Below are 68,324 nucleotides of genomic sequence, written 5' to 3' on the forward strand. Positions count from 1 at the left end.
TTTCATCATTTAATATAGTTTTCTTCGAGGGCGATATAACGATTAACGCCGTTATATATTCTTCCATATTTATAGTACGATTTGTTTTTAACCTCAAAATGGGCATCTGTTTCGACGATTACCTCTTCATCGGTGCTAAATTGCTCTCCGGCGAGCATTCTTCCGAGGTCTGAGAGTCCCTAGGGGCCAGATCTGGATAATATTGTGGATGCGGAAGTCATTCGGAGCCCAATTCATGCGTTTTTGCCATCGATTTCATTGATTTATGACACGGTACATTGTCTTAATGAAACATCACTTTTCTTTTTGTCAAATGGGACCGTTTTTTTCCGATGTCGTCCTTCAAACACTCCAATAACGTTATGCATTAGTCACTGATACCATTATGCCAGCCGACTGTTGCGTCTTTGCACACGTTGCAGTCAGTTCACCACGTGCAGTCCACTCAGATGACGATCATTTTGATGCTGGTGTGTAATGGTGGAGCCATGTCTCATCCATTGTCACATATCGATGCCTAAATTCAGATTTTTTTTTTTATGGTGAAACAATTTCTGCTCAGAATCATCAATTCGTTGTTGTTTTTGGTGGGATTGCAAGCTCGCGTGGCACTCACTTCGAACAGAGCTTTCGCATACTCTAATATTCATGCACTATATCTCCAATACGTCCTTTAAGTTTCAGCCTTCTCGATCAATCTCTTCTTACGGTCATCCAAAATTATTTTGAGGTCTTTTTTGATGTTTTCGTCGGTAACAGCCTCTTTTGGACATTCACTGCGTGCATCGTCCTCGGTGCTCATTTCACCTCGTTTAAACTCAGCAAACCACTTTTCAACGATTGATTTTCCTGGTGTAAAGACCACAAAACGTTCGTGAAGCTAAGATTTGACTTCAGCAGCAATATAATGAATCATTAATACACAACATTATTTTTTATTTATTTTCTTCAAAGTCACAAAAGTTGCTTCACTCAAAATGTTCTATCACACCAACTTTAAAGGTTAGGGTTCAATACTAGTAGCGCCATCTATGTGTTCGCCTACGACCTTTTCACCTCATCTTTAGTTTTGTTGCGTTTTTGTATATGTATACATTTGATTCGCCATACTTACAGTTACTTGCCCTGTTTCCAGCATGAAAACAATGAGAAACGTTTTCTTGTTTTTGTACCTAGTGTATGAGTATGTGTAAATAAATGGATCCAAAACTTGAAATACATAAGGGTTTCAATGAAGTAAGTGGCTTGCATGGTGTTATACAAAATGGATAGTTCAATCATCCTCTTCACTTGGTGATTGAAACACGTGTTAAAGTGTTGAAAATAACGGTTTGGTGCTGGAGTACAACTCCAGTGATATTCATTGATAGTTCCTGTTCAACTTCTGAACAAGACTGAAAATGTTGCTATTATTCATCTGAATATTCGAAGACTCAGGAAAAATAAGAGTGCCTTGATATCTTGTTACAGTCACTTGATTATCCGGATGTCGTGTGTCTAACGGAAAACTTGTGCAGAACATTTGAATTTATATCTCTGAATTTAAATTCTCATAATCTTGTTGATTTCTTCCGTAGAAAAGAAACTCGGTGGGTTTTGTTCATCCAAACCAGGAATCTGAACCACCACACATAAATCACTACTCACTACATAGTATAAAAAGAAGTCACTTCCCGCTGTCTGTCCCTATGTATGCTTAGATCTATGAAACTACGCAACAAATTTTGATGCGAGTTTTTTTAATAGATACACTGATTCAGGAGGGCGGTTAATATGTATGTAACATGCACAATATAGTAGAAAAACACTGATTTCAAAGGTTTCTAATGTGATGTCATAAATAAACACACTTTTTTGCACTTACATTGCAAACGCTGGCTGAACCCTACGGAATAGATCACCTTGAAAAGTTGTGCAAAAAATGAAACTTGGGATTCAGGTGCCAAACAAATCCATTGGATACATGTGATGATTGTCAGACTAATGATCACTGATGGGGCAATTGCCTGGTGGCCACAGGCTTTACAGAAACCGGCTCACTGGAAGCTCTCTGGCTCACAGAGACAGTCTTGGCATCAGTACTACACCATCAGCGGTCATGAAGATCCTTCTAGATCTACCTCCTCTTCGCATTTTTCTGGAGAGAGAGGATAGATGGACTGCATATAGAATTATACACATCGTCAATTGTACAAATCAATCTAATGCAGAGTACACAAGAGTGCTGGTACACTGGCAGTCACATAATTCTGGGAATGACCTTTGAAATTATGCCTCTAACTATCAACTATGAACTGTCTTATACAGTACTTCTTCCATGTAGAAAGAACTGGATCCTCCGGGAAAAGGAAATATTAAAAGCAGATAGCTGTTGCTCCACATATGTATCAAAAACACCTTCAGGCTCTGGTGTGGGTGTTTTTAGTTGGAGACTCAGGACAGAAATATCAACCTGCCTAGGGACCAATGCGACTGTATTTCAAGCATAAATCTATACTATTGAATCGTGTGCGGAGACATTGGTGGAATTCAGCCTCACAGACAAGCCAATAAATATTTTATCGGGTAGTCAAGCGGCGTTGGAAGCTCTTGGCTCCTACCGAGCAACATTCAAATTGGTAGCAAATTACGCCAAAAAGACTCTCCTCGATAAAAATACTTAACAATATGTCTCTGGTCTGGATTCTTGGCCACACTGGCCAGACTGCTGACTCCCTCACAAAGGAGGGTGCTGCAAACAATCTCATTGGACCAAAACCTGTCATTGGCATCGCTTTAGGTTTATACCAAACGATCATCGAACAGCTCGATGGCAAGACGATCCAAAGACTTTTGACAAAATCTTTCAGGATTGGCTCACCCCAAGACGTTCATTCACCCTTCAAAGCTTGAAACCAAACAGTTGTTGGACTACAGTAGGGATGAACTACGAAGTCTAACAGGCCTCCTCATAGGTCAATGTCATTTGAATCATCATATGCAGAGACTCGAACTGTCGAAAGACAGTGTGTACCGACTCTGTTTGGAAAATTGTAAAACAGCAGAGCATATATTTTGTACCTGCCTCACTGCAACACGAATCAGGTTTTCAGAGGTTGGCAGAACCATACTCTTACCATCTGACCTGAAAGATCATTCTCCATATAAACTAATCGGCTTCGTTGTGAAGCTGGGTTTATTTGTTCGAGTATGAATAGGTGTGAGCCACAATAAACCCTTGCAGGTTGGGGTGGAGGGTCAAATAGACCCACTCACTTTTGACTTAACCTAACCTAACCACCGCCAACGAGATCTGCGAATAAAAAGTTGATATGTAATGAACAACAACTACAAAATACATACATTTATTATTTTTCAACAAATTTATAATTGCTTACTCAAATATTCATAATGAAGTTGAAAGTTGCGTACATACTCCCCTGATTAACAGCTTCAACATTTTCCACAAAAATATAAATTTTCTAAATATAATTTGTTCTCGCATATACGTGTAGCCATTGGATCGAGTGCCTTTCAAAATATACACTAAACTACTGATTGATAAAAATGGAATAATCATAACAATAAATCATTCTTCCATACTCTAAATGAAAAAATTCCTATTATAAAAAAAAAAGTCATTTAATTACTTCACAACGATAAAAATAGTCAGTACTAAATTTTAAGACACTCAGGAATGCTTTGTGGAACGTGATCTTAAATGTGCCTCTTAAATATTATTCCATAATGAATATAGTCTAAAATGCATGGTTATGAATAAATATGATTTATATTTCAAATTAAAACTATACTTAATAAATTTATCGTAATTTGTTCATTTTTTATTGTAATTTATGTCTCTTTTGCGAATACTGTTTTGAACTATAATCAGAATAATAGATGAAATTTCTCTCATGAATTATTACTTTTGGCAGATACATCATTAAACTCATAAAATGAGTATCTTAGTTTCAGAAGACGACATATTGAAATAGCAATGAGGTACTCTAAAAAGGATATACAAATTACGGTCTCCTTCATAGAGGTAACCCGATGGCATTATAAGAAAGCTTTCCGAATTTCTGCTGACGCAGTCGCCGATTTTGGAGATTGGTCAAACTACCAACGTCGAATTGGAAAAAATGGCAAGCTAACTTGGGTGTCAGCCCAAAAGGTGGTTCCACTCATGCCTCACTTGCGTTTACGCGGTTATCATTATCGAGTACACTTCTTGGTTTTCCACATTTTATCTTTAATCGAGTACCACATGCCCATTATGATGATTTAGTACGTTGCGAAGCAGCCATCTTGAATAGTCGAGCTGCTCCGTTCTCGTTGCTGTTTTTCTGCGAATTTTACGTGAAAGTTGTTTCACTATACTTTTCGGAAAACAAAGAGAAAACTAAGGAACGCAAATATTTTTTCTCTTAAGTGTGAAAAACTTCACCACAATTTCCGATAGTATTGGGGAATTCACTACACTTTCTGCAAGCATACCATCAAGGGACTGTCACAAGGCAGAGGCATTCGACTCCGGAGTAGTACCCCGGAGCCTCTCCGGAAAATGAGTATCAAACGTCAAAAATAGAAGCAATAAAGTTCCTACTCGCCCTTTAACTCTAGGGCATAGGCCAGCACACCCAGATAAATGCACGAATAGTCATCGGGAAAGTCAAATTAGTGACACCTCGTCACTGGGTATGTCTAGTGGACAAAGCGGCAGGAAGGAGAAAATCTCGCCAAATATTCAAATTATCGACTCCTATGCCAAACGAAAGTCTTTTCAAGACCTGGTTGAAACTAAAAGAAGCGGAAAAATCATGTCAACCAATTCAGAACCAATAAACTCAGAACAGGAAGACAGTTACTCGAAAAAATACGAGCCCGAATTTGTCTCAAAATACGAAACCAATAAAGGCATAAATTAACAAAGTGAAACTATAATTCCAAACAATCAAGCAGCGAAACAAGTTTCAAAATTGCAAAACATCAATATGGACACTGACCTGGAAAAAAGCCACAGTCATTCGGTTAACCCCAACTATACGAACTGAGGTACTGATCCTCTCTTAGCTACCACCAACACCATAATTAGAGGGGGCGGATATTATTGAAAACCAGCATCAGGACATGGAAGTCAATAATAAACCTGAAGAAAACAAAATCACTCTTGAGACGCCGCATGTCCTGTCAGAGGAGATACTTTAACAACCGTGAGACATGGACAACATCAAGCAAGAGACAGAGGCAATCATGGAACCCCAAGAAAACGCGCAAACCAAAAAGCTCAACCCGGCGAGAAATTTCAGATTTTGAGAAAATGAAGATGTCCACTTTGAAGAATTGGCTAAAAGGGCCACTGTAATGAAGTCGACGACACAAACAGCTACTCAGCAGAACGAGGAGATAAACTCGGAGGCTGCTATGAAGGACAATTCGATTTCCTCTGAAAAAAATTTAATGGAGAGGAGGACCACACCTCGCAAGAGGGAAAGGGGGGAGAACCAGACGGTCCTTCGATTCCCCAAACACCACACCACCAACAATGAACTTTCCATAAAGTCCGTTCAAAACTTTTAACGCGATTCAGACTAAGATAGGGGAGATCAAAAAAGAAAAACTGGCCAAAGTGAACAATATGGTCGACATCTATTGTCGGGTAGAAATTGACTTTGACCTATTCATGAAAGATTTTTTCCTAACCGTTTTGAGGGGAAAGTCAAATGGAGGCGGTCATGTTGTATTATTATAATCTGTTTGTGCCAGATGGGAAACGGAAAATCGCCAGAATAGCAGCATTGATAAAATCACCATATAAGCTTCGGGAGGAAGACTTTCCCCCTTTGCCTATCCCAATGCAGGAGAAGCCCCTCGGACGTCACTATTTGGAACAGGTACCAGTATTTGAGTGTTTCGGATACCGAGAGAAAGACATCTCAGTGAAATATACTGCGAAGTCAACTATCGTGCACATGAGGTCACCCAGATATCATTTCTCAATTTAAAAAACGATCAAAGGGCCTAAAGCAAAGTTTTACACACGTACACCTTTCCTAATAAAAGAAAGCTTGCGGTTGTCCTTCGAGGACTGAACGTCGTCCTAAGAATTGGAAAAATTGAGAAGGATCCCATTCAGAGCGGAGGCTCAACGTTTCGGTAGTGTACAGGTTGCAGACAGAAAAACGTCTCCTGTACATGATCCTGATAGATGAGGATATCACTCCCAATTTCTTGAAACGGAATGTCCCATATGCCAGCTTTGGGGGCACGCCGCCAAGAACTGTTTCGGGTCCTCAAGGTTGAAATGTGCCGAAGGGCATGAAACATATCATTGTGAAAGGTCCAGAAGTGAACTTGCCAAATTCGCGAACTGCAGTGGAGATCATTTCGCCAACTGTCCAGGTTTATAGAGAAAAGGCGGTAGAGGGGTCAGCAGCCAGCTCCCAAGCAGGAATCTGTGCCAGCCCTGAAACTGGTCCCTGCACCGCTTCCCAAGATCAATCCCTGGAACGGAAGAAACAGAATTCAGCCAGCTCCGGACTCACCACCGCTACCTCCCCCACCACTAGTACAGGGAGAGCGAGCGAGGACCCAAGAAAGGAGCTCAGCCGCACCTCATGGAGTCAAATAATTGCTTCCGAAGACTCAGCGAAATGGTCAACCTGACCGAAATCATTTGAGTCGTGTTCGCGAGCTATATTGAGGATCAAAACTTCTGAATGTTTATAAAGGCATGCATGCTGAACGTGAATGGAGTTAACAACAAATACCCCAGTGTTGTTAACCTCCTTCATTCGCGTGATGTCAATATAATGTTTCTATCCGAAACATAGCTTTGACAGCAACATAAGCTGAAGCTACGAGGTTTTATTACTGTCCGAAAGGACCGCTCTGACGCTGTTAGAAGCAGTGGGTTCACTATCTTGACGCAGCGGAGCAGCTAACCACTTACCATCAGAAATCTTGGTATCAAGATCTTGGTGTCAAGAACTTTATAGCAAGAAGAGATATGAGAAGATATTTCCTCAATAGCCGAATAGTTTCGACAGTTCAAATACCTGACCACACAAACTAAAAGGTTTACAGTGGATGAGATAAAGAGATAGTATTGTTGCTGCACATATTTCGTCCACTCAGCATATGTTGAGTTATTATGCATACAGGGTGTTCTGCAATTCTGAACTTTATGGATTGCTGCGTTGAAATGTGCAAAAATGTGTTTTCTCTGTTAATCAGTTGTCATTATCAAAAATTAGTAACCCTCAGAAGTTGGAACTTGTGCGAGCCAAAGATAAACGAGGTCTTGTATATCGGAAATCTCATAGTTGGATCTGAACCATCGTTTACATAGCAGTGGATTGAGTAAAACAAATCGTTCATGCTGACCAATCGGCTTCCATCCTACGTTTCAAATATATTCATTATTCATCATTACACCTTGTTTATAGGGAATTCTTGCTAGGATAAGTTTGCTCGGTTCGCTGTCAAAACAGTTACTCATATAACGTGACATGAAATTCGGTTTTTATTAAACTTCAACTCCGCGAGGGGTTTTCCATACTTTTGTCACCGGATACCTAACAGAGCAACGATAATCCAAAGTTCCTAATAGTCCATAATTAGTACCTTTGTTGAGACTATGGCCTGAGTAAATTTAGTTTTTATGAAATAACGATCATGTGGCATTCATTGGCTTTTGCTCTTCCAACGGATTTGAAACCAATATAGATTGTTGCAGGAGTAAATAATCAATAGAGTGAAAAAATTACAAAATATATTATTTGATCAAATGTTGGATGTTATGAAGTGCTTCTCGGAAGAAGTCAAATGAATTTTGGAATTTCACCTATTTGAATTTGTTTCATCAATATCGGTTCGAGATAAACATAAACAGGATAACATAAATCATATAATACTGCAAAGTTTCTCAATATTGAATGCGCTACACCACAGAAGAATGTGGAAACTGTGTATGAATTTTAGAAATCATAGAATTACTTTTGCTATAAGGCAGTGTCGAACTTGCTAGTAGCGTTTGTCAGCCGACTGCATGGCGGGTTCTCGATCCTCCCTCTCAGGCTTATAGAGAGCGACTCGTTACCCAGACCGTCAGTTTTCAGTCCGATCCTGCTTTTAGTGACAATAATACTTCATATACTCCAGTATGATCCTGATGTCAGTCACAATAATAATGCATATAAATAGATGAAACGACATATATACTAAAATCTTACTTGAGCAAATAACTCGTTTACTAAGTGCAAATGATTTTGTTCTTCCAGCTACAGGAGCGTTAAAAATAACGGACTTCTTATAACTTTCTATCGTTTTGAACATTGAACTTGTGCTGAAATTTAAACAATATATATAATTGTTGTGCACATCAGCAACTGAAAACCTTCAACCAAAGGCATTTTCTCTTCACTGAGAGTATATTCAGAAATATGGTGAAATTTTGTAGAAGAATATTGAAGTGAAAACTTATATTCATTATATTTATTGTAATTGTTGTGGTCAACAACTCAAAACTTTACACCTTCCTGATTAGACGCTAATGAGAAATTGAAAATAATATTTTTGATAGTTCTGAAAAATTTTCATCAGAAAAACATCAGTGAAAAATAAGAAATGGAAGAATGGAAAGTGAAAAAAGAGGAGGAAGTCTAGCTCATAATTATTAGACAGTAAGCTTTGAGTTTTCGCCACTTCCAATTTTAGTATTCGTCATCTTCTGAAAATAACGGAGAAATAGTCGAATAAGTATAGTCGACAATTCCATCTCAGGTACCGACAAGTGTATCCAACTCCAATCTTCTCTAGAAAATTATTTGAGTTGTACCAGTACCATGAAATATGTAACTACTGCACCAAGTACCTTGAAAAATGAGAATTGTTGAATTTTTAGAATGAATTTTTTTCAATAATTAACTCACCGAGGCAAAAAGATCTAGAGAAATAGTAAAAAACTTCGCCCCAGATATCGACAAGGCTTTTTGACATTGTTGACATACAATCTGGACGAATGTTTTCGCTTCCTCTGAACCATCATACCAGTGACAGCTGTAAGCTGCTTCCATAACAGAAGAACTCTGAAAGAAAGAAACTCTGAAAGAAACTGACCTCATCAATGTTACTGAGATTTTGGAAAATAATTTTTGTGCTCTAATGACGAAAAAAACGGTTCATTCATTTGACTATATACGCAGATAATTTTCATCATTGTAGAGTTTCAGATCTGTTATCCTTTTGCAATAGTGTTTTGTTTCATATTGACTGATATAACTCTCATAGTACACTAAGAGGTAGGTTATCACTAGTTCCGAATTTAAAAACAGTATAAACCTTTTCGAAGATTCTCTAATTGTCCTATATGAAACTGAATTCCATACCATGTGGAAGCATATTTTCATCTAGATCAAAAAATAAAACAATAATTCAGGCCTTCGAAATCATACGGGTTCCTGATTGAAAATCCAAATTCTCATTAGGTAGTTTTCAGATAAATGGGGAAAAAGTTGAATCAAACACAACTTCGGAACTTATAAAAAGGTAGAAAACTTTCAAGTATTCTGCATGTACAATTGATTAGTAGCATGTACAATTGATTAGTAGTTCAGAACTCTGCTGGATATGATATCAGTCATGTGGAAAAATCTTTCTTCTTGATAAATATGACACTCTTAGAGAAAATTTTCAATTCCTTCTTTCATTCCTTCTATACATGTACCTGAATGGTTTCACAAGTAACGCCACTCTATTAAATCATATTTTCAATGAAATGATTCAATGTATTGAAAAAATAATTCAACATCATGTAACATTTATCATTAATAAGGTCGTCACCACTAACCGGTTTCCCATAGCATGGAAAAATGCCCTAAAAATGACCAAAACTAGTGATTCCACCGACTTATCTCAACGTTGCACAACCAGTTCGGTACTAATAATACTCAAAGTATTTGAACGACTTTTAAAAGAACAAATCATAGACTGTCCGGATTTAGTGCATTCCTTAGTACAACCGACGACCTATTTATATCAAATGATAGCAACCAGCTAATATGCCATACAATACTAGATTATAACAAAGCGTTCTTTACGACTGACCATTATATACCATACAAAAAGCTGTTACACTATGGATTCTCTGAGGATGCTGCCAAACTGATTAAAGTCTACCTCACATTACGTACCCTGTGAGTTATCATTGGAACTTCCATGTCTAATGCTAGGCCAGTAACTGATGGAGTTCAACAAGGTTCGATTCTTGGACTCCTACTATTCTCACTTTCCATAGCAGATTTTCATCAAAGTCTGGAACTGACGACACGGAAATACATATAGCTGATTCTGTTGAAGATATTACTAAGGCCATTAGTAACATCGAAAAAAATCTTCAATCCTCATTCAACATTTCTGCAGCATATAACCTCAAACTTGATCCATCAAAATCAGTTACAATGCTTTTTGGTCCCAAGTCAACACATGGGCAAATATGTCAAACCTTCAACATAAACTCAGCTGAAACTGCGCACGAAGTCGTTGAACACTCTGAAAATTTTTGATTATGAATTGATTCCGACCTCAGGTTCACCAAACATATTAGTCACCACTGTCGAAACTCATATAATGTACTATGACAGTAATACCCAATCGGAATATCCTACCTTACGTTTCTTTCTAATGAATTCTGGGATTACCCTCTTCATAAATTGAGAATGAGGCTCCGCCACCTCTAGATATATCACATGACAAATGGAACGGCTACTACGAATACATGATTTTTTTTAGTTGTAAGTATCATATTTTTCGTGAATACTTCTGTGCAGTGAGGAATATATAATATGGCCATTCTTTCGCTGAGTACGACATCCTCGAATAATCATAAATTATTTTGTGATAATTATATGTTCCAGGAAACGTACCGTTAGCGATATTATTGGTATATATTTAGTTTTTGGAATATCAATTCACTCTTAGGGATGAGTTGAAAAACTGCTTTACCAGACACTTCGTCCTTTCATCTTCTTCAATTATTTCAAATACAAATGAGATATCCTATATATCTTGCGATGAATACAGTGGAATATCATCATTATTACCATTATAATCTTTGAGCATAATAATTTCTGGATTGAAGGATTGAAAAAACCCTGAACAGTTGGTCTTCTTTCAGAGTTTGAACAATTATGAAACTGAATTCTGTTCAGAATGAAGCCAGCCTAAAAATTGAAAGTCTTCCCAAATACGAGTAACATTGGGACATGGGCTCATAGCAATACACCTCATTCCTTTTTCCGTGTAAGATGGAAGAAAGTCGATGAGAAGAGAAACCGTGTTGTGATATTGGAATCGACGCCCTATATATGACCAACGAAAAGTATTTTGACTCTTTCATGGACTATTCAATAGAGTTATGAAGGGGTGCTTGGTAGTGATTATTTCAGGAAGAAATTGCTTTTTTTGAGGGAATGTTGCAACTGTTTTATCGTGTTTTGGTGAGGGAAAAATGAGTTGGCCATTTGGAGCTTTTACCTACTACCTTTGCCTGAAATCGAATCGAAAGATATCAGTTCTAAAGATAATGATCATCTTGAATGATATTCCAACTCCACGGGCTCCTTCAGATCTACCCAGATCTAGTTGATCCCCCTAATTCCACGAAGTTTCAATTGTATAATGTTGAGAAAATTTTAGTAAAATTCTTATCATTGTATAATATTTTGGTGGGGCACAGAAAGAGATTTCACTCAGTATGCTCTATTACAATTTTTGGTTATCCTGGAATATCTCAAGTAGTCATGTTTATACTTTAGTATTTCTATCTATTCATTAAGCCATGTAGTATATATGTATATAAGCTATAATGTAGTAATAAGAAAACTGCCAATTCAACATTTTTGTTCTGTTGTGGATATTGGAATTTTATCGAAATAATCTCAGAAATATTCAATATCCTGAATATTTCGTTGTTTAGTAGTTGTTGCATAGAAATTTCGGATACTTGTCGATTTAATGAAATCTTCAGTCGTACTGGTACTACTACTAAATTTAACTAAAATAATAAAAAGCAAGAAATCTTCATTTACAATTCGTTATCAGCAAATCCAGAGGAACTGAATTTCACTTTCGGAAAATTGTACTCTAGAACAATTATTCATCGCCACTGGTTTGCGAATACTCAAAACTACGGAGTGGTCCAGAAAGATGTTTTTGAGCTAATTCATCGTAAGTTTCATTCATTCAATAAATCTTTCTCATGGAAAGAAATGAACAAAAATGTCAGGACGATTTTCATGGTGACTGCTTGAAATACTCACATAGAGAATGGGTGATTTAATTATGATAGAAATAATTTTCAAAAATACAGAATCTGATGAGATGAAACTCAATTGAGAAAATAGGTGAAAATGTGCAACAATTGTATACCTATACTGTTTTGATGAAAAAATATGCGACTATGAAAAGATGTTACTATTTATGACAATTTGACTAATTCTTACCTCCTCTATCAGCCTGTTCCCAAAAATGCAGAAATGGAATACCTGGGCCAAAGAATACACCAGGTAACCTATCACAGTAGCAGCATACACGGTAACTCCGCTGATCTGTAGAAAAGGTTAATGAAAATATTTTCTTGCGTTCATATATTCATCTGATGGAAATGTTCCATTCAACTGTAGCTGAAACTTTGTAAGTCTCAATTGTGAAACGGGAAAACTGGTAAGAGGTTTCTACTTGGACTGAATATAAACTCATCCAAATATTTTGGTATCTTGCCAAAAAGCTACGATATAACACATTTTATAAAAAATATTCTTGAGAGGTTGAAAACATACATTTGAACCTGAACATAATTCTCAGAGAAAACATGCTGCACGTGTATCAATGTAGACCATCGAATGTGTCATCAGATAAAGCATTTCATCCTTTCTGTTTCCAATTGAGGCAACGCCTTATGCAAGGCGCACACTCCTACAGCACGGAAACATAATGTGAAGTTTCGTTTTTCTTTCTATAGTTTTCATAGGGGGCGCATACTTAAAGTATGCGCACAGTGCGACAGGATAGCACAGGACGAAAATATGATGAGACGTGACCTTCGAGCGGAGACGGCACGGCATTGGCCTGACTTGTCCTGTTCCCGTTTTGTCATGTGTCTGTCCCTTGCCTGCCTTAGTCTGTGCCCCTCTATAAGAAACTATAGAAAAGAAATAAACCTCAAATAAACCTCCGTTCCGGCATATTCCCGGTCTGTCGTAGTATGCGTAGAACTTTAAGTCAGGCAACGGACAGCTCGAAGATGAAAAATTTCCTGTACCTATCTCAAGCCGTCCTCCAACTCCTATTTCTTTCATCCTCACGGCTCATGCTTGACCTTGGTGTTTAATGCTCTACGAAGAAACCACGAGATTTTCACGTGGCTTTCCTTTCCTTTCCTATGAAAATATGGAGAATTTCGAGGGAAAATCAATATGTGTTATCCAACATTGTATTGTTTAATTTGTACAATAAATTACATTACGCTGTAAAAGTTGCAATTACAATATCCTTCTCACTGGATGAGGTGTCAAAATTCGAAAGGGAACTCATCCTGAATAATACTAGCTATTAAAATACGAGAGAGCAAATGAAAAGAGCAGAAAGAGAAAGAAGAAGGTGGTGTGCAAAGGAGGCAAAAGTAGGCATTTTCTCGTCCTGTGCGGCCCTGTCGTAGTAGGTGCCTTGCTTAAGTGGTTTTCATTACACAGGTTCTTTTCGAAGATGAACTTTTCAGCTTACTTTTTCAGATTGTAGCAGAATAACACCAAAAAATAATGAGAAACATATTATATAGACTCATTTGATATCGATATAAGTTTTTCAGATATTAAAAATATAGTAACATGACAGTCCAACTCATATATATATATATATATATATATATATATATATATATATATATATATATATATATATATATATATATTTGTTCCCATCGAATGAGTTTTTCATGAGGACTGGTTTCATTTCTGTTAATATTCAATTCAAATGAAAAAAAATCAACATCGTATCCTGAACATACTATTACGAAAACACAGTGATAGAAATGATTTTCTTTATTAGGTTTATTGTGAAAGTAATCAAATAATGCTTTGAAAATGGGATATTGTGCTAGTTATTGAAAGTAGAAGAAAAAATGGATAGGGTGATACCTTAGTTGCTTGATAAGCCAGAAGAGTCAACATCACAGTAGCTGTTAGCATGTGGAGTAGAAGGGCAACTCCGTATGCATCTCCAATGGCAGTAACAAGTCTGAAAAAATTATCAATAATTGATTACATAGATTCTCATAGGCATGTATTTGTGAAAACATGATTAAACAGTCTGTCTTACCAAAACTGATTTTGTTTAAAAAAAATCTGAACAAAATACAACTGTTAATTTCTCATCCCATTGATTTCATTACACAAAACATACCATTGATATATTTGAAGATCTTTAGAAACTAAGCTCAGCTGATTCGATCAAATAGTTTGTGAATCATCAAAAGAATTCAAATATTTCTCACCTCACTACATGCTTATGTCTCTCGACCCAATATTTAATAGCGGATCTCACCATGAGCTCTTGCTTTTTACTTAATCCGTTTGGTCCAACGCCCCCTCCACCTTGTCCAAATGTCTGAAGGGCACCACTACGAAAATTAACACCCATCTCTTGTCTGGTATTGTAGATCCCTTTTAGGTTCAGCTCTTCGTTCTTAGCATTATAGTCTAAACAATGTGTAAATATTATCTGAATGAATTTGAAATTCTTTCGATAAGCGACAATCGCAATAATATTTTATTTACCGTAATATCAAATAAATCAGAGAATGCAAACCTGACATGTTAAATTTCCAATATATTTTGAACTGAAAACTTCAAATTTGTTTGAACGTGCCTGGAAATTTTTCAGAGATTGATCGTTTCTGTCGAGATTACTTTCCAATAGATATGCAAAAACTCGACGCCATTTTTTTCAAATAGTATTATCAGGAAGCACGTATTATATTTGTATGACTCAATATCAATTATTATCTAGATTAATGGATCTTCTCGATGATTTTTTTCATTGAGCTGATTTGTAGGAACATCAAGAAGAAGTACTGACGTTGATGTAACTGAGAGAGCAGATGAATCCCTCTCAGATAGATTGGAAAAGTCTAGTGAAACCCAAAATGGTAAAATTGATTAAAATCGTTGGGATCAGTGTATATTTTCATTTTGCTTTTCGTCTTCCATTTGGAATAGCCTTATCCAGAATTCAAGAAGAGTTACTCCTTCTCAGATTCTCAGAGCTATATCTAGTTCAAGTTAGACATTTCGTCTGGCCCTGAATATTTTTTGGAGAATTCCAACTCAACATCGAAACATTCTCCATTTTTGATTGACAGAGGATTTACAGATTCATTTACTATCAAAGTTGTTAGACACCGTATTGAATACACAGGTTTGCAGATATATTTCATACTGCCTTTCAGTGAAAAATTTTGTTCTTTTTCACTTTCAATAACATATTCAGTAGATATTTTCAACATGAATTTGGTGGACATTGTAATGTGTCTGGATATTTATTAATGTATACCTGATTATTGCTCCTCCAGAAAAATGGAAAAATCTATCATTATTATGGAAAACTCTGGTATTTGTTGAAGTCTTACTTGAGTCACCATTGAATGTGCCGGGATTTACTATTACCAATATTCAGAAAGGAATGAACATTTCTCAACATATTCTGTTAATTCATAAGACATGTTCAGTTCACCCTGAATTTTTTTTGAAGTGAAGCAAATAGATTTGTGGATACCTTTTATTTTCAATGACTAACAACCTTGGATCATGGTAGGAGAGTTGAAGAGCTTTTCTTTCAGACACTTTCATTAGAGGTACTGAAAACTTGGAGAGGAGAGTTCTCAGGCAAACTTACAGAAAAACCTCATATCAAGAATCATTTCCATCAGACTGAATTACTTATGGATCCAGAGTTGGAATAAGATTTAATTTCTCTGGCATCCCTTCCAGTTCGGCTCTGATTATGTTTACTGATCATAATGGGTCATGTTTGTAGGCGAATATCTAATAGTGATAACGCCTAGTCGAGTTTTCAGTGACTCCAACCTGGAGTTACTGAAGTTTTTCGAGAATTTTCCCCAGTTCTGGTCTGTATAGATAGTAATTTCATTGAATGTACTCCATTGATAGTTGAAGGAGGTATCTTCCATATTCTAGTCCTATAGAATTTTTTCAATGAAGAAAAATCAGCAGTTATACTCACCATTCTCAATGAATTGGTCTTGAGAATTTGCACTGGGTGCTCTGAATAAATCTGCGCTTTTTGGAACGTAGGTATCTAATGATGCCGATAGTTCCTGGAAGACATAAGTATAATTATGAAATAATTCTTTCAATGCATAAATTTATATCTCACCATCAAAGGTTTCATGATCTCTTTCAAATGTTGGAGCTGTTCGCATGCAAAAATCAACCACGAACAGAAGAGACTGTCCATGAGATTTGAGTGAGCGAGTGAGAAAAAGACGTAATAAATCTGGAATATCAGTGATACATAATAGGCTGTTCCCGACATCGCATTCCAGGGATACCATGATTTAACTAAGAGTCTGGGAATTTCTTCAACGATGGTTTCATTAAAGTTATTGGGATCTTTGATGTTGTGAACACTGTCTCCAATGAAAGTGATAGCGGTCCACGCTATAATATAATTTTTTGTTAATATATATCTCAACTGGATAGTTTTTCATTTTGAAATGAAATTACACAGCTATTTTTAGTTTCATTAGGTATACCAGATGAATTCATTTCGACTGCTGTTTTGGGCTGTGAAAAAATAATTTTGTAGTGAATTTATCACTTGAATTTTGTCAAAGATGTTGACGTTCAGATTTGTTAGCTCATTTGAATGTGCAAATTCACTAAGCATATTGTTTGCGAAATTTTTTCTATGAGTCATCAATTTTTGCGAAAACAATTTTCTACACGGAATCTAAGAAGGATGATTCATGGAAAATATATCAAATTATTTTAATACATTTATGGATGTTAAAATTTGGTGGTAGGAATATCAGGTATATAAAAGCAATTTAATTAATAGACATGTGTTTGAATATTGTTCTCAAATTTTTCAGAAACATAAATAGTACCTATCTATATATATAGAAAATGTAAAAAATGATGAGCCATGACAATTTTAGAATTTAAAAATTCAATTGAATGTTATAATCCATTTTCAGATTCAATTTCCATTTTGACCCTGAATGTTGATCAGCTAACATGAACTATTTCATTATTTGTGCTCTCAGATTTAATCTCAGAAGAAGTATTTCGGAAAGTATCTCGCCTAACCACTGTCGGACGGAAAGAAAAAAATGAGGTGGATCACTTCACAATCACTACTTCGCAATACAACTAGAATCCTTCTCCGACCTTATCGCTCGATTACTCGACTCAACAGACTCACGTCGCCCCGACGCGTTTCTTTTATATCGATGAGAAAGGTTCTAGTCTAGACTCGAAGCGCGTGTAAGATTCTATTGTTCACAACAAAAATAATAGGGCATTTTCGCTTATTGCTGAGAGATGGCGTTACTGTCTATGATTGATTTGTTTACTAAATAGGTAACTAACTAACACTCTCTCGCTTCTCTATGCTCGCGCTGCCCTTGAAATTACTCATAAATGTAGTGTGCACATTCTAAAACTTCCTTAGAGAAATCTAGCAAGTCTAAAAGCTCTGAAAAACATGATCCTTTTCTATGAGGCAAATTGCGATCGCAGGCCGTAGTGATACGACCCAGAGGCCGGAAGCGGTCCGCGGGCCGTATCTTTAAGACGACTGGTCTTGGTCGAACAAAATTAATTCACTTATCAGTCCTAGTTCATTTCGAACAAGTTTTGTACTGTTCGAAATAGCAAACAAGCAGTATGAAGCAGTGGACAGGGGGGGCCAATAGATAATTTCTTATGAAAATAATTCAGAAATCACATTCAACTTAGGTATCGAAAAGTTATCGCTCTCTTCATCATCATAATAAAAGTGGAAAGTGTTTTAATAGGCGAAAAGCGAACCATTTATTCACGACATAAGGAAAGTATCAACACTTTCTCAAATGAAATCATTTCATATTTATCTTTCCAACAGGGCGTAGTGTTGCTATAGTGAGTTATTCAACAACCGCTAGCTTGTATATTCGGTTGCATATTTTAAATGTATATGAATTTTACTTTGAAACAAATTCATACTTAAAAATGATAATCTGTTATTGAACACTCAATCATTCTTGAAGTTTTGTAATATATAAGTACCTAATACCTATATAGAAGCAAATTTTTTTGAAACATCCTTTGGAAAATATTATAATTTCTACTTTAGATTCACGATTAACTTTTTACTAATTGAAGATTCAATGAATAAAAAATAGGGAAGTGGACTTAAGAATCAATTCATTTTCAAAGATTACTCACGAATTTATCAATACATGTAATAAAAGTGTAACTGACCGCTGTCTGTACGTGCGTCTGTGTGTATTAACCTCAAAAAAGGCTTCAACGATTTGGTTGATGTTTTCACTAATGTACTGTGGTTGAGTTCTCATTTGGTGTCTGATCCATTTCAGTCGGTTCATAAATGAAAGAGATATAGATGGATATAGTCCGAGACCGCATATGCTGACAACAAGTGCATAAGGGTCTCGGAGGCCTCGCGGCAGACCTGGCCCCTTGTGTCAGGAATCTCTATACCCATCATGCGACTGCGTTAGGCTGAGATGTTGAAGACACCCATCTGGCAGGCCATAATGAACTTCTTAGTTTCCGACTTCAGCCCACTACACCTGAAGAAAACGAAAGTCATGCGCTTTGATAAGTCAAGGTCTTCAATGCTATTGAAGACCCCATGCATTGGCTTATCCTTGTGTTGCCGCAGAAGTGAGGTGATTGATCTCTGCTGCTTTCATATGCTGAACGGGTTCCAACTCAGTAACAGAGTTGTGATCAACTCGTTCAGAGTCGAAAACTGAACCGAGGCCATCAGCTGCTTGGACAGCTGCCACAAAAAGAATTGCTTCAATTTCTGCTTAGTGCGGCAAGCAGGTATTATTATTATCATTATTATTATAATCCCAGCATATTCTGTTGAAAAAATCTGTTAAACTATGTTTCTCCTTTAACCAGCCATATAAGATAACCCTCAGAAGTCGAAACTTGTGCGAGCTGAGAATTAACGGTCCCACCTTTTAACGTTCGTTTCCTAGCAGTGATTGAATATGCTGTATGTAATGTCCACCGCAATAGTCGAAAAAACGTCAGGCATAAACCTGAAGACCACCGGCAACAAACCCGGAAAGTAGCTTTGATATATTTATAGTTTGTTGAACGAATATCAAATAGATCAAATACATCCATTTTGTTATCCAAAAATCTAATAATAATTTAATAATAATAATAATATTTATCATTATTATTATTAAATTAATGTAATGTAATCATCATGAATAATTTATTTTTCCGTAAGTAATTTCTGAAATTATTTAAATTTTTTTTGACTGCTCAAATTGAAAATGATTCTGAGGTCACATTCTAAACGATGCCATCGTTTGCAATATGGAGAATCAAGGAAATGGTTGAAATTTTATTCAAGGACAGTAACCATTGTGATATCGTCCTAAAAAACCGATAAAGTAGGTACAAATCTTCTCATGAAGCGCCGTACCTGATGCTGATAAAACTGTTGTAGCCATCACGCAAATCAATAAAGTCCTCATTTTTTTCAATGCTAGGGCATGATACCTGTTGTTGGATTCCAAGAATAAAGGGTGACTATTAGCTTGATTCCATATTCCCAAAGTCCTGAAACGATACTATTCAACTCCACAGATCAGTATATGCAGCGATAAGTATTACCTACCTATAAAAGAGTTTTGATCTGACTGCGAAGTAAACAAACTTTGTTATACAGTGGGTGAAAAACAAAACTGTGATTGTGTTGGCAGCTAAATCGTTGACATCGCCTCTTTCCACTACTAGATTTCCAAATGTACATCTGAAAACACAGTTTATGCATTTGGTAACGCAAAAAATTCTTTCTCAGTATGCATCTAAGAGTTAATAAGAGGGGAGCCCAAGCAGGGATTTCGGGATTTACTAAAGCGCGGCAGATTAATATACAGGGGGATACCTTGTACTCGGTTAAGTACCTCCATCTAATATGAGCCATCTATATAAGGCCGCCTGTGAGGGATAAAAGATCAGCTTAGTAAAAAAAAATTGATCATCAGAAATTCTCGAGCGCGTCAGATTAAGGTAGGGTGAGTTAATTATCTGCTGAAAAGTGTATATTTCAGTAATCTGACAATTTGAGAGTGAGGTAAAAAAAGGAGAGGCAGCAAAGTTATAAAATAATAACGTCATTTCGACATTCTCGAGCGTAGCTAATTTTTTTTATTTTGAAGAAAATAATTCAAGGATAACGAAAAATATATATTCTGACGATTTCCGCAAGCTGAAATAACAAAAATTCGTCGATAAAGTTTAATGCGTGCAGCTGTGTGATACCTATATTTCCCTCTCTGAGTTTCTATTCCTCTATTCTCTATTCACTTTTTCCCTATATATTACTCTGTCACTCCGTCCCCACTCTGAATTCTGTTGCCATAACGCCATCACAGCTGATCACAGAGACTCGTTCATGATGAAGATGATAATTAATTAATCAATTAATTGAGGGATATAGCTGTTACTACGTGGTAGGAAATCATAATGAAGAAAAGAGAAATTAAACTTTCTATGTTCTTTACCACTTTCATTTGTAACTAATGTTACTGCAGTTTCGTCCTATAAGGGCATTTTGAAACTTATACAATATATAGGGACATTTTCGAACTCAAACTTTAATAAAAGTGGTTAAAAACATAGAAAGTTACATTTCTCTTTTCTTCATCAATCAATCAATTGATTATGAAAAAATAATTTTTTTTGAGAATTGAAAAAAAATTATTTTCTTATAAATACAAGTATTCTACTTAAAAAACATACACTCATTTATTTGCATGCTATTTCCTGAGCGTTTCAATTAATTAAGTTCAATGAATTAGAAAAAAAATTTAAAAAATATTGTTTTTGTTAGATTAAGCGAATTCCTCTCAATAATCGTCAGATTATGAGACAGCACGTCTAAAATATAAAGATGAACCATATATATCCTAATCTGACGCACTTGAGTATTTCAAAACGGCGAATTTTTTTTCTCATTATAATAATGGTCGCGCGTTTGCGTTAGATCGAAATCGTCAGATTATTGAATGAGAGCTTTTTTTTGTTGCACTTAACACTCCCTTAGAAAATCTGATGCGCTCGATAAAATTTTTTTTCTTTTCACTTTTAACCCTTACCTACAACCACCCACATCATGCAAACGATCAGATTAACATACCAACATTATTAAAAATACGTAGGACATTGATGCTATCAATATCTGACGCGCTCGAGTATGTCATGCAACAGTATTTTTTCACATATTCAAAAATCTATAGCCGCTTCCCCCACCGATGAAAAGGTATATATTATATAACATTTTTTTCTTCTTATCATCTAATCTTTGCAACCTAATATGTCTCAATGACGCTCGAGTAAATCCCCATTTTTGCATCGTGGGCTCCCCTGCTATAAGAAGCACCTATATACCTACCAAATTTTAACTTTCTAGGTCTCACAAGTACGGAGAAACAGAGATGAATGAGTGTTAAGTGAGTGACTCTTCGCATTTATAAGTATAGGATCAGAAAATTTTGAACGTATACCGCATCTCGATCAAGAAATATTTCATTTGTGCATCTAAACCTAAACCGTTCGTTTCGAAAAACTACTCAACCAATAAAAATGAAATAAAACAGAATTTAATTTCGTGTCCGTACTCCAAGATGCTTAAAATTTTCAATTATATACAAGAGGTTCAGAAAGAGAAGCGTGATAGAAATCAGATTGAGAACATTATACAATTCAAAAAGTCGAGCTGCGAAGTATTCATGAAACTCGTTAATTAAGTAAAATGCTTCTGTGGTGAGGATACTGTTCGCATTCGAAACGAATTAGAGGAAGAGTTCTCTGTATGTTTGGAGTAGTATCAAACAGTACATATATGAAGTGAAACATGATTGCGAGAGCTGTAAACAGAATCTCGGCATTTGAGAAGACAAATAACCTCTTGTTTCATACACATGTATGATGTCTCTTTATAAGGTTGTTAGGCCTCTGCCAATTATAATTTTACGTAGAAAGTACGAGATATTGTTCACATTGATCATATTATTAATTATTTGTTTGAAAATAGCTATAAAAATCCTCAGGTGACAAAGTAGTTCAATTGTTTTGTTTTAAATTATTTCTTTTTGAATTTTCGAGATGCCAAGCAGCTCATTGTTTTCTTTTCGCATTTGATGAATATTCCTCATCATTTCTGAGTTAACTGACTTAATCATAATTCCGAGTCGTGTAAATCAGCTTCTTAATATAGGCAATAGTTTGAACTGCATTCGGTGCGTTTTTGAGCATTTTTATATAGTGTCATCCCCAAAGTAAGCACCATATGGGAAACTTATTTATTGAGGGTTTTTCGACTAAAAGTTATTCATGATAAAAGTTTGTGCATTCCCTAAAACTGAACATGCACCAACAAAACACAGTAAAACATACGCAATAAACGAGGAGCCTTGAAATATTTGATTTTGAGACAGGAGTAAAGTACCCTTATTTTGGATAATCTCCGGAAATATTATTCAGAAAAGTTGTTCAGCATCAAAAAACATATTTAGATTCATGGCCATCTAAGTGAAGATTTTTTTTTAACAATTTCTTTTAAATGGGGACTACGAAAAAAAATTGCTTAAACGATAAATAGACAGCATCCTGTATACGATGGTTCATTTCAAAACTCTGTAATATTACGAATTTCACAACTATGGTGTTAACCACGGTCAATTTTTTTGAAGAGTAAAATACTTTTCAAAGTTTTTGGTGCAAAGTTATTTTTATTTTCAGTTAACACCGAGAACTCAATATTTGATATTTTCAAAGCACAAAACATCGAAATGAAATGGGTATTTCGGAACAAATTCATTGATTTTATGGAAATTTTCTTGTCCAAAATAATTCTCCAAAATGATCTCCAGAAAATCAATGAGTTTGTTCCAAAATACCTATTTTATTTTTATGTTTTGTGATTTGATATTATTGAATATTGAGTTTTTGTTACAATACTGTATAATTTTGAGTAATTTTCAGTGTTAACAAAAAATAAAAATAACTTTGCACCAAAAACTTTGAAAATTATTTCACTCTTCAAAAATATTGACCGTGGTTAACGCTATAGTTGTATGATTCCTATCATTACAGGCTCTCAAAATAAACCGTCTTATACAGGATGCTGTCTATTTATCATTTTAGCAAATTTTTTAACTAGTCGCCATTAAAAAATGGGTAAAAAATAAAACTTCTTTCAGATAACCATGACTTCAAATCTATATGTATTTTTCAATGCTGAACAACTTTTCCAAAAAAATTTCCCGATATTTTTCAAAATGACAGTTATTTACTCTTGTCCCAAAATCGAATATATGAAGGCTACTCGTATATTACGTGTATTTTACTGTATTTTGTTAGTGCATATTCAGTTTTAGGGGATGCACAAACTTTAATGAAGAATAACTTTTTGTCGAAAAGTTTCCCATATGGTGCATACTTTGGGGATGACACTGTATCATCACTGAAAAAGAATGTATTATATTTGAGATTACTTTGATTCGATTTTTTCTCATTGAAACTTCTGAGATGAGCTTTCTGAGTTTGTCAGTGTAGTCATCATTTGACATAAAAAGAATATTCCAGTCATAATTATACAAAATTTCAGTATTTAAGATGTATATATTCACAGAAATTTTTCTTCAAAAAATAAACCCTGAAATTATTAATAGTACAGGCTGTATAATGAGGGATTCGAAAAAATCTGAAAACAGAACACAAATTTACTTCATGTGTAGAAACTCCCAAACCTGTTCGTAAAATCTTTCCTTTCGAATTTACAATATCGAAAGACTGATTTAACTTCCGAAAATAATACATTGTTTTAACAATGTATTATTTTCGTAAGTTAAATACTGAATAATTTTTTATATACACTTTCAATATAACGGAGCAGAAATCTTTCATTTCGTTAATTAACGACAGTTTTGTTCATTATAAATATATTGATGTGTTTATGGCACCACTACATAAAAACTGGGTTAACGGCTCACCATTGTTCCATATGTGAGTAAAACGGTTATTTCCCTACTACGAGAGGCTTTATTTCAAAATGATTTAATGCAATTTCAAATTGAAAATGAATACTGAATAAAAGTAATTTTCGGAATTTTTCAACTTTCTTTTGATCTATTGGAACCACTTTCGTCATACAACTGTGGTTGTAGAAGATGCTAACTTTGTTTGCGGAACGCGTGACGTGACAGTGTTTTTGTTATGATATGGGAAAATATTATCAATAGATTGATGCTACACCAGACTTTAAAATAAAACTATCAACTTTTCTAGGTATGTTTCTCTTCTGAATGCTGAAAAATCTGTAGATAGGTTAACCTTTCAATTTCTGATTCATTCGGCTTTTACTTCATTAGGATCCACAGTAATTTCATAAACCACACCTTCCGATTTGATCTTCACAAACAAACATGTCGTGACATATTTTCAAAAAATATGTCACGACATATTTCGCTATCACAGTAGCTTTTTAATAGTGATTATTCGATGACAGTATCGGATATCAACCCAGGATGTATAAACCTCTGAAGAAGTTGGCCACTCGCGCCAGCGAAACGTCAGGAAAAATTTTTGAAAATGTACGGCCTTCGAACCCGAAAAATAGTGACACTGAAATAATGATGTAGATAATGTAATGAAAACTGAAAAATAATTCGGAAGGTCCTAGGTAGCAGTCATCACCCACTGTCCTCAGTAATCTTCGGTTTGATCAGATGAAAAAATAATAAAATAGTTGGGCGTAGCGTAACCTGAGTGAATATGTGAATACTACTCCCAATGATTTTATTATATTTTATCTGATCAATACCGTGCTGAAAAGAGTGGTGTGATGACTACTGCCTAGGACCTTCCGAATAATTATTTTAGTTTTAGTACATTTTTCAATAAAATCGTTCAATATAACAATTCTTTTTAAGCATTTTATTCCCAAGTTTTCAGTTTCCAATTTCTATCCATCCTAATGCTGCACAGTTCTAAACACAATTTAACCTCAACTTATGTGGTGTATCGCTAACGATGTATCATTTTAGACACCTTCACGTCACACAGTCCTCGACACGATACAAAATCTTGATTTGAGTGGGAAATCCATGCTTGTATCCTGATTCTCTGTATTTATATTGGATTTGCATACTTTTCGTTGTGGAATAATGTGTAAAATGCCATTTTGTTTCTACGGCCATTTTGAATTTGCATCTTTTTCAAGTGTATTACTATTCTACTAGTCAATCTCTGTCATTTGATACCCATATTGAGGTAGTTGTGAAACAATATGTATCCGTCATTTTGTAACTGCGGTCATCTTGGATTGACAATGATACAGAATTCAATGAATTGTATTCCATTTGTGTACCGAATTTCAGAATAATCTGTCAAAAGGAAGGAAGTCAAACTTCAATTATTAAATTTGACCCAAACAAACAGGACGAGCTAAATAAATCCGTTAAAAATAGAGTCTCAGTGATAACGAATTTTGACAAGGTATTTAGTAAAAATTTACTATGAATATTTTCAACTGTTGATTATAAACGACTCTCAGCGATCAGTGAAGATATATCTACTCAAGATTGAATCTTATCTTGGCTTTTTCTCGGAGATTTACTCATGCCTGGACAAATCCAAATCATTTTCAAGTGCATTTTATGACCTGATCAAAGCCTTCCATATGGTGAGCCATATTCTATTGCTAGGATTGACGAAAGAAATGGGAATGGGGGCAATCAACTTAAACTGTTTGAGTCTTATTTGTCAATTATATTTCAATGTGTTGAACTTGATAACACCATTAATGAATTCAGAGAATGGTATAGCTGAAGGCATTATATTTGGAACGATCAACTACAATGGATATCTGAATGGTTTATTATTTGAAACGATAATACCGCAGTATTTTGAACATTTGATTCATATAAATCTCTACAAGAAAAAACTAAAAAATTGATGAAAAGTGGACGTCTCACTATAAACTACACCAAAAATGTTCATCTACCATTATATAATAGCAAAACATGATTTTCGTAACTTGACTATCGATCAAAATCTAACTATACATTCGTGTAGAGTGTTTGAATACTTGGAAATGATAATTGGACATGGAACAAACAAACACAGTGATTACGCCATTACAAAAAAATTCAGTACCTCCTAGGGAAAAATGTCATCTCTCGTCTCCACCTACCCAGACTTACTTATCGAGGACAGTTGAGTCTGGCATGTATACGTATTACCAGGCTGACCTAGTACCACTAATGAGATATATGATAGGTGGAAACAAAGCTGCTGTCTGCTGTTGGATCATGAATGTGTTGTTTTGGGTTCTGATTTATACTATGATCAAGAAAGACCTTATCTATCTACACAAAAAAATACACAATGCACGGGCACCAGACGTATATACATCCACATATAAATACAGGGTGTAACTGAATTAGTGTAAAACATTTAAGGAGGTGATTCCTCATCGAAAATAAGATAGGATATAAAGGAACTGCATTGGAGCATCCCTTGTTAAGATACAGCCCCTTAAATGGTGTACATAAAATTTGTATAACAATTTTTTTCACAAGCATGACACGCGAAATCGTGAAGCGTTCCACATTTTTCAATATTACTTTGGGTTCCTTCACATATAGGAATAACTGGAAATGAATTGGCCGATAAAAAGTCTCGAGAAGCAATCAATAACCCGAACCAGACTGCGCTGCAATACACTCCTTCGATAGACATAAAACCGTACATCAAAAACAAGATGAAGAACATTTGGAGTACACAATCGAAACTACAAGAAGACAAACCGAACGTAGGACCGTGGCAAAATCATTTAACGAAAAGAAGAGAACAAGTGACAATGACAAGACTCCGCCTAGGACACACTGAGCTCACACACGAATACCTGCTGTCTGGACAAAATGAACCAACTTGTGATATTTGTGAAGTTCAACTAACTGTGAAACATATTATAGTGCAATGCCCCCTATTCCAAACTGAGAGAGACACATTTAAGATATCCCCTAACCTGAAAGAAATGTTAGTAACAAAATCATTCCATTTTTACATACCTTAGATTCAATTAGGAAGTTATAAATGTTATTTATCAACTCCACCGCTAATGACTCAAAGGGTTGATGCGGTTTATTGAAATAAAAAAAAATAATTATTTGTTTACCATTTAAAAATTTATTTCCAATAGCCTGTTTTATTCTAAACAAAAAATGTCTCTTGGGTTTTTTGCCCAAAATAAACCAGTTCGCAAAAAATTATTTTAGGAACAACTAAAGAGATACATCGTCATAAATGCGAAAATACGAAACTAATCTATCTAGTAGGTCGCTATTAGCGATAGTGACAATTGAATTGGTATGACGCTGTCAGTTTCTGAATTTTCGAAATTTAATTAATACTAATTGTGTGTTGTTGTTCTGTTTTTAATTTGTTACTTTAATAATTCACTTGTTATTAAAATGGCATACACAAATGAGGAAATGGCTGATATGCATTACGTTTACGGTCTGTCGTAGGGGAATGGGTTAGAAGCTTCTAGAAGATATGCTGAAATGTATCCTCAACGGCAGTATCCTTCACATAGAATATTTGCTCGACTTCATCAACGATTACGAGAATATGATTCATTCGACAAAAGAACGCAGGATTGTGGCCGCCATCGAGAAGTACAAACAAAAATTTTTGGTGTGCAACAATTCTGAAACCAATTGTGTGACACACTAACTTCCTTAAAATAATATAAGACTGAAAACTAATTGATATATCTGGTTGAGTTCGATATAGAATGAACCTTACCCGTATTGCACTAAACAGAAAACTAGATGCATGCAAGAATATCCCAGTCGTAAGGCATGGAGTGCTCCTGAATTATCAGCATGATAATTGAACATGAAGTGACCCGATGCCTGTATGAGCCTTATGTTAGGCATAAGGTCAGCCACAAGGCCGGATACCTTGAATTTCATCATCTGAAAAAATAAATAAATAAAAATATTGAATATTTTATGCATGATCTATGAACTGTTATGAATATTTCAAACTACTTGAGTAGCCTTTGGAATGTGGAATGTATTACTGGTTTTTCATCTCACCACGGACAGATTTTTGATCTTGTTTAAAGATCAGTTTCTGACGGTTCATTTGAAAAAGGCTTTATTCAATTCAGTTGAATTTTTTCGATTTAATAAAGTTAAGTTTGAAGATAGCATTTGTTTATGAACTATCATAGTCTAGCCAGCTGACAACTTTTTTCAATAGAAATACCAAAAAAATAATATCAAATAATGAAAAATTATACCTCCAAATCAACAATTCGAAGTTTTGGGAAATTGCTTTAAGGTTGTAGTGAAACGGATTTTTCAGGGTTTTTTGTGAGTGGTCAAGAAAAATCAGACTGCTGCTCGTATAATACGGAACTTTTACTGATTCTGAATGAAATTTTGTACAATACAGGGGCATCGGTTATGGATGGTTAGTAGCAAATACACAGCTGAAATAAGATTTAATCAATTTTCACATTAGAATACTACTGGCTTCACCATTGCCTACTCAAAATGAAATGCAGGCATGGGCCACCACAATACAAGTATTATTAAACCTAACGTTTTCAATGAACACTTCATTGTGAGATTTTCACTAAACAATTTTACAAAAACGCAACACGCGTTTCACCATGCAATGGCTTTTTCGGGCGTGTCTTTACTAATCATATTCTATATATTCAATGCTTAATATATTTACTTAATATATTTACTAATAATATTCTATGTATTCAATGCTTAAAATATAATGTCCGACCGAAAGTTCGGTTTCGGTTGAGTTTCGGTAAGAAACCGGTTTCGGTTTCGGCGGCAAACCCGCCGAAACTACGACCGAAACCAAAACTGCATTCGGGAGTTCTCGCGCTGTGATCGGTCATGTTCGGCGCATTGAATTTCATACAGGCGACGAAGACATTTTGCCGCCTCCACGTACCTAATCATGTCGTGACTTACTTCGTGATTTACTTTGTTTATTACATAAATATTAAGTACCTATTGTGATATCAGGTAACAACTTAAATAAGTAATTTTATGTTTAATATTTTTGAAAAACCATCAATAATATTCAAAAGAAGGATCTACACACCTCACCTATTTTAAGTATTTCAAGGTGCAATTAATATTCTTTCTTGAATAAGAATTTGTTATGTTGATTATCAATAAGTAAACATGTCGAAGACTGCATAAGACTGACTGATTGTTAAAACGTTTTCTTTATTTTTCCATCAAAACTTAATCCTTGTATCGAAGTTTCGGTTTCGGTTTCGGCTGAAACTGAGACCGTTGCCAAAATTCGTTTTCGGTTTCGGTCGTAAAAACCAGTTTCTGTCGGACACTATTAATATATATAGTTTCACAATTAGAAGTACCAACATTTTAAGTACATGGTTTTTACCTAAGTTTGTAATGAATTAAATTACCTGTGCTTATGTCCCAGTTTCCACATTTGAAAAAATATTTAGTAACAGGGAGTTATTCAATTCTAATTGATCATTCAGTGAATGACCCGAATTCCTGAATCTGTTGGTTTGTAAACATTCTAGAAGATTGAGTTTCATACTCTTCTTTTCTAAATGTAACACGTCGTATTCATGACTGAACTCATGTCCTTCTGCTGAAAGGTGGTTTGCAAATGTGAAATTATTCTTTCTATTTACAAAACTACTTCTATGCTCTTCAATTCTTCGGGAAAATGTTCTTCCTATTTGGCCAATATACAGTTTTGGACATGAGCCACAAGTCAGCTCATATACTCCTGATCTATCCGACACCAAAGTTTTTCCTTTATTGTTTCACAAAAATTTTACTTAGAATATTATTCGTTCTGTAAGCTACATTTACGCATTCTCTCTTCAAAAAACGGGCAATATTATTCGTTGATTCACCCAAATATGACACTGTACTATAACTGACGTTATCACATCTTGAATTGGGGTAGATCAGGTCCATGGCTTGTTTTAAAGAATTATGTATGATAAAGTCCGTGTAAATTGCAAATTCATGTTTATTATTATTTTTTGTAATGGGTAAGTCAAGGTAATTTATTGAATTATTTACCTTCCTCTCAGTGTTGAATTTTATTGACGGGTGGATGGAATTGACATATTCAATGAACTTGCCTAATTGCCTCTCTGTAGCAGTAAAACAGACTTAGATATCATCTACGTACCAGTACAAGAAACTGTTGACTGATTATTATGGATTTCATACTCTGTTATCCATGAAAATTTCAGCCAGCAAAGGGCTTAAAGGGTACCCCATTATTAGTCCTTCGCTACATGAATAGAATTTTTCCTCAATCTGGAAATAATTCACGTGGTTTTTGTCTAAAAGTGCGTATTCACCAAAAAAGCGAGCACGAGCGAGCATGAGCGAGCATTCGTGTATGTTTGCTCGTGTTCGCTTATGTTTGCTCGACATATTGATGTCTCGTCCACACCAGAGCGAATATCTTCAAGTTCGTAGTCGTAGTTGATCCATCTACTTTGTGCGAGTAGTGCGTGCGCGGTAAATATATCTGAAAGTGCGTATTCACCAAAAAAGCGAGTACGAGCGAGCATGAGCGAGCATTCCTGTATATTTGCTCGTGTTCGCTCATTATTGATTATTGATGCAGAATGTCCGTTCACGCTTGTTCGTTCTTGTTCGCTCGGGCTCGCTTTTTTGGCGAATACACACTTTAAGAGACAATCAACCAGTCCAAGTGTTTCAATTAGCGGAATACTGGGAAATACATCTTGGACATCAAATGATATTAATTTTGCGTTATCAGGAAGGATCACGCTTTTGATATTATCCACTAATTGATAAGAATTTATTATACTAAATTAAGGTATAGTTATGAATTTCATAAAGATTTTTGAGATTTTTACAGTGGGTGCCATTACAAATGACATCACAGGTCTAATCGGAAAATTGGTTTTGAGTGATTCAATTCCCCAGAACTGTTTATTGGTCAAACAGGGAGAACATTTTCCCAAAGAAATAAAGGAAATAAAAGTAGTTTTGTGAATAGAAAGACCAATTCCACATTTGTTAACCACCTTTTAGCAGAAGGACAATAGTTTAATCATGAATACGACGTGTTACATTCAGAAGAGAAGAGTTTGAAACTCAATCTTCTAGAATGTTTCGAAATCAATAGATTCAGGAATTCGGGTGATTCACTGAACGATCAATTAGAATTGAATAACTCCCTGTTACTAAATATTTTTTCAAATGTGGAAACTGGGGCATAGGCTCAGGTAACTTAATTCATTACAAACTTAGGTAAAAATCAAGGTACTTGAAACATAGGTACTTCTAATTGTAAAACTAGATATATCAAGCATTGAATATATAGAATATTGTCAGTGAAGACACGCCCGAAGAAGTCATTGTATGGCGAAACACGTGTTGCGTTTTTGTAAAATTGTTTAGTGAAAAATCTCACAGTGTTTTTTCAATACGTTAGTTATGGATTTTCAAGTATCGACCAATTCCATCATATATTATTAAACCTTCCAGGACCAACGAAAACTTTATTGAACTAAATAATGCGTAGGTACATATAAAACCAGTTTGTTTCAACAAATCCTTTCTCGACGTAATTCAATGCATTCCAATGGGTGCGAGGTTTTTAGATACATAGAGAATTGCTATGGCAGGGAACCCATTATACAAATATATAAAGAATAAATCAAAAATATACATTAACGGTGCAAACGTTTGGCTACAAGGGTGACAAAAAATGTTGAAGAAGATTTGTGAAACTCCTTCCGAAACAGCTGCATGACAGTGGTGGTATTACTAAATTGAACAATAACAATGTTTTTTCTAGAAAAGCAAATAGTTTGCTTGCAATATTTCATATGATATATTTAGAATTGAAAAATACACCATATATATAGAAAAAGAAATTGAAACTGGTTATCCGATGAGTTTGTTAACCTCACTCATACTGAATATACACAAGATGAAAGTAACGAGAAGAATGTCTCAATTTGAATATAAAACCAAATAATAATTAGAGGACTATATAATATTAAGGCATCAAAACAGACGTATTTATTCAACTCGAATAAGAAATGAATATACCTGTCTAGGTATGTCTGACTCAACTAAACATATTTTTCGATATATTGAATTCCATACCTGTTAATGGAATTATGTCAGTAATGAAACACCAAGGCGATATGAATGGTGTAGTTTTTACGACAGCAAGCAAAGGTTAGATAGTTACAAGATTTTTTATTAACACAAAACTTCAAACAACCTCAAAACTGACGAAATTCAATACAATCTTTGAACCCCTTTTTTTCTTCTTTGGGGGTGGAAATTCCTGATTCACTTTCTTGGTGCTCATTTACGCTATACAAAGAACCTACCTGCAGTAGCTTCAGCTGTACCTTGATAGCAGGCAATAGCTACTAATTCATATTTTCACTTCAAAAATACAGTAATTAAAAAATATACCAACTGAACTGAGTACTGAGAATCGAATTATATCACCTACAAAAAAATCGCAAAATCAACACATCGTCCCCCGTCGTCTTATAGTAAACGCGACGCATAATGGATTACTGCGTTGCGTCAAGTTAATTTTATCGTGATAACTTTTAATGATTCGTCCAAATTACTTAGTGTAAAAGACAAAGTTTATCTATACTGAATACTTAAAACGAAAATTTTCATCATTTTTTATATGAATTTGACAGATATTCTAAATTGTGCATTGTAAAAAAAGTATCCAATTTAATTGTATTTATAGCTCAGTATTTTGCATATATACCACCACATAAGAGGTAGATATATGCTATCGCGGACCTTGATTTAGAACTAAAGTGAGTTTCAAAAAATTTGCCCCATAGGGTAAAATTTTTTATTATTGCATTTGTCAGAAAATTTTATTCCTGATAAAAATTGGTGCATTGCGGGAAACTTGAATTTGAGTTGTCAAAATTCTAAATTTTCGAACAAGGTACATGAGAGAACGAAAAATAGAAATTTTGATTGAAAAGGTTTATTTAGAAGAGTTGTTTGAATTTGAAAACAATATTCAGATTTGAAATCATAGCCATCTACGTAATGAAATAATCAATTTTTCATGGTTCTACCTCATATGCACCCTCATATTACTACAATATGCACCCTCATATTACTATAGTAATATTTCAATGCGTAGTTTAGTTCAATTTATTATTCGAACTAGTATACCAATATTTGTTGAAAATGGTTTTAAATTTTACTATTTTTTTGTAAAATTGATATTTCACTCTGTATGTATGTCCACAATAAATATCAGTATGATTTAATGACAAGAAATAACTGACTAAATTGATTATTGCTGAACAATTAAGTAATACAAATCTGTAAGTTTACGATCACTTTAATCATAGTGTTACCTCAAAGGGCAGTCCTAATTTACATATTAAACATAAATAAAAACCAAATTACAATAACTTTTAGAAACCTGTGTAATAAATCAATAATTTTCACGTGTCTTCTTCCTTCGATCTCTCAACATTTTATTATTCGTGCACAAAATTCTTGATTGACATTTTCTAAAAAAGATTTGTGTAACTTAATTGTTCAGCATTAATTAATTTAGTCATTATTTTTTGTCATTAAATCATACCTACTGATAGTTATTATGGACATATATACAGAGTGAAATATCAATTTTGCACCAAAAAACTAGTAAAAATTCAAACCATTTTCAACAAACATCGATATACTAGTTCAAATAATAAATTGGACTGAATTTCACATTGAAATATTATTATAGTAATATGAGGGAAGCGCCTAAGGTGCATATGATATACAAGTACCTACTCTTTATGAGGCTAGAATCATAAAAAAATATTTTTTTTGTTTTGTTACGTAGGTGGCTGTGATTTCAAATCTGAATATTATTTCCAAACAAATTTTCCTAATATTTTTTTTTAAATGTCGAAAATACACACCACAAATGTACACCATTCGGAAATTTAAAATTTTGACAACTCAATTTCAAGTTTCCCGCAATGCACCAATTCTCATCAGGAATAAAATTTTCTGACAAATGGATGATAAAATAGATTTCCATGTGGTGCAAACTTTTTGAAACTGACTGTATTTAAGATGAACAATATTATGGTACATTATCTGCATGTAACTCCAGTGGCAGCGCACGGACCAGGGAGCAAGAATTACTAAATACTTATAGTTATATTATGACCAACTTTCACATTTATATTCATATAGATATAGAATATAGATAATGTGCACATGGATATCAATTATACCATATTATTCACGTTATTTTCATACTGAACCAGACAAAAAAACAACTATGATAAAAGTGGAATTCGAAGCAATACTGGCGTATTGCACATCGTGTTTTTGCTAATGTTCTAGATTGCTGCTTGAAAATCAATAAGAAAGCATGTAAGTTCCATTATGTATACTGGTCTCATATGTTTCTGAACTCTTTTGTGAAATTACATTTTTCGAAAACAATTGCTTAGTTGCAGTTATTATCGACACCACTGGCAGGTTTTTTGGTAAAAACAGTGAGAAGATTATTTTCATAATTGAAATAATGGAAACCTTTTGAGAATCATATTTTCATGATGAACAAGTTCAGTTACAAAACTGTTTTTGAAATTGAAAATGAGGCTATTGTTTCCCTTGAAGATAATGAACATAGCGTTTTCCAAAATCAAGCACTGAATATGAAGAAATATTCTAGGAAAAAAAAAGTCCAATGAAAACATTCACCCTCAAAACAGAAGAGCAATACTCTTTTTGATATTGGTATTATCGGATGGAAAACTATTCTCACTGGAGCGATTCAAATCAGTTACTAGCAGATCAACTATCGATGAAGCAGGTGGACCATGAACCATTCAAGTTTTACAGAAAAGTTGAATTTATTTGATTCTGAAATATTACATTACTAGCTGGAAAAAATATACTTGCCTTGGAAGGATATGCAATCCACAGAAAATTCCAACAAAACCTCAAAGACTAGACATTATTGAGCACAAAACCACAGCACTTCTATCGCATCTCAGAACCAAAAATTGTAGATAATTATGAATCTTTGGAATTACAATTCAACCCACCTGTCTTAGTAACTGATAGCCAAGAAGATCCAAAACGAGTAGGAACTCCTTTTCGCAAAACGAAAACCTCGTGGACCAATCAGATATTGCCTCTTTCTGAAAGTAGGCGGGATTTATGACGTGACCAGCTGCTATTCTATTCCGTAGCAAAATCCTCCCTTGTAATACGAGATGTTCTGTATAATTTTACTCGAACTTCCTCAATAATTCATTTCATTCAATATTCATGCCCCAGAAACGATGAAAGTCTCTAATGACAATTCAATAAAAAAAATTCTAAATGATTGGGTTGATCCACTGGTAGGAATAAGCTCACCCATATTGATTTCATCAAAGTACTTGACATTTAGAGGAGAAATAAGCGACATTGACTGAAGGGACATTTCTTGGTCAAGTTTGAAGTTACATTTTACATAGTTTTACTATTATATTTTCAAAGTCCATGCTCAAATACGCTCCATGACTTTCAAATATTTATATATTAGGCATTATTAATTTATTCATCTTAGATATATTCTTGAATATTTAAGTCAATCTAGAAACCTGAAGAAAGAACATAAAAAAGAGATTTTGTTGTAGAGGAAACATATTTGAGGTTGTCTAAAGGCGTTTGATTTTTCTATCACTTGAATTAACCTCAGCGAGGTGAAAAATGTATTACAAGCTATTTTGAATAATTTGCAAAGACTTTCAGTAATGCCTGTTGCAATAAATAAAAGTCTCACTTTCAAAAACGGCTCCAAAATTGGATCCGAAAAAGATATTGAAAAGTTGAAGGTCACAATTATGAGGTTAATTTGGATGGTATATTTGGCCGACTTGGATCGATCCATCGGTCAAAAAATTGTACAAGTTCAATTTGGTTTTGATTTGTAGCAATCCTCTTCTGAACAGAAGAGGAAGTTAACCGTGGTACCTTCATTAGCACTGTTTTGAAGTTAATTTACCATCCTAACATTCATTTTCAGCAACACGTATAAACCAATGTATAATAAGCACAAGTAAATTCTCGATGGATAAACAGTAAAAATGAAAATTGAGGAAAAATGATGATGTTTGAATAACAGGGAAAAAAATGGTTTCCGACCACGCTAGTTCAAAATGTTTTGATTGTTAGTATGCAGAATCGTCTTCGGGTGATGACTGAGCTATTGCATTTGGTTTAAGACCATTTAATGGTAATCTGAATACTCACCTCTTTTTTTCTACTCCCAGTTTTTCGATTCCATGCACCCTAGTCCGAGTTCTCTCTTGATAAGATCCATACATCGAGAATTTCCACATCAACTGGACTGAATGCGTCATCCTTCAATATGATTGCAGCTTTTGAACTCATATTTGCAAATGCAAACTATCAATGACCAGTTTTGTCATCGTTTGCGTTTAGGTTGGTGATGATACGTTTAGTGTGATTTGATTTGAAGTAGGTTTTAATGTTACAATGGAACTCAATTCTTCTCATTCCAATTCTCATCGTTATCCTCATTCTTCAGTCCTCTAACGTGAGAAAGAGATAGCCCTGGATGCGACAATTTCTCTTCTTTGTTGTCTTGTGACGAACATGTATTTTACCAGCTTTTTGAAGTAACCATTTTTTTAAAGATATTTTTCGTTGTTGCCTGGTTTCTTCCCTCGTATTGCAGAGGCTGAATGTACACACGATTAGGATTTGAGGTCGCCTCCATAAGCGAATACTAGAAAAACATCTAGAGAAGGAAAACAAGTGAACCGTGAATAATGGTGGATGTTAGGAACTTCCAATGAAATATCAAGTGGTTCGAAGCTGAAATAAAAATGATCACTGGTGTGAAATGAAATTCAGAGAAGCTGCACACAAGTTGAATAATTAAGTTCCTAGGCAGGTCAATATGAAGATCACCTGTAAGGAACTCAAGAAGGAAAACATGCTGATGTTCACTAAACCAAAAAGCTTTGAATGACCCACAAATAATTTTGAAATACCAGCTACCGAAGACTATTGAGGATACTGAAAGTTGAAACATCGTTATTCACATTGGTTCTGATTTGGTTCTGGGTTTTAGTTGCTTTGAAGTGAAAGACAGAGGACCGCTTTAGTAGCCTGGATATTTATGAATTGAATATTCAGTCGATTCTATAGATGACGTTTTCGTAAGCGGCAACAGTCGAGCCCAGCAATGCATTTATGGTACTGTAGTACCGACTAGTTTACCTTTGTTATTCATGGATTGAGTCTTATGTCGATGTGATCACTTTTACTTCATATCATTCATTGTCCATCCCATTTATCAATTGATTTTCATATCAAAACACAATCATTTGTTTCGTTTATATACAAATCAACATTATAATATTTTCGAATTTTATAGTCAGTGTTTACTTCTTTTCATTCAAGTTATTTTTCTTCTTGAGTATCTCCTCTTGAATGTCTGAAAATAGTTTTGTTTTCTCGATTGCATTTCATCCACTTCTGTTCCAACAACTGATTTTGAATTGTCATTCATTATTTAACTTCCCTACGACCTTGAAATATGCTTTCAGGAAATATAATACAGTTATAATATATGTCAATAAATATCCAATTTCCTCATTTGATTAGGAATGATTCGAATATGACCCTGAATCATCCACAATAAATAACATATAATTTTTATGTTAGAATTTGAAATCATCCATTTTGATAATTGTCGATTGACAGTTTGATCAGTGTAATGAATACTTCAGGTAATAATTTCACTGACAACCTTCCATCAAAAAGATTTTTTCTGTGTAACTCAATATTTACCTACTCTGTTCTAATAAATATATTATCTAAAATTGATGACTCAAGTTACCATGCGGAGCTGGGCTTATAAGTAGATAATATAGTATGGATAGTTATAAAATTATAACACTCATTGAAAATATGTAATAATTTACGTAAATCAAATGAAAAGTGGATGGACAACTTATAACTGGTGACGATCTGAAATCAAGCAATTTTAAATAAGTAATCCCAACGACTCCCTTCTCGAAGTCACTTTCCATAACATCCACAATGATCTCAAGCAATATGCTTTCAACATATACGGGGTCTCTCAAGAACGTCTGTTGAAAAACAGAACCAAGAAATTGCTTTCTGTCTCTGCAGATTTTACTTCGAAAATACATTTGAATACAACGATATTCCGAAAATGCACATTAGTCTGTTCTGTTCTGTCTATTTTTCCGTTAATCAGCTGTCGCCCCCATACGAACGACAACCCTCAGAAGTTGAGAAACTTGTGCGAGCTAAGGACTAACGAGGTCTTACCTTTTAACGTGTGATTAGTAAATGCATTAACACAACAGTTTGCTGAACCGTAATATATGGACATATGAACACATAAAAAACATCAATAATAAATGTGTTTGGTGAATTTTACTAGTTTAGACTTCCATTGTGTAATATGATGTACCCGTAATATGATTTGGAATCTCTGAAAGAACAGATAAAATAAAAAAAATCTGCTTATTTTTGTTTTACTGTTATTTTACTTCACGTTTTATGGCTAAATATATTTTTTTCCCTGAGAACGAAACATAAGCACTACAGAAAAAAAACCTTAAGGCGTTCTGAGAGCAGTGCCTGTGCGAAAGTAGTTATTGACATTGGATATAAATCGCTGGAGATTAAGTTCATTTGGAAAAACTTTCTCGAAACGTTCATTCCACATAAACGCAGTTCTCCAAATGAGATAGTGAAACTCGAGGTATACTGAGTCGAATCTCAAAACGATAAGCAGCCACAGTCCGTCGCGTATTCTTGATATGTACCGCCCTTGGTGGAATCAAATGTGCCAAGTCACTTGAACTTCTTCGATTTTTCAGACTATCAAGGTTGCAAGTGATGTTCGCGTCTCCAATCAGGTAGATGCCTCTTTTCTGGATGGAGAACAGCAGCTTCAGGGTATGCTAAGTGGCAGAGCTCCATATATGAGAACAATACTTCAAAAAGTCTGATCTGAGCTTTATAAAGCATCAAAAGTTACTGAGGTGTGTACAGTTTTTTTGGTTCGGAACAGTGTTCCAAACTTTTAAGGAGCAGCCTTTACAATTTCAGTGACATTTGTGCCAAGACATATTGGTGCCCATTTCAGCCCCCAACACACTTATCGAAGCAGAAAGCGAAATTGCCTGTCCTGGCATTATTATATCAGGTTCTGAGACATTTATCTTTTTGGATAAAACATATGCCTGAGTTTTTGTAGCATTGAAAGAAACCTGTTTACTCTCACCCCAATTCGAAATAACTTCTAGATTCTCATTAATATATGCAACCTCCTGCTGCCAGTAAAGATGTGCATCCACAGCCGATGTCCTGGAGTTCAAATGAAATGACGGGACAATTGTGCAGTCGTCAGTAAAACTATATATTGGATTTTTCGTTTCATTCAATAGGTCGTTGATATACAATTAATATCGAGAGTTGGAGACAATATGTATCGCTGGGGAACACCAGCGTTGATGGTGAAAGTATTCAACAGATATCCATCGTGCACTTACAGCAAACGTTTTATCAGGAAGCTGGAGAGCCATACACGAAAATGATCCGACAAGCCATAGCATCGAAGTTTGGCCAGCAAACGGTCAAATGCCTTAGAAATATCAAGCGTAACGGCTGTTGACTCTCCATGTTCTTCGAATGCGATATTCCAAATATAGGTGACATACGATAGAAAGTCGCCTGTTGATCTATGTTTCCGAAAGCCATATTGGTGATCGCTCAAGATTTTAAAGACTTTTAAAGATTTCTCTTGCCCCATTTGGGAGCAGACTGAACACGAGCAATATTTCAACAAGAAGGAGAAACCCCTTTCTTATAAGACAAGTTGAAAAGTCTGCAAACACTGGGGCGAGTTCATTTGCGCCCTTTTTAAGTACGATGACGGGCCAGACGCCAGCAATATTAAGCTGTTTAAAAATTCGCCTGACTAGATGTTTTTGGAATTTTCGGCATTGTGGATTCTAGTGTGGAAATAGTGAGTGGTGCCTTTCCTAGAAAACAGACTGTAGAGTGGGACGCAACTTTTTCAGCTATAGTTGATTCGATTTTTTTATGGCTGTTTCTGCAATTGAACCATTCGCTTGTGTTAGTGGTAAAATTGTGGGTTTTGTAAAGTTTAGATCAACAGCTTTAGCTACCGACCAGAAGAATCTAGACCTGTTGGGATTGGCCAGCAGTTTATCCCTAATTCTCTGATTGTGAAGGTCTTTGCTTTCATTTTTTCTGAATTTGAAGCGTTTGTAACCATCAACAAACCTAGTTTGGTTCTCGGCACTGGGATTTTTGCGCCACTGCCCGTAGGCGAGATTTTTGTAGGTGACAGCTTTCTCCCGATTTTTGTTGAACCAAGGTTTGCCGTTTGAAGTTTCATTGAAAAAAGGATATATGCATCCATGGATGATAGAATAACTTCCGTGACTTCAGAAGCACCAGTTGATGGATCATTAGAGCTGAAACAAACATCTAGTCGGGGAAAATTTTGGAAATTGTTTTAATGATCCTCCCACTCCGCAGATCTCTAATGCCAAACTTTGCGCGGTTTAGAATGTTCTCCAGTATTTATCTAGAATCTAGAAGACTAAATTTATACCTTATCCTCCATCACGGTCAGGAATCCTGGTTGGCTCATTTATAATCTGAGTAACTCCGCTGCTTATTACAAAAACCTCAGCTTTGTGACCTTGTTCGTCGTTAATATTTGAAAATTTGTGTCATAAATGTTATTTTTTATCAGCTATTCATTTTGATTTTCTTATTTTATTTGTTCTTCCAGAGATTTCAAATCATATTACGAGTATCTATATCATATTAGACAATGGAAGTCCAAACTAGTGAAATTCGTCAATAATAAATACAAGGGTATGAATTAAAATTCTTGAAGAATTTTGTTCTGTATCTTCTTCAGAGCATAGAGAAAATGAACAAATTTTACTTAAAATATATGTGCTGAAAAAATGACTGATTCATTCGAGTCACTAAAATTCAATTGCTCTTGGAGTTTTAATTTTTGTAGTCACTGAAAATTCACAATCACCCAGCTGCATACTATTGAAAAAATAATAGAAAAAGTTTAGTCGTTCCTTAGTGCAATACTGTAGTGCAATACTGTAGTAATACGTGCACTATGCATGACAATGTTTTGGTACACTCTGTTGCTTGTATGGACAAAGTATAAGAGACGCACTGTATGTTATAACATTGCTAGGATAGATAGTCAAAACCTTGACCTGAATCTCGAAATTTCGGCTTCGACTCGACATTCCGAGTTGAAAGTCAAAATTTCGAGTTTGAAGTCAGAAAATTGCTGCGCTCAAAAATGAGATGAATGATCCAATGTGCAGGTGGATAAATTAATTGTTTCAGAGTATGCCTGTAGTGAAGACATAATGAGATGGGGAGCAAGGGGCTATCCTCAGAAGGGTATACTGCAGGAATATACTGCAGCATAACTTTCGAAGCTAAAATATTAAATTTTTTTCAGTTTATAATTTTGTCAATGAAAAATTAATAACGGACCTACATTCTACGAAAAGACCATAATGATAATAAAAAAACAAATCTCCTGCCGTGACCAGGATTCGAACCTGGGTTACCACGGCCACAACGTGGGGTCCTAACCACTAGACGATCACGGCTATCGGAGATTATATCATTATTTCACATTCGAAATTTCAAACAATTCTCGTGATCTAGATTCGCTCAAGAAGTGTATCTTACAGTCACTTTGTTAATGGAGCGTGTCGAAATTGAATTCAGTTATTCCAAACTCAACGGAACGAGTGGCAACGTCACTCAGCAACGTCAGTATCAGAAGAGAAGAAAATTAAGTCAGTTGATCTGAAAATCAAGAATCTGAATTAGGCGACTTAAAGTTTGTACATCTGTGTAAGACATTTCATCAAACATAGAGGTACTTTAATATTGAAAATGATAACTTTATCTTATACGGTTAGTCCAGATTGAACAAAAATTCAAGAGAAATCAGGAAGAATGGTGGACAGTTGATATTGAACTTATTTACTGGATATCTTTTGAAGATCCATGATGATATCGACATAATTTTCACAAACGGTGTTAGCGAAACGCGTCTAGAAATAAAAATGTTTATTCAATTCAATTCAAATATACTTTATTGTCTGAAGAATAAATTCTTATAGACGAAGCCTTTTGCGAAATATAAATAACATATAAATGAAATCACAGAAGTATCACAAAAGTAAAATCATTAAAAGTGATAACATGAATTGAAAAGAGACATGTAAATAACAATAACCTAATACAAACGTTCAGGATATAAGAACATGGTCAATAAAATTGAATGAATCAATTTAAACTACCTGAATTGAATCAAATCAATAAAATACCGTGGATATTACAGTTAGTCCAGTCAATTAAAATTATCATCGTAGAATTCTGCTAAGCTATAATAAGGTCTCACAGAAAGCAAGTCTTTCAACTCTTTCTTAAGAGCCCTAAGGTCATTTATAGTTCTTCTAGCCTGATGAAGGTGATTGAACATTTTGAGACGGTTGTAAATAATGGAATCTTCAACTATGGTCGAAGAAGGCAGCGGTAATTTGAAACTGAATCTTTGCTTGGTTTGATACATTGGCTCGTCCAAGTTGTTAAACAAGACCCTATTTCTGAAGAGGAGGCAGATTGTTTCATATATAAATAATGAGACCACAGTTAGGATTCTGTTAGAGGCAAAAAGAGGCCGACAAGACTCCCTAGGCTTGGCTTTGCATACGCATCGTATTGCAAGTTTTTGTATCAGTAATACTGGTTGAAGGCATGTGGTAGAACACACACCCCATCAGGATTCAAAAAGGGAATGATAAACCATTCTAGCTTCTGCAGATCCGAGCTTAAATGCAGTTACTCGTATTGCATAACATCCAGAGGAGAGCTTGGATTTCAAAGTATCTACATGTTTGTTGAATTTTAAATTATTGTCAATGAACAAGCCATATAATTCAGAAGTTGGTACGTTTGTCATTTATGTTGGAATAAACATAAAGAAACATAAAGAAATGAAAATATGGCATCGGAAGTGTTTTTTTGCTTTTGGAAGCCACCAATCACTTATTGTTTTGTTTTCATTTAGAAAACAATGTAGTCTTGTTTTAACTAATTTTTCTATTAATTTAGCCATTGCAGAAATTGGAGAAATTGGACGAAGACTTGATGGACCATTGATGACTTCTCCGTTAGGCAGTACTAACACAATCGACTTCTTCAAAAAAACTGGAAAGATTCCTTCTCTAAATGAATCATTTATTAGAATGAACGAATGAATATTATAATGAAAATAGTGGCATCATCATCATGGAGAGTGTTATTGATTTATTTCCATCAAGTAACGGGTTAGTCCATTCATGATTCATATTTTGAAGAATTATGGTTCAGATTTTGAGGTTAAAAATAATTTCTGTCCATTATCAATAACAAAGAACTGTTTTCAAATTTCAACAGGTTACGAACAATGAAGTAGTCAATTATTATGTGATACTCATTCCAGGACCTTGAAAATGAAGAGATCCACTAATGTGGATCAGGAGGAAGCGGTAGCATCTATAACAGTCGAGCATGCATGTCTTCATTTCATTTGCATTTGCTGTAGTCGTATCGTATCGGGTTTCGCCCAATATCAATGGCTGTTATCCTAATCACTGCTTCTGTTTATACGATCAATATTTCTCAATCATTGATAAGTCGAAATTCTGCTGTAGCGAAATTTTTTGCACAAATTAAAGCATCATCATAATTTATCATGCCATCAACTTAACAAATCCAACTCGCATTCTATTTATATTACAAAACCAAATCAGGAGTATTTATTAAGTACTTATGAACCAATTTGGAACAAGAAAATTTATTTTATCATAATGAACTTGGATGGCATTTCAAGTTGTGTCTACGATTTTCAATGCGGCTAGCACTCGTTGGAGCATTTTCTGTGAAGGGTGTAGAAAATGCCGTTTATTTTTGGGTAGAAAATAATCCAGAGCATGTCGTGAATGAATTTTATGGGAGCAGTGAAATTTGTGTTGAGTGGTTGAGAATTATTTTTTTCTGTTAATAAAGAGACCGTCATCGTGAATAATTAGGAAGGTCAGCTTTCCGGAACTAATCTGGAATGCCTAAATGATCAAATGATCAACTTTTGCCATTGTTTTCAATTAAGTTTTAGAAGGATGACATGCCATGGCTGAAGCATTGTTCATGTGAATTCCAAACAAACTTCAACCCATGAAGATATTCTCTTCTGAAGTACATGTTTGGAAGGTACCCATTCTTTATGATTATATATGTCATACAGAAATTACATCGTTATCATTTCTCATTCGACAAAAACATAATAAAGCTTTTCTGATGAACTTCGATATCTTTTAGAACATTTATCTCAAAATAAAAATTGCATTTTAGTGTGTAGCTTAGGTTAGGTCAAGTCCAAAGTGAGAGGGTATATTCGACCCTCCACCGCAACCCGCAAGGATTCATTGTTGCTCACACCTATTCACACTCGACAAAATAATCCCGACTTCTCAATGAAGCCGATTAGTTTGTTTGATTAGTGGTCTTCCAGGTCTTTCAGGCCCGCGGTTTCACCCGCGTAGAATTTGGTTTGTCACATTGCATTTCGTGACAGACCATTTCAAACAAATAGTAACAATATTTTTTTATCAACTCAAAACTTCAGGTTTCCAACTTCAAAACTGATGAAAACAATTCAGGCGTGGAAAAGTGAAAAACAAAACATCATCCATTCATCCATCACCACAAACTTTACACATTCATAATATTAGTAGAAGTAGGATTAGTAGGATTTCCAATGGATTTCATTCTAATCCTTTCAGTTTTTATTATTAAAAGCTTTTATTTAACTTGACTTGTATGTTAACAAATTCTGCAAGTTTAATTTGACCCACTCCCGGCATTCGATTGACCTGAAATTTTGCATGCTGGTCCAGAATCGATGACAATGCATGTTAATCATAAACGTGACCTGATGCTGCCGTCAGGATCGGCTCCGTACGAGAGATCTCCTCAGCAGTAAATAGCAGGGACACGAAATTTTGTGTACGCATTCGTTTATCATAGGCAGTTGGTAGGCCCACCATGAAATAGATGCAACATACAGGGTTGGCTTCAATGAAAAAATATTTTTCTAGAAAAAAAATTAAATCAAGCTTTCACCTTTAAATACCTACTTCCCAACTCTAAAAAGAAGACAATAAATGGTATAATACGTTGTAAGAACCCATATTCATTTGCATTGTAAAAAATATCATCATCTACTACCTTCTAAGTTTCCAGAGTAAGAGGGTCCATCTCGCAATGTGAGCAACAGGCACGAGAGGCATACCATGACTTGTGTAATTTGGTGATATAGGGGTCATTAGCATTGGTTCCTTAAGTTTTTCTGTTGAAGGACTCTCCGTTTTATAAATGGACTTTCGTATTGATCGATAACTATCGATTGAAACTGAAAAATATAAAATGAAATAATGATAAAAAACGTTTGAAACAAACTTTTATTTTAGTTCCCCAAAAAAGATCAGAATAAAATTTTAAATCACATTAACCACATTCATTTATGACTTTACAGAATTGGAATTATAATAAAAGCTTGTCGCGATGCCTAGAAGAAATCTCTACATATTCAGTCAGATGGAATTTAAATCAAGAAACATTCTGACAGATCAACTAGGTACTGCAATAAATTTCAAACCCGATAAATCCTACGTGTGCAAAAAAATTATTCAAAGTTAAAGTTCCACATCTTAAGCATTTACGGCACTTTTATTTAATTACAAACATTATGAATTGCTTACAAGTTTAGTAGGTGCCTACCTAATTACAAAATTTCTATCACAAATTGAAATTATCGCCACAAACTTTTATTATAATTTCAATTTTGTAAACTCATAAATGAATGTGGTTGATGTGATTTAAAATTTTATTTTGATCTTTTTAGGTCACTTAAATAAAAGCTTGTATTAAAAGTTTTTTATCATTATTTTATTTGCTAATATTGTTTAATATTGTGGGTATCTATTGATTGACTGAGACTCTTACATTAACGTACAGCCTGAGCTATTGAATTTACAATTCTGAAATATGCAGATAGGTTATTTGTATAGCGCAAATGAGCATCAAGAAAAGGAATCAGGAATTTGCACCACTAAGGGGAAAAATTGGGGTTTGAAATTTGTATTGAATTTTATCAGTTTTGAAGTTGAAAACCCGAAGTTTTGTGTTGGTAAAAAAATATTGTAACTATTGGTTTCAAATGGTCTGTCACGAAACTTAATGTGACAAACAAAATTCTACACGGGCGAAGTCGCAGGCAACAAATAGTGTTAAAATATTGAAAAAATGTTTGAGGTGGTGCACCTTTATCACTTATGGGTATGAAAACTATATTTGAACCTATTCTTAGACCTACCGAATATACATATGAAATTTCATAAAAATCGATCGAGCCGTTTCCGAGGTTTATGCCAATTAACACTATGACACACGTAGTAGGGAAACAATGATAATTTTAGAGGTTTCTGATGTGATGTCGTGAATAAACACATTTCTTTGCGCTCAAATTCCAAACGCTGGCTGACCAATACGGGATATATCAAAAAATATATCAACCACAGTATTGTACATCTTTGAAATGTCCTAAAAAAATCCGCCATGATATATATGTTTATCTCACAATAAACCCACAATAAACAGTTGTCATCTTTCACTTCATTTCAAGCAGTACAGCATTGTGCATTTATTTTAAATCAATATGGTTGCGGCGGTATCGGTCGGGGAGCTGGCGGCGCGTCTAAGGCCGTGCTTTGCCTTATAGCACTTTATGATTAGCAGCAACCGCACGCGTTCATATGTATATTTGGTATCAGCATTGCACCTGTGCGAAACCGGGGCGGTTCGCTAGTATCATAAAAATGTCTTTCTTCTAAGACCATGTAAATGAAAACTTGTTTTTCAAAAGGCCTTTCAAAAAATGATTTATTTTATGAATCGGCCGATACATGATAAAAATTCATAATGTATTCGAAAAACACTTTATTGTGAGATATTCACAAAACAGATTCACAAAAACGCAACACGTGTTTCGCTATGCAATAGCTTCTTCAGGCGTGTCTAAACTGAGTAAAATCAATGCTTTATATATATTTTACAATTTGAAGTACCTGAATACTAGGTACGTGAGTTTTGCCTACCCAATTGATTGTGAAAATGTGTACCAGTGTTTGAGAATAAATCGATTGACATTAACATAAGAAAAAGAAAGAAAGTATACAAACTCATTCAATTTTATATATTTGGTTATTCAGTAAATGCCACGAATTCTTGAACCACTACAGAATCTCATTTGAAATGAACTGAAATTATCAGGAAAAAAAGTTAAATGAGGAATATGTGAAAGAATCGAACCATCTTTACAAAATTGGTAGCTAATAAAATTCACATTGCATCACAGTCAATATAACATACATGGGAAAGACAGTTTTTGGCTTTCTACTACTCCATCTTCATACAAAAAAAGGGATGAGGGAATCTTCCAAAGAAAGGAATGAAGTAATCAATTTGAAAATAAGTAACTCTATACATGGATGTGTAGATCATACAAAGAAGTAACTTTCAGACACAAACTGAAAGAAAGTCCTCCTGAAACAACTACTTCCATACAAACATTGAATTAAACGAAAGAAAAACATTCTTTCAAACAAATACTTCCATATGAACACTATACATGCATGATCTACACATCCATGTATAGAGTTACTTATTTTCAAATTGATTACTTCCTTCCTTCCTTTGGAAGATTCCCTCATCCCTTTTTTTGTATGAAGATGGAGTAGTAGAAAGCCAAAAAATTTCTTTCCCAAAAATTAATCACTTCTAAAAATATAACCCCTTCAATTCAAATACAGATAATATCATTTTAAGACCTCAACTGAATAGGCGGATAAACATTCTAACAGATATCCAGGCTGCACTCGAGGTATTGATGAACTTAAAATCAATATTCTGCGATTTTAGAACAAATCGAGACACTTGTTACATGGAAAAAACGGTAAATATGTTGTTTGGGACTTCACTTGTGTGGATACATCAGCAACTTACCATCTTCCTGCTACTTCTGCGAGAGCCGGTGCTGATGCCTCTTCAGGAGAAAGTCCCAAACTATGAAAATATCAGAATTTGGGAAATGATTATTCCTTTCGCCCAATAGCTGTTGAAACTTTTGGTGTTTTTGGATTTGAAGCCTTATTTTTCATAAATGAAATTGAAAAATGGTAACCAATGAAACCCACGAATCAAGAGCCACATCTTTTCTGATTCAAAAAATTAGTATAGTAATCCAAATAGGAAATGCGGTTTCGATTTATGGTACTTTCCTGTTTATAAAAAATTTGATGAAATTCACATGTTTCCTGAAAACCAACTTCATAAAGAAAAGAGGGGTGATAACAGACCACTTTATGGGATTGAAACCAAAGCAAATGTCTCTCAGCAAAATTCTGAGATGGTTTTCTAAGATTTTTTGAATTGTCCAGTAGTAAATTCTTCAGTCAGGACTCTTTGGCTAAATGGGTTGAAAAATATTGGTAACACCTGTTTCATGAACAGCGTAATCCAATGTTTATCAAATACAAGATGGTTATTGGAATATTTGAAAAAGGACGAATTCATAAAAGATTTCATGTATTCAAGAAGTATTTCTAGTATGGAGGGTGCGTTAACCAAAGCGTTTGCAGTAGTTATCAAGGAGTTTTGGTCAGAAGACCCATTTGATAGAGTAGTAAATACAGTCTCCGTCAAAAATCAGATTCAAAGTTTTGCTCCTCGATTCATGGGTAATGCCCATCAAGACGCCCAGGAGTTTCTTCGTTATATTTTGGAAGGTTCACATGAATACGTTAATATAATTAATGAGGAACCTAAACCAATCTTAACGGAGATTGATGAAAAATTGAACGACAGCAGAAATGCACAAGAGTCATGGTTCAAATATTTGAGGATGCATAACTCTAAGATTTTAGATGATTTCGTTTGATCAGTTGAAATCCAGGATGAAATGCACACACTGTGGACACTCATCAGTAACCTTTGATCTGGGATTTATCTCTCTCCATACCACAAAGAACCGACCAATTGAGTTTGTGGCAATGCTTGGATTCGTTCACAAGAGACGAAACTTTGGATGGAAATGAAAAACCGACGTGTTCGAAATGTAAGGAAAGGAGGAAATGCACAAAGTCCTTATCAATCCTCAAGTTTACCCATATTTTTGTAATTCATTTGAAAATATTTTCTCCAACGGAAATTAGAGGCAAATTGAATGTTGTCATCGAATTTCTTCTATAAGGATTAGATATGGACAATTTTGCAGCAGAAAATGTGGCTACTTGTTATTGTAATCTATATGCATCAAAGTGGCACTACTTACAGAGGGCATCATACAGCATACTGCAGACACCTGTATACTGGCACGTTGCACAAATACAACGATTCACACGTGTCACCAATTTCACCAATATCGCTTGTGAGTGAAAAGCATACGTCCTCTTTTATGAAAAGGATGGAACAAAATCGCACCTTTGAGATAACTGAGGGAAAGTTTCTTCATGCTTCTGTACCAATATATTTGATATTTATATTCAAATATGTATTTGTATACCTGATAAGTTGTATTTATATCGTTTCATTATAGTTAATATATTAATTTTGATACTTCGAATGAAATGAATATGATATATTCACTGATTTTATTAATTTTTTTTTGAAATGGTATATTTTTTATTTAGTAAACAAGAGAAAGGAATCTAAAGAAATTAACTTCAAACGTTCAAGCCAGTCTCGAATATACCTACACAGTAGGTTGAATGGACTGACGCCTATCAGAAAACAACCACTTCCCTGGCTAATACCACGAAAAGCGTTGGATTATATCCGACAGGCGTCAGTGCAGGAATCTTCACAGAAAATTTTCTGCATATGGAATTGGCAATACAACTGGAAGAGTCGACCTTCAATTTTGGAACAGGAACACCTGCAGTCTATTCAACCTACTGTGTAGGTATATTTAAGACTGGCTTGAACGTTCAAAGTTCATTTCTTTAGATCCGTTTACTGCCAGTCTTCAAGCATAGCCCACTGGCTAATAAGAAAGAAAGCCAAAACAAAAATTTTTCAATTATTTATGAAATTTTTTGATATTTTCAATATTCCTTCAATTCACTGTTTCAAATATTCACGATTTTTTATTATTTTTCTTGTTTATTGATGTTTTGAATACTTCTGGATATTTTTGATATGATATATGATTCGGAGGTCAAGATCAAAAGTTATCAAAATACTTCATATATGGTCGACAATATAGTTTTCGTTTGTGAGAGAAAATTAGTGGAATTGAGTTCGAAATAGAAGTAGGTGAGGTTCTTATAGTTTGGCATTGTCTGCAGTTGATTGGTGAAAAAAGCTAAACTATGGTCATTATTGTTCTTTGCATCAGAATGGAAAATTCATAAATTTAATTCTACGTTTGCAAAAACGACGAAAGCTGTGCAGAATCAGGCATACATTGAAAAATATAGAACATATTTTTATGATAATATAATATATTAAACTTAGTAGAAATTAGACGAAAGTTATTTTCTTCATTCTATATTTTTATATAGTATCAATTAGTTTTCACACTATACACGTAGTGTGAAGCAACAATAACCCATCGATTTGAATAAATCGAATCATTTTGGAAAAAAAATTGACGAATTATAGCTACATCTGCCATATCATTAATCATTTATTCAGTCAGTTTTGCCAAATCACCAAGGACGGATATAGCATTCTACAACACGTGCAAGTAGTTGAATTGTTTTATCAAAACGTGTGGTCGTTTCGGGCAACGTACCGCGCCCTTTGCCCATTTTATGGTACAAAATTCAACTGACTTAGGAACTGGTCATAGACAACGACGTGTGTCCGCTGAATGGGCTGTGGAACAGTGGGCAACTGACCCTAATTTTCATGCAGAAATCATCCTCATTGATGAGGCTCGTTTCTGGATGAATGGGTATGTGAACGAAGTTGTCAAATTTGGAACGATACCAATTCACATGAGATCCAAGAGTGTCCAATGCATCCCGAAAAATTCAGCCTGATTTATTCGTCAGTCATGGAAAATTGAACGTTTCGAGTAGGCTCTACCCAGATAGGCCATAGCAGACATTTGAACGATGTTACATTTCACATATAATGGCATCAATAGGTCTTTCAAACGAATGAAAAATTTTGATAATATCTCACACATACTTTGTTTTATTTGAATTTGAAAATAGGAAGCGCTTTAGGAAGGACGTTATTCTTTTTTCAACACTGCTAGGAAATTTCTCCAACATTATATCATCCAAGATGACCACCAGGTATATTGATTAATTATTTTGTCTGTTACTTCGAAAGGTGAACGCAAATTATCTCAGTGATTGAACATTAGTTTCGAAACGCATGAATGAGCAACCAACCATTTGAAACACTTCTTGAAGAACAACATGAAAGGTTTGAATTCTGAAATAAACTATATACTTTCCAGCAGCCGTGATCGTCTAGTGGTTAGGACCCCACGTTGTGGCCGTGGTAACCCAGGTTCGAATCCTGGTCACGGCAGAAAGTATATTTTGTTACTAGTATTATTTTCATTCACTTAGCCATGGTCAAAAAATTTCAACAGAATTATTTTTTTTTCGTGGCGCTGTATATCACTGCAAAAACGATTGCAATTCAATGAATTTCATGAAAATGATTGAAGGCAATTTATTTTTCTTGATGAACTTTATTTATATTAACTGGAAAAACATTCTTTCAAAAATCCATTTTTTCATTATATCTGTTATATTATAACTATGAAAATGATTACGTGAAATTATGAAACAACTAAAATTAATTGGCGCTCCGGGGCGACTTCATTGATCCCAGTGGCGCATTTGCTTTTTCAGCTGCAGGAAAACCCGGAAAAACCTGCAGCACCACATCATCTGAAGATCCGATCTGGCAGTGTCCTCTCTTTTATAGAACAAAATGTAGGGTGTCTCCAGAGGCTCCAATAAATTCAAAACTTTGCCAGAACACGTTGACCAAGGCGTAATAATGACCAGATTCAACGCCAGAACTACAGTGAACCATGACTGCATGAATATTATAATAGTGATCTGCTAGATAGAAGTGTTCATCTATTTCTAACCTTCGTAAGAGTTTGGTGCTTCTATCAGAGGTTGAGTCATGTTTAAAGATCATCAGTGTTATTATTAGAACTGGTGCCTCAGTATACTTGTTTCCTTATACTAGTCAGTTAGTTTAGCGCATGTTTGGCAATAAAGTTGATAAGCACCTGTTTAAAGTTCCATTTTTAGATGATTTAACAATAAGCTTTGCACGTACTGGTTTTAAGACATATTAGGAAACGCTAATTGAAGTTCCAGAAATTCACATACAATTTTGCTACCTTCTGAGCATTTACTACAAAGTGAACAAGTGAGGATTTTTCTAGCAGAAGATTCACAAACATAAGACGAGATAGACTGTACGGAATTATTCAATCCAGAGCGGTCAGGAGTATTGATTCTGCGATTGTTTTGCTCGCGGAGAGTATTCAACAATAACCCCAAGAATTCGGAACAATCCTGTTGTTGTGCTAACGAGTATCTGGTGGACTTCAAAGACTCCAGGAAATCGGTTGGAGGAAAAGATGATACATTCTTACGAAAGTGCAGCTGCATGAACAGGTGTTTGAGTTTGGTGAATAAGTAGGAAACATTATCATTCTCGTTCATCATTAAAATCTCGTTCTTGAAATTCTTCGTCATGAACAACACTTGTTAAATACTATTCATGTACGAAGTGTTTCCGAAATTATCTAATCTAATTGTCTTCTCGAAATTTTAAGGACGACTCTCTACTGATTCGTAAGAAAGAACATGTTTCACATAATCTGCATAAGACCAATTTCTCAAGGTGCGATCGATCCTTTCAAGTGACGAAGGGTTCCATAGAGGGATCGATTCGGCGTTTGCTTCATGAAGCTCCTCCACTGAAAGGGAACCAGAACCACGAGGACTGCAACTCCACGAAGCTGGCATGATCACTATTATAAGTTGAAGTGAGTTTCCTACTTAGAATGAGCCCTGTTTTCGTTTTTATTTTCAGTACATTCGATCTGAGGTGTTGCTTCTATCAAAAACATGACACATCAGTCGAGTTGGTTGGATTCATTAATGAAATACAACCAAGTTAATTTTTTTTATCATACTATACCTACATTTTTTATCGACCTTTTCTGGGTATTTGTTACCTTCCACAATCTGAAAAATATAAAAATTATAATGTAGAACTTTATATATAAGTGTAGAAGGGCAAACTTTTTAGTTTACCACGATAAGTTACAGCGTATTTTTCACAAAGAAAAATATTATATTTATCAGTAACTTGTATTTAAAACAATTTTGCCTATCAAAAAAATTGTTAGGAAATAATAATAATCAAATAGGTGATGTCATCGATTACATAAGTAGATCAAACTTATTCCGTGACATAAAAAATCGTAATTCATGAATGAATGTGTGTATTTTCTATAATGATATCCAGATTGGTACTGAAGAGCCCTAAGGCAAGTGTCTTACGGCGAAACATCGGTGTCTACCAGTGAGGATGTCAGTGTTCCATGTAAGTACAATTTGTTATGATTCATTCAAAGTAGAACTCCTGTTAATGATATCTGATTTTATTCCTTAACGAATGTTTGGAATACAAACTGAGTAGAGAAAAGTATCTTCTGAATAATTCAGAGTTCATATAAAAGTATTTGTTTCGAAAGAATTTTTTCTTTCGTGTGATTCAATGTTTATATGAAAGTAGCTGTTTCAGGAGGGCTTTCTTTCAGTTTGTGTCTGAAAGTTGCTTCTTTGCATGATCTACACATCCTTGTATAGAGTTACTCATTTTCAAATTGATTATTTCCGTCTTTTCTTTGGAAGATTCCCACATTTTTTTGTATCAAGATGGAGTAGTAGAAAGCCAAAAACTTTCTTTTAAAAATATAACCCCTTCAATCTTATTTTTATAAATCAAAGATAGAGGGATACATGATAACGTTATGCTGTTAGGAAATATGGGAAAACTCAAATACTGAAGTTCTCGCGAACTATGACGGGGCAAAAGATGGTTCAGAATTATATTTCGATGGAAGGATGGATCATATACAGGAAAGTTTACAGTACTTTTTTCAATTCAAAATTGTTTGTGAAAATATGTTTGCCTTTCTGTAGGTTATTTTGAGGGTTTTGTTGGTTTCATCATGTGTTTTTGTAGCTGGTAAGACGGTAGCTTGGTGAGTTGACGTGGGTATTTAGTTCCATTCAGTCAATCTACCGCTGTGCGAACCGGTTGTTCGAACCCCAAGGTCGGACGATCGATTTTCACTTTTTATCGTCCAACCCGTGTTAAGAATCACACGTTGAAAGATAACACCTCGTTAGTCCTCAGCTCAACTTTTGAGAGTTGTCGTTCGTGACGATTTTAAGAGACAGATTTAACAGATCCATATCTCAATGAATATTTATTCTCATGTGGAGTGGTAAACACTGATCGTTAGAGAATTTTGTACTTCATGTATTGATGCTGTTAATTTTTTTTCCAAATTTTACTTTTTTGCGTTATTACTATCTGATCTGATAAATTTTTCTCTACGAATTCAAATCAAACCAAAGCGCTACTGAAACTGCCCCCACTAAATTAACCAGGCATTTGACAATAATAGTGCTAATGAATGAACGCACTGCTAAATTTCGTTCCGGAAATTTCAACTCCGAAGATGAGCGAGCCCCAAAGTGGTCGACCTACAGTAATCCAAGACGAGAATTTGAGGACCCTGGTGTGACTCATCACAAACGATGCGGGATAGTGGAAGAACTGGGCGTCAGATTCCATGCATTTTTTTATGGTTTGAAACATAATGGAAAGGTCAAAAGACTCGAAAAATATGATGTATGTTCTTCTTTGCTTTTACGCATCCAAAACGATTTTTTTCAATCGGATCGTCACGTGTGGTGAGAAGTAGATCCTCTACGATAACAGGAGACGTTCAAGACAGTGGTTAGACATCGATGAGCCACCCAGACACTTCCCAAAGGCAAACATCCACTAAAAACCATGATTACTGTATGGTGATCAGAAGCTGATGTAATTCACTATAACTTTCTGCAACCTAGTCAAATCTTCTGAGCAGAGTCCTATTGTGAATAAATCGATAAAATGTACCCAAAATTGATTCAGCAGCCGACACTGGTCAACAGAAAAGGTCTGATCCCGCTTCCCCACAATGCTTCGCAAGTTTTATAAATCACCGTCCAAAAATATAACGAGATGAGTGTCCCACTATATTTCTAAAAACTCTCGCCAACCGGCTACCCTTTTTCCAGGCACTTTGATAACTTTCTCACCTGTGTTCTTTGGTTGACTTTAATGTAATGAATAAAAACACTTTTGTCCAATTACCACTAGTTGATTTTTTGAACTAAGAGAAATTTCAACAGCTTTCATAAGTAAAAATAATTTAGGTAGAACCCTGTTAAATGCAAAACTCAAACGAGAGAGAATGAAAAAATCAGGTATATATAGAATAGAGTGTACTGCTCTGTAGTATATACAGGCCAAACCGGTAAACATTTTGACATAAGGCTGCGTGAACACGTCTGTTTGGACAAACAAAAAATCTACAATGTACGAACATCTTCAAGAATCAAACCACCACATGAAAAAAGATAACCTCAAAATCCTACATATACGTGATATAGGAAAATAAAATGAATTTGTTGGAAGCCAACCAGAAATATATACCTCTAAACCAGGGGTCTCCAAACTACGGCCCGCGGGCCAAATCCGGCCCGCCAGTGTCATCAATCCGGCCCGCGACAGCCAATGATTTACTGTCATCAATCTGGCCCGCGACAGCTAATGATTACCTAATTGTTGTTACTATTGTTGTGATAAGTTGAAGAAGAAAACACAGAATGATAATTACTCGGTTTTATTTATTTGCAAGGTAAAACTTAACGACAGAAATGATGATAAAGAAAACTTAACTCAAGTACCTAAGTTTGAGCATATTAATAACTTACAAATAATTGAAATGAATCACAGTAAAACTAAAACACTAATGAGATTTATGTAATTGTGATTTTCCACCGACAATATTCTGTAGTTGTGGATCAATTTTACTTGTACCAATTATCAAAAGAGATTTAAGATGCTCATCGGTTAATTGAGATCTGTAAACATTCTTTGTTTACTTCATCTTGGAAAACGTTTTCTCACACAAGTAAGTAGTACCAAAAACAGAAAACAACCCACGAGCAAATTTATGCAAATAATCAACTTGTTCCAGTGGAAAACTCTTATAAAATTCCAACAAAGACGAATTTTGATATTTTTTTTCAAGCATTATCACTGCACCGTAAATCAATAATTTACATTTGGACTTCCGGAGCCAGGGTTTCAATGTCAGAATCAAAAGGATTTTGAAAAAGCTTAATTTCATTCGCAATGACATCAAAATCTGAAAAACGAGTATCAAAATTTATCTTCAAAGCACTCAAAGTTTCGATTGCAAAATTGACGGGAAATTCAGTCTCTGTAGTGTGGCAGAATATTTCACATGTTTCAAAATGTGTTAAACAGTTTTTACGTAATTGCGATTGAAATAGTATTATTTTCTGCCTGAAGGATTTGATATTGGTGTATAAATCAGGGAAAAGCTGATTTTCTCCTTGCAATCTCAAATTCAGTTCGTTCATATGATTTGTCAAATCGACATAGAAGGCTAACTTCCACATCCATTCACTATTTTCTGAATCGGCAAAAAGGCGCTGCTTCTCATTTAAAAAAATTCGATCTCTGCTCGAAGTTCAAAAAAGCGCTTAAGGACTTTTCCGCAACTAAGCCAGCGTACGGCAGTATGATATGGTAAATCATTTTCTTCAATCTGTTGAATAAACTCGCGGAATTGTCGGTGATTCAGCCCAGTGGATCTGATGAAGTTAACAACTGATATGACTGGTTTTAGAACTTCAGACATATCCAAAAATTTTCCGCACAAGGACTGTTGATGAATGATACAATGTTAGAGTAATGGTTTTGAACCACCATCATTTTCTACAGCCTTTGACACAAGTGCAACCACTCCTTTATTTTTACCATACATATTTTTGCCTCCATCAGTTGTTATAGATTTTAAATTTCTCCATCGAAGGTTCTTTTTATTAATGGCATTTTCAACTCCCTTAAAAATATCTGCCCCAGTTGTCGTGCCGTGAATACTATCAATATCAAGAAGTTCTTCATACACTTCATAGCTTTTATCTACTCCGCGAATAAAAATCAACACCTGAGCAGTATCTGACACATCCGTTGACTCATCCAATGCTAGAGAAAACCACTCATGATGTCCATTTTTGTCAGACAGTTGAGATGATATATTTTCTGCGATGTCTTGCACCCACCGAGCCACGGTGTTCGATGACAAACTGACACTTTCAAATGAATTTACCTTTTCGGGGAATATTTTTTCGGCTACTGCATGAAGCATTCTTTTATCATTTCTCCATCGGTGAATGGTTTGCCACGTTTTCCGATTTCAAGAGCCACACGAAAGCTCGCGCGAGTTGCAGACTTTTGTTCAGTATTCGCTTTGGTAAACAAATATTGCTGCGATTTGAGTCCGCGTTTCAAAGCTTCAAATTTTTCCTTCCGCAAACTTCCTGTATACTTGGAGTAACTTTGAAGATGCTTCCATTCATAGTGTCGTTTAATGTTATAGTCTTTGAGAACAGCTATGGTTTCATTACAAATTAAACATATCGCCTTATTACTGGACTCGATCAGAAAATACTGAAAGTTCCATTTTTCTTGGAACGTTCTGCATTAACTGTCGATTTTTCGCTTCTTTTCCATACTAACAAATCACACATAAAAACAATAAGTCAAATCAAAATACTTTTATTGACGGGTGTTACTTTATTTCACAATAGACCGATTCGCTTCCTTCGCCTTTCCTACGCAGACTAACTCGCATCGAAACCATCTTGATTTGTGTCAGGTTGAAAATCTCTTCCCGTACCCTTTAAACTGTCTTTCGCCATGGGGGCGAGTGGTTCAAGTCTCAGTGTGTTGTTTTTGCTAACGACATAGAGGTCAGTGACATCTATGCCGCTCTGGCCTTGTGTACCCCTTCCTGACTGGGGTATTGAAGAACAAACTGTTCATTTTAACGGACGTCGTGGGGCCTTCACTCGACTGAGCGACGGGGCCTTCTGAATCGAGTGGGGTCGTCTATAGTGTAATCTACAGCTTCCCTAACTAATGGGTTATCATGAGTTTCCGCTGACTCGAAAACTCTCTGATTCCTCAACTGAATGGACTGCTGTATGGTTAACAGCTTCAAATCTCTGCGGATGACTTCATTCCGCACGAACCATGGAGCATTCACCAGCATCCTAATGATTTTATTATGCAATCTCTCCAGTTGCAATCTCGCAGTTGCGCCGCTAGCCTTTTTATATGCAATTATTACTGTCATCTCGAGGTGATCGGAATACACTAGCTAGAACCAGAACTTTCTCGAACCAACGAACCAAATATTCAATTACGCCTAATGCCACCTAGCGGGTAGCTGAAAAAAATAGTACATAGTATCACTACTCGCCACTAGATGTCGTTAAGTGTCACGATACACAATAATAATTGAAATGCAAAAAAAAGCGTAAGTTTGCTTAGGAAAAAATCATTATGGCCCGAAGGCTTCAAATTTTGGAGACCCCTGCCCTAAACGAACAACTCGATTGATGTAGGTCTCCCCTCTTGAATTTATAAAGTTCAACAACCCCTAGAATTTTCAGTGTTGAATTTTATAGTTGGCATCCTGGTTCGCCCAACTACATGTCTTTCAAATACCTGTTCTTACATCTCACCTGAAAACTCCCTATATAACCGAGTTTTCAAACTTCACATTTCAGTTTTATACTTGATGATGGGGTGAAATCCGAAACCAGTCGTATAAATAAAATCAACTAGTGGTAATTAGACAAAAGTGTTTTTATTAATTTCATTAAAGTGATCATGAATTACCACAAAATAAACAAGTCATCAATCACACATACTCATTGGTTGAGGCAAAATATCTCGTTATCGAATTGAGCAACGTAAACTCAGATACCTGAACATCGCTATGGAATGTTTGAAGGTGATTGACAATGTTTCATGATGAATTTCACTAGTTTGGACTTCCATTGTCTAATATATAGGCTAATATATAGGTGGATGGCACATTAGACGTTTCTGGTGAACCAGACAACGGATCACTTTGAAAATTTAATGGAGGGCATATTTGGACATACTCTAGCCAACTAAAATATTTTCGACAATGCAGTGTTGCCGCTTCTATTAGAAAGCAGTAGCAACTTTGATTTTTCAAATGGAACACTCTGTATATAATATTATTTTTGGAATCTCCAACAATTGCACGACAACTTTTCTTGATATTTCCCTATACCTATCTGTTACTGTTTTCGAAATAAAAATTAATTTCAATTTTTTTCTTCGAAAATCATGACTTCTAAAAATGCCGATATCTTTTAGTTTAGAAGTACTATGATATCGAAATTTGATTTGGAGTTAGGTGATACTTGGACACTTCCCACACGTCAGCCTAATCTCCGTTACTTCAATACAGGGTGGTAAAAAAATACAGTTTTTTCGTTTGCTTGAAAAAATTGCTGAAATTTGATTATTTTGAATAGAACACCCTGTATATTATTGAAAATTCGGAAAGCTGCTGAAATTCGCTTTCTTTCTATGTATTTCATACCTATACCTAACTAGTCAAGTTTCGGACTTATGAACATTTATTTGTGAAAATGTCCCTTCAGAATGGTATTTCCATTCGGTATTTGGTAAGCAGGCCATGATTAGTATTTGACAGTAGCGTTGTGACATTCTCCTAATAATATCGACATTTTCGTCACTTCAGAAGTTGCAAATACCTTCAAAACGATGGAACAAAACTATTCAAACGAAGTTCTTATGAATTTGTTTATTATTTTTGGACAGTGTGACAAAGTTATCAGCAGAACATGTAGAAAGTTCAATGAAATGTATCCGAATCTACCGCCAATGAACCTCAAGAAATTTATACGAATTCAGAACAATGTCAATATGTTTGGATAAACTTTAAAAAAGCACCAAGAAATTCGAAATTGGAAATATTGATATGAATAATTATAAAAAAGGAAAACAATCATGTGGAATATTTCAAAATATGTTCGAATCGCTGGCCGTTCACTTCCAAACACTTTAAAATGCGGGTGTTGACTGCTTTCGTGGTGGCAGATCTGATTTCATTGGGATCCAAATCTTCAAATGTTTGGGCAATCCTTTCTAACAATTCATCTCTCGAACGCACGGGTATTTTGTAAACTTTTTCTTTAAACATTCCCCACAATTAAAAATACAATGGATTAAGATCGAGTGATCTCGCTGGCCAATTCCATGGTCCCAAGCGCCTCATCCACCGATCGTCAAATAGTCTATCCAGTTCTGCGCTCACTTCTCTTGTGCAATGTGAAGGAGCTCCGTCTAGTTGGTACTAACAGTTTCAATAATCTTCGAGTGGCAGATTATCCACGAAACTGTCTACAGTATTCTCCAAAATATTCAGGTAGCTTCTGGATGTTAATGACTCCTCGTATATCACGTACCTCAATTTGTTGTCCATCAACATGCAGAAGACATTAAAACTAAATTTTTCTTGAAATCCGGCTTCTTTTGTGACGTGAGGACCAATAATGACGATTTTTTCTATTGAAAATCCCCTCTCTCGAAAATTTCGATTCATCAGTCCAAATAATTTTATTTAAAAAAAGTGGATCTTCTTGAATGCGTGTCAACAACATTTCACAAAATTCTACTCTCTGTTGAGGATCTTGAGGCTTCATTGCTTGAATTTTGGTGAATTTATAATCATGCATTTTATGTCTTCGCAAGACTCTTTGAACCGATGAATATTTTATACCCAAATCTTCTTCAGCACTTCTTATCGATGACTCGGGAAATGCGTGAAAATATGCTAAGACATTAATCTGATTGTCTTCGAAAGTTACGGGTCGAGGCAAGTTTCTTGGTGCTTTTAAAGTTGATTCAAATGCATTGAAATTGTTCTGAATTCGTATAAATTTCTTGAGGTTCATTGGCGGTAGATTCGGATACATTTCATTGAACTTTCTACATGTTCTGCTGATAATTTTGTCACACTGTCCAAAAATAATAAACAAATTCATAAGAACTTCGTTTGAATAGTTTTGTTCCATCGTTTTGAAGGTATTTGCAACTTCTGAAGTGACGAAAATGTCGATATTATTAGGAGAATGTCACAACGCTACTGTCAAATAGTAATCATGGCCTGCTTACCAAATACCGAATGGAAATACCATTCTGAAGGGACATTTTCACAAATAAATGTTCATAAGTCCGAAACTTGACTAGTTAGGTATAGGTATGAAATACATAGAAAGAAAGCGAATTTCAGCAGCTTTTCGAATTTTCAATAATATACAGGGTGTTCCATTCAAAATAATCAAATTTCAGCAATTTTTTCAAGCAAACGAAAAAACTGTATTTTTTTACCACCCTCTATTAAAGTAACGGAGATTAGGCTGACGTGTGGGAAGTGTCCAAGTATCACCTAACTCCAAACCAAATTTCGATATCATAGTACTTCTTATCTAAAAGATATCGGCATTTTTAGAAGTCATGATTTTCGAAGAAAAAAAGTGAAATTAATTTTTATTTCGAAAACGGTAACAGATAGGTATAGGAAAATATCAAGAAAAGTTGTCGGGCAATTGTTGGAGATTCGAAAAATAATATTATATACAGAGTGTTCCATTTGAAAAATCAAAGTTGCTACTGCTTTCTAATAGAAGTGGCAACACCGCATTGTCGAAAATATTTCAGTTGGCTAGAGAATGTCCGAATATGCCCTCCATTAAATTTTCAAAGTGATCCGTTGTCTGGTTCACCAGAAACGTCTAATGTGTCATCCACCGTGAATCAGCCTGTATAAAATGATTTGAAATCCCAGAAACAACTAAAAATGAAGAATTAAAAATAAATAGCTGTAAATAACAATTATATTAAGCAATCACCCGAAGACGATTGTGGATATTAACAATCGAAACGTCGTGAACTAACTTGGCTTAAAATCTCTTAACTTTTTATTTTTATCTTAATTTTCATTTTGTATTCAATTGTTTTATTTTTACTTGTATTTTATTTCACTATTATTTTATTTCAGTTTTTTTTATCAACATAATTGTTATTTACAGCTATTTATTATTATTTCTTCTTTTTTAGTTGTTTCAGGGATTTCAAATAATTTTATATATTAGGTATATATAACATAATATATACAATTACAAATTAACTCCAAATTCGATTTTTGTTACACATTGAAACAATAGGAAAATAATAGCTCCCATAATTGGAATTTCATTCAAAATAAAAAAAGTTGTACCCCTAAAGTACCTTAAATGGATTTCTTTTCCATTAGTATATTCCAAAATTCAATATCTTATATCAGTATGGGGAATGGCAACAACTTCCTCATTGAAACCAATTGAAAAACTTCTGAACAAAATTATAAGGTGTACATACAAGTTGAACTACAAGGAGCCATCAGTCAACTTGTATAAATCAAAAAAACTATGAGATTTGCCATCCTTACATAAATTCAAATTATGTACCTCCATTCATTTGGCCAAAATTAAGCTCAAACATTAAAATTTTACTTTCGAAATCGATGGTGACCAACATAATCATTTGACAAGATAAGATAAGATAATTAATGAAAATGAAAACAAGTATTTTGCAGAATTCGATTTTTTATAAAGGTATCAAATTTTACAATGACCTAACGAATGCTTCAAAAAAATTTAGTAAACAAAAATTCCGGATCAATTTGAAAAAATATTTATTGTTTGTATAGGTATATCATCTGATGAGTACAGTTATGTTCATGTTGATAATAATGTTCAAACATATATGTATGTATATTTGTGAATATGTCTGAATATGTATCTATATTTTTCTCAAGTTTCAGTTCTGCTTTATCTTTTTTTGTAAACTCTGTTCGTACTTAGTTATTTTTAGTTAGTTTTTTCAATTTTTTTTTCTTGCCATAAACATTGTATGTTTCTTGGGAAAATGAATTGTTGTTATTTTATATACTTCTCAAATTTTGAGTACAGTGTACCTTTGATCAGGTTACTTACTCATATTATAGATCTGATACAGTGTTATCTTAATTTTTGTAAAGGTTTCGTTGAGATATCTGCTACAGGCGGATCAAAAGAGATCTATTTGTTGGTATTTGGATATTCAACAGTTAGCTCCCTAGATAGATGCTGAACCATCTTTCACAAAACCACATTAGGAAATGGGTCAACTAGATACATAATGTGTACTGAGAAAATGCACCAGCAAACGCAAACGGGCAAAGTCTTGGTAAAGGGACCTTCTGAAAGAAAAGGGGGTGAACTATTTCAACACAGAAAGAATCGGCTAAGAATAATTACCAGGCTCACAGGATATTGTTCACTCAGAGTTCACGTGGACAAAAGATAACTGTATACCGAATTCTTTAGCTTCAGGCAAACAATTTATTGACAACGCAAATCAATTATGCCTAGCATAATCCAATCCAAGAATCCAATAAACAAAAAAATATGTTTTTCCGTTAACCAGCTTGAATAAACTATTACAAGAAATGAGATTTTTGAAATGAATGTCGTGGAAAGATGAGATTTGTAAATTTGATTATGAGTGTCTCAGAAATTCGCATTCTCTCCGAATTCAGAATCATCTCATATACGAATTGATGAATAATACGCAGGAAGTGAAGTTATAAAGTGAATTATATATGCATACCTTCTCCCAACAAGCATTCTAACAAGTTGAAACTTTTTTAATTACAACTTATTCCGTAAAAAATATAATTAAGTTATCCAATACTCATTATAAAATATATGCCGAATTCAACAGTAATTAACTCTAGCAAAATAAAACCCGCCAGAGCGTTCAAAAATAATTCAAATTTGGCGAAAGCATAGTGCATCTCTAAGATTCGTTCATTGGTTGAGTAAAAATCTCTCGTTATTTCATTGGGCAACGTAAACTCAGACACCTGAACATCGATTTAGTATAAGACCGGTCAACAGGTAGCTTTCTCTGCAGGCTGTGTTGAGATATTCCTGCAAGAGTGTCAGTCGTTCGGTAAGACACGTAGAGTTCAGTGACTGAGGCATTCGGTTGATTGTTCTGTTTTGGATTTCATTGCCGGTGAGTTTTTAAAAGTATATATCTGACTGTTCATTGACTCATTGTTCGAAAGGTACTACTACAAGTTCATTGTCTCATTTCGTTGAAGTTCGTGAATGTATCTATAATGTTTTCAATGTTAAAATTCTTCTATATCGAAACAATCCAATAGAATAGATGAATTGTACATGAATATGAAAAACTAGTTTTTATTTGTGATACGCAGATACGCAATTACATATTAAAATATAATAATTTGCTTTTTTATCAATCTGACCTTCTATTGAAGACATAACACTTAATTTCTGGATTCTGCTGAATACTCTAAGGGACCCTGAACTACATTCACTGAATTATTGAAGGCGATAAATTTATAATTTTTTTTAATAGATACCTATTTCTCGAAGACTTTTTTTTGTCCCTTGGGAGAGCTGTCTGACTTGTCCATTAAGTCCAAGTCTCCAGAAAACACTGCAGCCTCTTGGGCTTATTGCGTTTATTCTCCCATCTTCTCATCACATTCATTCGATCAGTCTCGTTCCCTGTACTAGTTTGTACAGGTTCCGTGTTGGATGTTCGTCATGTTATTCTGGACGTGAATTTTGTACGTCCCTATATGGCCTGCCTCCTGTGATTCAGTGCCTCACATTCGCATAAGATATGTAGAGCTGTTTCTATCCCTTCGTTTCATAATCTGCAGCTGAGGTCTCCGTTGTATAGCCCCATTTCATTCAGGTGTCCTCTAAGCGGACAATGACCGGTTAGTAACCCTGTCATTATTCTGAGCCGATCCCTGCTATATTGAAGTAGTTTTTCGGTTCTTTTCTCGGACGGTTCCCTAATGAAGGTTCTACTATGTTTTTTGTCAGGTACTTTTGTCCAGTACTCTGTGTACTTCTTATTGGTCCATATCCTAATCTGCTTTCATACCAATGATTTTGGTACCCCCAGAGCTGGTTCAGGACCTATATACGAAGTTGATGATCCGTGTCTAGCGCATTCATCAGCTTTATCATTACCTGTGATTCCTGAATGCCCTGGCACCCAGTACAAAGTTAATTTGTTCCTGTTTGCAAGTTCATTCAGTTCTTCATGGCATTCCCAGACCAGTTTTGATGTCACCTTCGGGTTTGTTAGAGCCCCTCTTGCGCTCTTGCTGTCTGTTAAAATATTGTTTCGCTCATTTCTTTGAGGTCTCAATTTAATAAGCCTTGCACACTGCAAGATAGCATACACTTCCGCCTGAAAGACGGTGGTCTTCGATCCATTTATATACCAGGTGTTTTTTCCAAACATGTTTTCGGGATGACTGATGGTCTTCCACTCTTCACGGCTTATGATTTTTGCCGTGAAGTTTGTATTAAAGGTGTACTTTGGTGTCATGTGGTCCGTGCACATACTCAACATGTGCTCCTCCACATGTTCCGAAATTTCTGTTCGGTCCAATCTTTTGTAGTTCGGTGAATTTTCCAGTGTGAATTGGCCCATCCTGGCCTCCCCTATTATCACAAAGTGTGAGGGAGGTAGATTCAGGAGTGTCTTCAATGCAGCTGTTGGGGTAGTTCTCATTGCTCCCGTCATTCCCAAACATGCAAGTCTTTGCACCTTGCCTAGTTTGGAATCTAGAATCACTCCCAGATATTTAACCTCCCCCGACACTTGTATTTCTCCAACTTGAAGTTTCAGAGGTCCGAGATCCTCCGTTTTAGTCTTTTTGGTGAATGCTACTATGGTCGTTTCGGATGGGCAAGAGGACAGCCTCTTGCTACCCGTGCCACGAATGTTTCCCCCATAATGGTTGTATATACCAATCTTCCCCTAAGCATGCAGTCAATCCACCTGCAGCCTGTCTTTTCGATCCCTATTCTCCTCGACGCCTGGATGATTGATTATAACGACGTATTGTCTAATGGATTTAGAAACATTGCAAGTATTTAGAATAAAGAGCAGGGGCATTAATACTGCTTGAGTTCTATCGCTTGAATATCAGGATGATAGTTTGGAAGCTTTTCTGATCCCTACAAAATTACAAATGGCTTGTAATAATCAGTGATTGAGAATTTTGAAGGCCTCAGAATGATCTAATAATATTAAAATGAATAATTTTTCTTTATCAGTAGCATCAGTAGCATCAATCATGTCATTAGTAATTTTTTGATGAGTCAAAGTGCAGCTAGACTTGACAAAAAAAAATTGGTTATTTAGAATTATATTATTTTTCAATAAATGTTTTCGGATTTGGTTTTCAATGACTTCATCCAGAATTTTAGATAAGGTGAGAAGTATACTAATTGGTCTGATATCATTCGAACTGATAGGATTTTAATTCTTGGGCAGAGGTATAACGTGAGCTTTTTTCCACGCTCTTAGAAAACAGAATTATCCTAGTTTCATATCCAGTTCTAGTTTTATATTTTATTGTAGCAAGAACTCACCCCTGCTTCATGTTTCACTCTTACATCCGCTGTAATATTTTCAGTACTTGTTAGTTCATAGTCCAATAAAGTGGCTGACTTATTTGTTATGCGGGTCAGTTCATCTACCATTTGTTTCAACCCCAGAAATACAACGGTATCATTTACAATCTCTGAGGTTTTGCTTTTACAATCACGTAGATCCAAATTGAATTCACTTAGACAAAAACTTCATTATCATTGTAATGATTGCTGATACTTCAGTTTCAAATTTGTAAAAAAAACAAATAATTTTGTTGTGGAGGTCTGTATATGACTCCAATATCTAAAATATTCGACTTTAGTTTGACTCTGATCTGAATTTGCTCAATTGATTTTATGTTTGAATTATTGGTGTTTCCAATCTCTTTCCAACGTAAATACCATCTCCCCCACCATCCTTGACTCTATCAGCCGAGAAAATTCGAAACCCATCAATAACACATTTTCAGTAGTAGTGGACTTATTTTTCCAAGTTTCACTAACTCCTAGAGTACTGTTGTCACACAAAAACATCAGATTCCTCACATTAGTGATGTTTGTAAGAAGAGAGCTTACATTCAAATGAGCATTTTTTTCATTGAACATAACAGGTAAGATAATATGGTATAATAACCTATAGGAAAATGTTGATAAGCGGAAAAACAGTATTGATCGCTAAAGACCATCAGAAATTGAAATATAAGTATTGATCCAGTAATGTTCTGAAAGAACATGAAATGGTTGAATAGAAAATTTCAAATTATTTTTCAACAAAAATTTCATGTAGGTACTTTTTATTTTGAGATGCAGTCCACAGAGATTAACTATTTTGAATGAGGAAATGAAAAAAAAGTGTTCCCAAAATATAATTACTCAAGAAAGGAAAAGTCTCCTGTTTTTAGCCGCTAGCTAAAAAAATCTCATAATTGAAATTCATATGCGTTGATTGTCATCTTTTAGTGCTTGTTCAGAGCATAAACTTGAAAAGT

At 34.9% G+C, this 68,324-nt stretch overlaps 1 protein-coding gene and 2 non-coding genes across 3 annotated transcripts; 1 reads left to right on the top strand and 2 right to left on the bottom strand.

Moving 5' to 3' along the window:
• Positions 1-3,334: 3,334 nt before the first annotated feature.
• Positions 3,335-35,477, bottom strand: Orco (Odorant receptor co-receptor). The gene is made up of 11 exons (XM_074184076.1): positions 35,315-35,477; positions 28,128-28,300; positions 19,927-20,061; positions 19,732-19,868; positions 16,432-16,715; positions 16,279-16,372; positions 14,531-14,735; positions 14,175-14,274; positions 12,483-12,587; positions 8,913-9,068; positions 3,335-8,854 (listed from the first exon to the last, which is right to left on the bottom strand). Exons 2-11 carry the CDS (start codon positions 28,298-28,300, stop codon positions 8,804-8,806), a joined length of 1,440 nt encoding a protein of 479 aa, XP_074040177.1. The 5' UTR covers positions 35,315-35,477; the 3' UTR covers positions 3,335-8,803.
• A 6,550-nt stretch (positions 35,478-42,027) lies between these two features.
• TRNAH-GUG (transfer RNA histidin (anticodon GUG)) lies at positions 42,028-42,099 on the bottom strand. Its single transcript has one exon. It is a non-coding gene; the product is annotated as a tRNA-His (tRNA).
• A 9,976-nt stretch (positions 42,100-52,075) lies between these two features.
• On the top strand, positions 52,076-52,147 carry TRNAH-GUG (transfer RNA histidin (anticodon GUG)). The gene has a single exon. It is a non-coding gene; the product is annotated as a tRNA-His (tRNA).
• Positions 52,148-68,324: the final 16,177 nt, after the last annotated feature.

This window comes from Leptinotarsa decemlineata, unplaced genomic scaffold, assembly GCF_025532065.1.
Source record: "Leptinotarsa decemlineata unplaced genomic scaffold, Ldec_3_MD MMD2_tig00026354_RagTag_RagTag, whole genome shotgun sequence".
Taxonomy (NCBI): Eukaryota; Metazoa; Arthropoda; class Insecta; order Coleoptera; family Chrysomelidae; genus Leptinotarsa; species Leptinotarsa decemlineata.

What these genes read in the sequence shown, in the direction of transcription:
- Orco (XM_074184076.1), bottom strand. Translation starts at nt 28,300, where the DNA reads ATGATGAAATTCAAGGTATCCGGCCTTGTGGCTGACCTTATGCCTAAC. An exon ending in AGATCAAAACTCTTTTATAG is followed by an intron (nt 19,869 to 19,926) that starts GTAGGTAATACT and finishes GTATCGTTTCAG; the next exon opens with GACTTTGGGAATATGGAATC. An exon ending in AGACCAATTCATTGAGAATG is followed by an intron (nt 14,736 to 16,278) that starts GTGAGTATAACT and finishes CACATTGTTTAG; the next exon opens with ACTATAATGCTAAGAACGAA.